This window comes from Monodon monoceros, unplaced genomic scaffold, assembly GCF_005190385.1.
Source record: "Monodon monoceros isolate NGI ecotype Baffin Bay Population unplaced genomic scaffold, NGI_Narwhal_1 Super_Scaffold_14, whole genome shotgun sequence".
NCBI classification, from domain to species: Eukaryota; Metazoa; Chordata; class Mammalia; order Artiodactyla; family Monodontidae; genus Monodon; species Monodon monoceros.
The window spans coordinates 33,084,734-33,156,822 of record NW_021703770.1 but is presented as its reverse complement, the minus strand read 5'-3'; the positions used below and the strand labels follow the sequence as shown (position 1 = coordinate 33,156,822).

General features: G+C 41.4%; 1 protein-coding gene and 1 pseudogene across 1 annotated transcript in view; one reads left to right on the top strand and one right to left on the bottom strand.

Moving 5' to 3' along the window:
• PABPC1 (poly(A) binding protein cytoplasmic 1) overlaps positions 1-8,338 on the bottom strand; it is a 17,398-nt gene extending 9,060 nt beyond the window's left edge. The window contains exons 1-5 of the mRNA XM_029222860.1: positions 7,620-8,338; positions 4,281-4,474; positions 3,960-4,075; positions 1,363-1,502; positions 1-67 (exon numbers count right to left, since the gene is read on the bottom strand). The exon at positions 1-67 is cut by the window's left edge and continues 28 nt beyond it. Of these exons, the coding sequence (XP_029078693.1) occupies positions 1-67; positions 1,363-1,502; positions 3,960-4,075; positions 4,281-4,474; positions 7,620-7,812 (710 nt within the window). The 5' untranslated portion in view covers positions 7,813-8,338. The remainder of the gene's footprint in view (positions 68-1,362; positions 1,503-3,959; positions 4,076-4,280; positions 4,475-7,619) is intronic.
• A 25,830-nt stretch (positions 8,339-34,168) lies between these two features.
• Positions 34,169-46,378, top strand: LOC114895322 (annotated as a pseudogene).
• Positions 46,379-72,089: the final 25,711 nt, after the last annotated feature.

Here is a 72,089-nt window from a genome sequence, read left to right as displayed (position 1 = left end):
CTTACAAATCCAAAACCTTTGGATTTTCCACTCTCATCAGTCATTACTTTCACACTTAAGGCAGGTCCTAAAAAAAATTTTTTTAATGATTCAAAGATATTCCATACAACATTTAGTTTATACATTTCAAGTTTCAATACACAAACAAAGCCATGAAAAAAATATAAAAATGGGGATTAAAAAAAACTCCAAGCCTCCAGAAATTTATTCCTCCTATAACCACCCTCTTCTCTCCCACCATGGGCACTAAATATTCTCTTAAAGACCCTTTATTTCTACTAAGAAGCTAAGTTAATACTCTATTCCCTGAAACACTCCTCCTTCCATTTAAGGAGATATGTTTTAGACAACTGTAAATGATGATGAAGTTTTATTCTTAGCATCAGTACAAAACAGATGCATTATTTTAAAACAATTTGTTTTTCTTTAAGAATTTTTAAGCCTTGGCCCACTTGATTTTCAACAAGGAGTAGAGGAAACACGGGGTTTGACCTTTGACATAGCAGAAGCACCTGGAGGAGGTGGCATGTTTCTGAAGACACATATTCCCCCACCACTCCCTCAAATAAAACAGACTTAACAGAAGTGCTAAGTATTATCTCAGGTAGGTGGGGAAAAAAGATTACACATCACATCTGATTACAGAGAATCTGCAAGATGTATGGGCACATATCAACTGTTTAGAGGGTTCAATGTGGCATGCCAGCTTGGCAATAGTAAAGTATTAGATGTCCTCATTCTTTATGATTTGAGATGCTTTTAAAAAGGGACACCTATTTAAGTTAAACAAAAAGGAAAGCAAAGGTAAGGGGCAAGTAAATCACCTGCAAGGGTACAATTTAAAGTTCATTTTCTGATCAGCTACACAACTATCTAAAGTGAGACCGGTTACACACTTCATGGGAAAATCTGGATCTTTGTCTTTAAAAGTCATTATTTTAAATTGCTCAAACATGATGCTGAGACTGGCCAAATATCCCAAAGCTGGCCAGCTTTCCCGTCCCATAATTAAAGACTACACTCCAACCTAAGTTGGCTGTGTCTCATGCAATGCCTCTGACGAGATGGGATCTGTTAGTGCATAAATCCAGCACAATTTCTTAACATAGCAAAAGCTTTTAAGATCTGTTCCAATTACACAGTCACACCTTACGGTGCTAATACAATGCTATTAACCTTTAAATTGGATAGAATTCTATTTATATGCTAAGTATAATGGAATATCAGTGGCTTAATCCAAGTAACTACAATGTTTTAAAATATGTGAAGTCCCATTTACTTTTTTAGTATAAAGTATTAGCCAAAACTAACACTGAACAATTACTCAGAACTGAGTATAAAAATTTAATTCAGACACATTACCAAACTTGCCAAAGAGATCCTTAAGGCGCTCATCATCCATGTCTTCTCCAAAATTCTTGATGTAAACATTGGTGAACTCTTTTGCCCTAGCTCCGAGTTCTGCTTCTCGTTCCTTACGAGACTTAAATCGTCCAACAAATCTAATAAAATAGATAAGAACTACAAAATTAGGTTCTATTTTATGAAGTTCAGGTTAATTAAGCCTGATGGTTGACTCTGTAATAGTTGCTGATAATTTCAGAATCTCTAATAAAAAGCAAACTATAAAACAGAAATAGGGCCTTAAGTGAAATGTGAGAACAAGCCTCTTAACTATAATCACGAAAAAGAACATTTTTCTTAATACACACTCCTCTCCCTTCCTTCTAGCTAACCTAGGGTTAAGAAGATTACGTCCAGCAATACAGACTAGTGGAGTATGCCTGCACCACGCCAGTGAAAAAACAGAAAAGCTTTTATCGTTGCTGTTTCAACATGGCTCTTGCACTTCGTTTGCAATCTCCTAAAATATAAATTTAAGCTACCGAATTCTGTACTCTAACATACAACAGCCTGGAACAAATTTCTTTGCAGCATTGTCAACAAAATGTGTTTTAAAAATTGAGGTTTTCCCTAAAAGTAGTACATGTGTCATTAAACAATATAATATACATCAAAAAACCATCACCCAGGGGCTTCCCTGGTGGTGCAGTGGTTGAGAGTCTGCCTGCCAATGCAGGGGACACAGGTTCGAGCCCTGGTCTGGGAGGATCCCACATCCCGCGGAGCAACTAGGCCCGTGAGCCACAACTACTGAGCCTGCGCTTCTGGCGGTTGTGCTCCACAACAAGAGAGGCCGTGATACTAAGAGGCCCGCGCACCACGATGAAGAGTGGCCCCCGCCTGCCACACCTAGAGAAAGCCTTCCCACAGAAACAAAGACCCAACACAGCAAAAATAAATAAATAAATTAATAAACTCCTACCCCCAACATCTTCTTAAAAAAAAAAAAAAACAAAAGAAAACCATCGCCCATAATCCCACCCAAATTATGACTGACTTTTTGTAGGCCTTTTTGTTCTTTGCGCTTAAGAACGTTAGTCCAGCACAATTCCTTTCCATAGGAGACACCTACATTTTATTCCTTCAGCCGCACCCCACACCTCCCCCCACCCATATGGTGCTGCTTCTGGATCCATGCAATTAGTTTTATAAATGTTCTCAGTGGGAACATGATATTCCATTGTGGACAACAAAACTTTCTTTTGTAAATAATGCCGCAACGTTATGAAACTTTGTTATTTGTTCTTAGGATGGAGTTGCAGAAATCATGGCAGCTCGAAAGGTATATAAATGATCTTAAGTTTATACCTACAAACTGCTTTCCAAAAAGGGTTATATCATTTTATACTCAAAAAACAGCAATAAATCAAGTTCTTTGTTTAATCTAAACCTCCACCAGTGGTAGCCATTCCTTTTTTTCCCCTAAAGCACTGCTGACAGGCAAAAGATAGCTTCATCTCTGAATACTAATGATGCTGAACGTTTTTCTCATTTAAAGATGTATTATTTTTAAGAATTAGCCTTTGTAAACATTGTTCCCATTGAGGAGTTGCTGGTTTTCTTAGACTTGTATGGGGTTCTTTACATACTACAAAGTCTTTCCTTAATCATGTAATTGATGGAACTCAAACAGGTAACACCATGTGCATGACTCCTCCATGTACGGACTGACCATCCCACTTGATGCAGATTTATGAGAACCACACCTTAAGAGTGATGCAGTTGACCTGTGAGAACCAAACCCAATTTGCGTGCCATCACTGCAGTTTACATGAGCTCACAGCTCACTTACAATGTGACCTCACAGCTGAATTTGCCTAATTAAGCAAAATCCACTGGCATTGAAGATAAAATTGAGATTTGTAATGTCTTTAGGCTCACAAAATCTGTATTTTTACAACTTGTAGCAGAAAGTCTTATCAGTGTCATTATTTTAAAAGTTTGCAACTTTTAAGAACAAGTTTATTTCAGAAAAGATTAATCATGAAGACTTCTGGTTTAATTACGATTTATCTTTACATGGGGAAGGGAGCCAAAAGGTGTTGAAACAACAATTATGACAATCTTTAAACTCCATCAATAAACTGTGGGAGTAAAGCCAAGCAGAGAGTCACCCTGGGCTCTGAATTTAGACCACTGGGTTTGTATCGCAGTTTATGTCATACCAGCATGTAAATACAGGCAAGTTATTTTAGCTTCAGCTTTGAATGTAAAAGGGGCTAATTACTACCTTGGGAATTATGCTTAAGTTTCTGCCTGGATTTCTAGTTTTTCAACTAATATGCACTTATTTTTGAAAAAGCTTTATATTCCAGCATACCTATCTTCTGCTGTTTCTTTTCTGTTTGAATGCTGACCAGCTGTATTAATTCACTGTTACTTGTATGTTACACTGAATGTGGAGAAAAGACAATTATAAAATCTACCAAGATGTGGTTTATTAATTTTCACTTCAGCTGTACCTCTTCTAAGAGCACAAATATATTACTTGTAAAATGCATGAATTGAACTATTAAAAGCATTTGAAGAATGATTAACTAAATATTTATACTTACACTTTGCGATCATTTAGAAGCATCCCATTCATTTTTTCAATAGCTCTTTCAGCTGCTTCTTGTGTCTCAAAATGCACAAATCCATAACCCTTGGAACCATTTTCATCACAAACCACCTAGGGAAAAACATGTAATAATTTTTCATTACTTGCTATTGATTTAGCATTTTTCCAGTACTCAGAGATAACTTGTCAGCTACCTAACCTGGGCATTTGGGAAATAAAGATATCCATTAACAGAGAGCATGGTTGCTATCTTAAGGAATAAACTACAAGTAACTAAAACACTGTAAGTATGTTTACCTGTCATATTTTTGCTTACCTTACATGAAAGGATGTTACCAAAAGCAGAAAATGTATCATACAGTGCTTTATTATCAATGGATTTGTCCAAATTTTTAATGAATATGTTGCCCACTCCACTTTTGCGAAGTGATGGATCACGCTGAGACCACATAATGCGTACTGGCTTGCCCTTTATAACATCAAAATTCATGGTGTCCAAAGCACGCTCCGCTGCAGGAAGGACATTTTCAAAATAAATATTATTTCAAAACTTTTATAGCCCACTTAAAATTATATAAACTATTGTGGAGGGAACAGTAAGAGCACATGGTCCCTCTACCTCTTCAAACTTCAAGATGGCTGGATCTTACCTCATACCAGTCTAGATTTAAACTGTACAACGCAAAAAGAGAAGACAAATATCAAAAAACCCCAAATTTCCCACGTTAATTTGTTAATGGATGACGTATCGTTAAGAACTAACTTATTTCTGCAACAACCTCTTCCTTTAATTGCCATGAAATTTAAAAGCACCTTTTTGTTCCTAGTCAACTGTAAAACCGAGATTCCCCTTCACAATCTGCTTAAAAGCAATATAAAGGACAGTAAGCAATTGTAGATTATCCACAAGCAGAACAGTTTATGGATTTTAAAGCATTTTAACTTCTCTATTACTTGTCAAAATTGTTTCTTGCTTATCACTGTCAGTACTGTACAAAAATTAGTCCATTTTCTAAAAAAATTCCTGACTTATTGGGGGGATTTCAGTGATTCATGGCACAATTCCTATGGCCATGTTTTAAAAAAAAAAAAAGGCTTTATCCATTCAGAAAGACTTGAATCAGGCTTTCAAAACTAAAGTGAAGTTGGACGTACTCAGCTATGTAACACAAAACTTTTGAAATACCAGGTCTATGCTAGTCACAATTCACTTTTAATGCTTTATTTACATATAAAACCAACTTTATCTTAGGTCATTCATTTACTTAATAACTGATCATTAACCAATTATTTCTGAATAGTGCTAGAAAATTTCAAAATCTACCCTATGATTACATCTATGAAGGATCAAATTATGTGCACACGTACCATTAAAGAAACACTTATACAGAAGTTTAGACTCTAAATGGAAAAATACATCCTTAAGTAGAAAAGACTAGTCCCTAAAGAGTGGGAACACACAGTCCATTTGAAGTCCTGAAACACCAATTTTCACAAATGCCATGCTAGTGTTAACTGTAAAATTAGTGAGAGGACAAATTTTCCAGCCACTTCTTTCTATAAATGAAAGTTTTAGTTTCTAGAAGATAGTGACAAACAACTGTCAGCTCATTTATCAATCGACCACGCCTACTCAGCTCCCCTCGTTTTTTAGCTGACTTTGCTTGAGCTTCTTTTGAATGAGTCACCTCTTCCTGTTAAATTGGAAACTGGTCACTTTCAGAAGCTATTCTACAAATACATCAATGTAGCAATAAATAAGGGGGAGAAATAAACGGAAACCACTGAAAATAATATTTGGAAAGACAATAATTTGTATATATAGAAATGAAATAAATGGAAGATGGAAAAATGCTACCCTCTTTTGAGTAGTTACAATACTGGTCTACTGCAATAGATGGGTAATACACAGTGAGTGTTCTGTAACCACGGTAACCTGAAGTTCAACTTTTCTAACCCCAAGAAATTTTAAAAATTGTTTTTTTCGGATTTAAAATTGTTAAATTTAGAAAGAATAACAGCCACTTTCAGAAGTTTACATTTCATGCTCTCTAGAATTTGTCCAAGTTTTCTCTAACAACTCTTCAGTTTGTGATTACCTGCCCCAAAATTATCTCCCCTGATCTTTCATTCAGCGATAAATCTTGCCCAGAGTTGGGAAGAACCGTTATGGAGTGACATTTGGAGCTACTGCCTACAGAGCAAAAGGGCAGAAAACCTGCAGTGCAGTTTTACAACGTCGGGCTTGCTGTCACTCAATAGCCTACCTACCCAAAAATCTCAGCAGTAACTTTACCTAGTGAAAAGCTGATCACTAAATAACTCCAGATCTGTTAATGAAATAAAGTTTCAATTCCACCTTTAAGGCCTTTCCTACAAAAATAAAAATAAATTCCTTATATTTTGTAACACTTGACATATATTCAAGTAGCCAGGGGAAAAAAGGGCAAAAGTGGACCATAAAATCAAGTGAGAATGACTTCTGCAAGTCAATTCATCCAGATAAAAAGAAAAATCCTGGCAAGTTATCAGGTCACATACCTGTTTGCCAAATTCTGGACTTTTTGCAAACTGTTTAACTTTACTTTAAAAATACAAGGTGAGCTGCATCTTTTTCCCCAAAGATTTCAAGCTGACTCTAGTGCTCAATCATTCCCCATGATGTATGGATATTCTGGACTACTTTAAAAAAAGGAAACCACCATTAGAATGCCACATAAGTATAATAGTCCAGTCCACACGACACTCACAAGTAATATTTTCCAGTCAAAATTGGTGACGGCATTTTTAAGTAAAATCCCTCAAAACCATAGAAACTATTTCAGAGGGAAAAAAATATTCCGAATAAATTACCAGTACTACGAAACTAACTCGATTAAAAAAAATCACAGCTACCTAAATAGCCTGAGAAAATGATGGCCTCCAAAAGGGTTCTCTTCCACATCCCCTCCCTCCTAACCTGCTGTTAAGAGTGAGAAATGTCTGAACTAGAGGAAAAACCCCAATGCACGTCTCATTGGTAGTTTATACTTCCAGAGCCATCAGTCACTGACAAGTTATTAAGAACAGAATCAGAAGCCTGATACCACCACCAGACCACCATATTAACTTTATTCTAAGTCCCCGTGGCTCCCCCAGGCGATTGGGCCAGTAGCCGGAACAGGCCTCGGGCCTGTGAGGTTACAGGGTTCAACACGTGGTATTTTTCGAGCAACGAAATGCACTTCCTGGGGCGTCCTGGGGCGCCGGCAAGAGCCTCGGGTGGTGGGAGCGCCTCCACCTATTACCGGAAAAGGGGGCTCGGCACTCAACACCCCAGAATCCCGCAGCTACTGGCGGGAGCGTCGTGTTAGAACCCATTCTCACCCACCCTCCCGGCGCGTCATCACCCTAAACTTTGAGAGCGGCTGAGGCCGAGAAAATGGTCGCAAAGGAGGAAGTGGCCCGGCGTACGAGGGGCGTGCGGCTGCCGGCAGCGCGGGTCCCTGCGGGCACGGGGAACCGGGGTACTGGCGCTCAAGCCTCGCCCCGCTGGCCCCGGGGAGGGCTGGTGACATGCCCTCCTGCCCCCTCCCCCCGGGCCGCCGGCCTAACCAGCCCGCCGCCGCCGCCTGAGCCTCATGGCCGCCCGCCCGCCGTCGGGCCCGGCTCTCACCGTCTGCCGGCTGCTGGAAGTTCACATACGCGTAGCCCAAGGAGCGGCGGGTGATCATGTCCCTGCAGACCCGGATGGAGAGGATGGGCCCGGCCGGGCTGAACTTCTCATAGAGCATCGCCTCGGTCACGTCGGGGTGTAGGTCCCCCACGTAGAGCGAGGCCATGGGGTAGCTGGGGGCGCTGGGGTTCATCTCGGCACGGCTGCCCGCAGGGCCACAGGCCGCGACCTTTCCGTGAGAGGAGAAGAGCGAGTGCTGGGGTCGCGGGCCGGAGCCGGGGGGAGGGGAGCGGGGGCAAGCGCAGAGGGACAAAAATCAACCGGAATCGAAAACTACTCAACAGCCGCAGAACGGAGTCGATCCGCTGCCGCTGGCTGCTGGCTGCTGACTGCTGGCTGCCGGCTGCCGGCTGGGGAGCGAGGGTGGCGGTGTCGGGTCCGGGCAGCGGGAAGGCCTCGGTCTCTTGGTTCCTCCTTGGAGCTGCTGCGGGGCCGCGGGCGGGCGGGTCGGTCTCGTTGCTTCACCGGGTTATTTTATAAAACAGGAAGAAAAAAAAATAAAAGTCTCCGGCGGGGGAGACGCGGATTTTTTGTAAATTTTTTTTTGGTTTTTTAGAAGATTTTTTAAGATTTTTTTGGATTTTTTTAATAATAAATGTGTGTTCCGAGGCCGGAGCACACACTCCGCACTCTCAGCACTAACCGCCGGGGAGAAGGGGAAGCACCGCCTCCTGCACCCTCTACTTATACCCCGCGCCGCACTCACCCTGCCCCCGCGCGTCTGACGCCAGGGCCCTACGCGAGCGTCAGCGCCGGAGGAGGAGGAGAAAAGGAGGCGAGGGGGAGGAGGGAAAAGAAAACAGGAGGAGGAAAGAGCAAAGAGGAAGGGAGAGGTGGAGGCGGCGGCCGCTGCGTGGGTGGGGGTGGGGCTGGGGCGGGGCTTATGCGCACGCGCCGCGGCCGGGGGGCGGGGCCCACGCGGTGTAGGGCCCGTGGGGGAAGGGAGGGCCGGCTCGCAGGCTGGTCTCCGAGGAGTCGGGGGGGACGGCCCCTCCTCCCACACATCCCGCCCCACCTCCACCCGGGAGAAGCGTTAAACCGTCACCTAGGCGGTGGGCGGGGCGCGGGGCGCGGGGCTTTCGGGTTTCTCGTCTCTAACCACCCCCCACGTGCATGGCCACCCGGGCCTCCGCGCGGCAGTCAGGCCTGCTCCATTCGCACCCGCCCCTGAGGGACGCTGGGCACGAGTGGACCGGCATGATCCCTTCCAGGCCCAGTTTCCGAAACGTGGGTGAAAGGAGCCAGGACTGACTCCCCAGTTCTCCTACCGGACCGCACTACGAGTCCCAGCGGGCAGCGCCGCCACACGCCTCGGCCGCAGAAGCGGTGCCTGCTGGGAGCTGGAGTCCCCAACGGCCGCGGCGCTCGCTGACCCCAACTGGCCGCGGATCCTGGCCGCCCGCTCGGGGACCCCCAACCGTCCTGGCGCTGGACCCTGGTCGCCGCCCCGCGGTGCTTCCAATAGAGGAAGGGGGGGAGGAGGGGCCCTCGTACTACCGGTCCTCTCGGTTCCGAGCCCTAGACTCTCCCCGGTCTCCCCACTGGGTGCTGTCGTTGGTCAAAGTGATTTTAATTGGGGGAAACTATCTTGGGGTCTTTGTCCGCTTCCCTTTTTAAAGTATCGTGATCGCTGTTCACTTAAGGTAATAGGTTGGAATCTGACTCGTGCTCTTTCTGCCAGAAATTTCTTTGAGGTAGAAAACAGGACTCCAGAAAAATAAATGTTTTTCTTTAAAGTATGAGTCTGTCACAGACATACATGGCACCACAGACCTGCAACCAGGCAAAATTAGCATAGTCTAAATGCGGTATTAAAAATGTTTAAAACAATTTTGTGGTTAGTTGGGGTCTTTAATAGGAATGGTAGCTGTAATGAATCAATAGTAAAAATACCAGTTAATAGGAATGACATTAAGTCAGCATACAAATCCCACTTTAACGTAGTAATGTACGTTACAGTTTTTAAAGCACTTGCATAAACATCCTATCATTTGTTCCCTACAGCAATCTTGTGTGGGAGGTGGAGCAAGTAGTAATAATTTTATTTTACTGTTAAAGGAATGGTCTCAAGTTAAATGATTGCCCAATTCATTCTTTTACTCAATAAACTTTAATGCATGTCAAATATATTGCCAGGTGTGGACTGGGTACTTTATTCTCATTTAATTCAAACTTAAACCTGCAGAATCCCACATAAGTGCTATTTGGTCCCTGTCTTGGTAGGAAGAGGATAATATTTTGGAAAACATGTTGCCTTATGTGCTTTATTAGGCAAAAAAGCAAGACTGAGGGCTGTGCATTAGGAAGACACACCTATTACTAGATGACAAATCACCATTCAATCTATTAGAACTCTGTGGTTAAAATCAATCCATTCATGTGTTTATTGAGTACCTACCAAGTGTATCTGTATGTAGGGAAAATACATGACAGACACAAACTGCTGTCCTCAAGATGCTGCTGATGAGCTCTCTGGTAATCATATAAGCATTACAGCGAGTACAATAAACATCCAATCCTAGTGTTTAATCTGGCTGTGACATTTTCTATTAGATTCTAAATTTGTTTCCTTAAAAAGAAAAAGAGGATGGAAATTCCATTATTGGACTTTAAAAGAAAACCTGACTTCATTTTAGTGCTTTCATTAAATTGCTGAACAGAGACTATGAAAAAACAAAAAGGGAAAAATAAAAGAAGAGGTGCACTCATTAAAAGAAATGTGAAAGGGGGTCACCTCCAATAACTTGGAAATTACACCAAGAGCTAAAACTACCAAAAACCATACATAATTACTAAGATTATATATACCTCTGGTAGAGAAAGATGAGGGTGCGGTTTCTGGTGAACCTCACTAAAACATCATTGTAAATAACAAAGTTGGGGAAAAGATGGTCTGCTTGGAGTCTAGAAAATTTTGTCAGAGAGCAGGAGTTTGGCAAGCACCCTCTAAGGTGGATTTGGGTACTCCAGCCACTAGAAAGACCTTACTCTCAGGTTTCACCAGAGGCTGGATTAAATCACTCTCAAAAGATTTCTCTTTATGATAATCCAGTTTGAACAAGCAACCTCCCAATTGATAAGTTCAGTTAATAGTTGAACCACCATGGCACCCTGACACAGGGAAGGATGCTCTAGATGGCAGACGAAAGTATTCTAGTCACTGAAAAGGTATATCAGCTCTTTGTAGATTAATAAATACTGTGGGAAGCAAGTCGGTCAGGATTTCTACGCAGCTGCGGTTCTTGACATTCAGTGGGTGTCACTCTCACATTTCAGGGAGGTACAGCTGAGTCTGAACAAGAGAGACTAGAAGCAAAGTCCACCCCTGGGGGGAGGGAGGTAGTAGAATCAGAAGTGGGAGTCAGAGCCCATCTCAGGAGGAAACAGGAATGGGATCTGGAACTGGAATCAAGAACGTGTTCCCTTGATCCATCATTCACCTCTTTCTCTTTCTCTTCCACCAGCTTCTTCCTCTCTGATTAGAAACCTGTTTTTCTGATCAGAAGTCAAGACAAACTCCCTTAATGATATATTCCTCTCTAATTTACTCTTTTCACAGCCAAGATTTTATTTTCCACTTCTCGCCTCCCCTTAATTCCTCAACATGAACACGACACTGACATCTCATACCTCCACCTCCCCAATAACTGTCCTGTCAACAGGCATCAATGATCCCTCTTCTATTTGTCAAATCCAATGGACTTTCATCTTGTTCAATATCTGAAGACTTCCATCTTGTTCAATATCTGAAGAATCTGACTGTTTCCCTCTTCCTTCTCTCTCTCTCTGTCTCTTTAACACACTCTCTTGGCTTCTGGGCTGCAACTCTCCTGGTTCTGTCCTGCTCTCAGACTATCCCCTGTCTCCTGTCACCTTCCCTGACCACCAGATTGGGCTGGGTACCCTTCCTCTGGCCTTTACCCACACCACCCCTCTGCCACTACGTTTACCACATTATACTGAAGTAGACTGTTCTTGAGCTGTCTCCCCAAATAAGCTGTAAGCTCCAAAAGAGAGCCTAGGTCCTATTTGTCTGTATTCCTATCACGGAGCATGAAACCTGGCACACTGGAGGTGCTTTTTTCTTTTTTAACCTAACTTCAGGGAGAAGGCCAGCCAGGCTTGTAGCCTGACCACACAGAATAGGGGTCAATAGGGAGATCTCAACCTGAAGTTCACAAGGGCAGCTAGGGCTGTGTTCAAGTCCAGACCACGTGGACTGCTGCAGTGCACTACTTCCGAACTCCACCAGCTACCGGAGCGGGTATTTCCTAACATATTGGCTTGGCACTCATTTCCAGTGCTGGGCTTGGAGGTAGACTTTAGTACCCAGAGTCAGGCAAGCAGGGACAAACAGGGCTGCCGGATAAAAGGAGTTTCTGGACCTCCAAAGCTGAGGACACTATACCATGGCAATCCCATTAGTGTTCTGTCACCCTTCAGAGGCTATCAGACAGCCTAGCTGTCCGACTTTAACAGTGTGATCACTTCTGATAGAGCTAATTAAGGCTACAAGTAAAAGGCAGAAGATAGAATATGTGTCAATTCCCTTGGACTTGATTCACCACTCTCATTTTTCCCTCCCATCATTTCTTTTTGGTCTTAAAAGAATGTGCTGTCTATGTTTATCTGGTTTGCCTGTGTATTTCTAATTTTAGATTGCAAGCTGTGGGACAGAATAATGTCTTGTTATGTGCAGCATCTCTGTGGGTGCCTAAGAATGTCTAATGACATCAACATCATCCAATTAACCTGTTTTTATCTTAGCAAATGAAATGTAAAGTTCTCCAGAGAACTTGTTCACTTGAAGCTCACTAGAGATTTATAAATAATTTTCAGGCTATATCCAGTGTATATTCAAAATATATCCAGAATAATTTATAACATTCCATGTAATGTACGACAACCTAAAGTTGACTGGTCTTATAAGATCTTAGGTAATCCTGAGATATATTTGAGCTGAATAATAAGGGAATATTATAGCCTCCGCCCAACTGAAGGGATATACTTTCTGTAGATCCTTGAAATAGAAAAATATTAATGTCCATGATAAGACCCAAATTATACAATGTTTAAGAATATTAGCAATCTGCTTCATTGGTTTAATGGTTGGTGAGGAAAACAACACCTACTCAAATTTGTAAATTGTCGTGCTCATGATCAGAAAGATTTCCTATAAGAGTCCCATTCAAATTTTACGTTTTCTTCCATACACGTTACATATTTTCCTCCTACCAAGAGAACAAGGAAAGGGATTCATAAAAGAGTTTGAAATTGGTTCTGACATTGTGTGTCAGACGATGTAACCTTAGTTCTGAGAAAATGGCTGCCAAGTAAGAAGACATAGATCTTGAAACACAGACCCACTTAGAGTCATAAACATAGACTCATAAACAGAGAAACAATCTTGGGAGAAAAAGATAATTAATGGCTTTGCTGTGGAAGAAAATAAGAAACGCAAAGAAATCTCAGCACACTTAGGTTTCTTACAAGATGCTCTTCTAATGACATAGCCATCTGTGTTAAATCAGTGTGTATGTCATAATGATAAGAGGGATACTGCTACAATAGGTATATTACCACCTAATAGGATTATTGTGAGACCTGAGTAAGATACTATATGTAAACATAAGTTACGTAATGCACAGTGCTGCCATTTAGTGAGCAGCTCCTATTTCTGTGAATATAACCACACATCAGTTTGGAAGATACTAAATTCAAATTCATGGCAGAAATATTACATAGAGTCATACACAAACAGACATACAGAAGATATAACTGTCACTGTCCTAAGCTTTAGCTTTGGAGGATAGAAAATTGCAATGGCTACATTAAGACAGTGTCAAATATTAGATGAATAACAACAGCAGTAACAAAACTAACATCAATTTCTATAGGGTGTGGATTATGTGGGGAGGGGGTCAACATGAGAACTTTGAAATGTATTCTACTCTAGGACCATGGTTCCTAAGGCACAAATAATCTAAGTACATAAGTTAAGGTATAAGGAATAACAAAAAGATATTTCAGGTAAATAGAAGAAATTTTATTAATACTAAGAGCTAATATTTATTGAGTACTTAAAACAACCCTATAAGATAGGAAACTACAGTACTGCCGGTGAGGAAACCAAGGCTTAAAGAAGTCAAATAACCTTGATTCAAACACAGGCAGTGCAAGATCAAAGGATGAGATCTTTGATCTGGGAATTAAGGGGGCTAATACTTGGAATAATGAGAGGAAAGGGCATTGGAAGGTGGAGGAAATAACATCAGGAATGTCATGGAGGTGGGAATAAACAAGATGTGCTGAGGGTATGAGAAAATCGTATGGCTGAAACATGACAGACAAACAGGGGTAAAGGTAAGTGAGAGTGTGAAAGAGCGGGGCAAGTGCAAGGAGAAATAGATTAGGGCTTTAATACTGGAAAAAATAGATTGGGGCATGGGATCTAATCTTGTGACCCTGTGTTTTATCAGAAGGTAATTCTGGTGGCAGTGTAAAAGTATGCGTTCGAAAGAGGAGAGACAGAGACAAATTAAGGTATTCTTAGAATGGTCCCACTTTGCTCTTCCTGGAAGTGGATTCAAAGGAAACAAGTTCTTACTGTCTAATGAAAAGAAGCACACAAGTTTTTTTTCAGGAAGACAAACTTTTTTCCTGTAATAAATCTTAGAAAGGAATTATTATGTAACTCTTTATATGAAGGATACTGAATTATAGAATTCATTCATTTGTTCACTACAAATCAAATATTCATTTAGGCCTACAGTATATGCTTGTTTAAGGGCCTGCATATAAAATATTAAAACCAGTGAAGTCTCTACCCTTGTGGAGCTTACTTTCTAGAAAATTGGGCAACTGTCTTAGTGATTTTACAAGAAAAAATGCAGGAACAATTTTCATGTGGGTGCTTTTCTATTGTCAACTTTTAGTAATGGCTAGTTATAATCCAGAAAAAGTTCTTCTGTTGAGAGCTGCATTTGACATACAGCTTACCAAATCTATAGAAAATGATGGCCGTGTAGCCTTTAGGCAACATACTTCAGACATCAGTGGGCTTTTTAAAAAAGGTAGATTGAAGTCACTTTCCAACTGAGGTCTCTGGTACGTGACTAAAGGACACCTATTCTGGATTGGTGATTAAAAAGAGGTATATATATTTACATGTATACTTAACTCATTCAATATATATTTACTGAGTGTTATATTAAGTACCTTGAAACACTGCAGATACAGAAATGGACAAGAGAATCTCTACCTTAAAGAATGTATAATGACATTAACACCATTTAATTCACCTCTGGTGTGGATGTTTATTTAATCTTAGTGAATGGATTGCAAAGTTCTCTAGAAAACTTGACTATTGGACTTCCTTAGAGATTTGTAAATAATTTTCAAGCTATTGCTCTCTAGGATATATCTAATAAAACTTACAATACACTTTATTATGTAAGATAAATCAGGGTTTCATGAGGTATTTAAGTCTAACATTAAGAAGCGTATTTGATATGAATAAAGAGGGAATATAGCAACTCCCAACTGGAAAGGTAAATTTTCTGGAGACCTCTATAATGGTAAAATATTACATGAAGTAAATATAGTTGAGTGGGGTGACAGACATGATTGCCACCAATCACAATGCTGCACAGTAAGTGGTATAGTAGTAGGTGAGCACAGAGTATTCTGGGTACACAAGCAGGTGCATTGAACTTAGCTTTGGGCATTTGGGCCCGGGGGCATGACAGAAGCAATCAGGCTGAGTTTCTCTAATTTAATAACAGCCACCATTTACCAAGCTCCTTTACTCAATACACAGCTCAAGGGAGGAGCAAAGAGAGGCCCAGGGAAGGTCAACACAGAGCTACCCTCTAGCCCACTAGTAATGCATTCAGTGATGGTACCACCTCCTCTGGGTTAGGCCCTGACAGAGCACTGCAGCTGCTCTCGTGAGTCAGTAGTGACCTACCCGCCAGATTAAATGTAGAAAATCAGTTCCGGTTCCGTATCACTAATGATTAGGCAGCTCTGTAACTGTGGTTCACTGGTTTATTTTGTTTTTTCTTCTAGGAAACCAACCAGGTATGATTAACTTCCTTTTAGAAATCTTCCTTTGAGCTCATTCAAAGGTTAAGCAAGAAAATCTGTTTATGCTAAATGATGGATAACTGCCTCTGTCCTCACAGGAGTATGTTGAATGATTGTAGTGACAAAATTATGTGTGTAGGTACCTGTCCAGTATGTCTCTGACTTGCAAAACTATAGCTGTATAGTTTGGATTTTAAGCCTACTTTTAATTGGTTAGAATTACTTCAGGTTTCCCCAGTGATATCATTTCCTTTTCACTAATAATTTTGGAACATTGTCCATTTCTTTCCATATAAAAATCTATACGTAAGGTGAAACTAGCCTATCTGCCATTAACTATTGATGAGATAATTTGCGTTTGAAAAACAAAATCCTAGTTTCTCGAGAGGAAAAAGTGAGCTGAAAGCCACTTCATCCAAGAACTCAGGTGTCAGTTGTCTGCCTACTGATGCCCTCAGATGGACCAAGACAAAAGGACTAGAGCCTATACTTGTAAGTATAATATAAGCATGCAAAATGAAGACCTGAGTGGCAAAATAGTTGGTCTGGACATCCTTAGTGAGATGCATTCTAAGAGAAAAGCAAAGAAAAATTTGAATGTTATGTAGTAGTTTCACTGTTAGTATTACTATTTCTAAATATTACTGTATTATGCTTTTATCATCGAAGAAATGAGTGATTGTGGTAACTTTGTTAAGAATCCAACATTTTTATTGAGAGTGATAATTGAATGTTTCATTGAATTATAAAAAAAAGGAAATATAATTTGGATGAAGAATAAAAAATTGGGGTAGGCATACTGTAATGTGAGGACTAATTTGGAAATATTAATATAAACTAACATCATTTAATAAAATACATCTTTTCTAGCTCTGTTCAATGAAATGGCCAAGGAACAATATTACTCCATCATCACGAGGCTGGCGCTATGCAATCCTAATTTCTAAAAGTTGGGGTCTGATACTATCTTTCACTTAAAGAAAACAACATGCCTAAGAAGAATGACTGATTCATGTCTGGGTCTGGGAAGGTACAGGTGAGTCTTAAAACATTTTATTAGTCCAGAAAGCAAGAAAGCTTTAAAAAATAATGGTGCTGGGTGGAAGAACACAGAAGCCAGTTTAAAGGGACACTCATTGGCTAACTTCTGTCAATTTGAGTATCAGAAGGAAAATGATGACTATGGTCAGTTAAATTGTGTTAAAAAAAATAAATAAAATGTGTTAATTTGTGAAAAGCTGTGGTCATAAATGACAGCAAAAATGAGAAGAGTTGACAAATTGTACTCTAGAAGTTGAATATAATTGAGTCTCATTACCCACCCTTATCATGTTAGTCCTGTTGACTCATTTATTGAATCAGTGCAGAATATCAAATTCAGTAAATATCAAGTATGTTAGTTTTACTTAATCTAAGTTTACATTTAGAAAAATAATTCTTAACTCTCAGGCCATTAACTGCCAGTGTTTATACTAGTGCAAACTGATTTGTTTGTAGTGACAAAATTATATCCTTGCCTGCCTTAGAAATCTGGTGGTGGGAGTTTTGATCATACCTCACAGTACCAGTCCAGTGAGTCGTCTTGGCGGAATTAGCATTGGAATATATTTAAGTTGCTGTACTCCTGAGCCTCTCTGCGTTAGTCAGCTAAGTCTTGAGAGCTAGATCAGAGCCCTGGTGCTATTGTGCATAAGTCTATATAGCAGGCTACCTGAAAGGACTCGCCATGATACGGAAATGTTCCATCGAGGCATCTGTGCTATACAGCATGGTAGCCATTAGTCACATGCAGCTAATGGCTATTAAGCCCTTGAAATGTGGCCAGTGTGACCAAGGGACTGAATTTTAAATTTAACTTTGTTTAAATGAATTTACAGTTAAATAGACACATGGCTCACAACTACGGTATTGAGGAGCATAGGTCTAGATTTTAAACTTCCTTTTAATTATATAGAATAACTTTAGGCTTACTCAGCAATGCAAATTCCTTCTCATCAATTTTGAGACATTGTCCGTTTTCTCTTAAGATAAGGATCTTTTTTTGAGAAACTAACAGAACATTGTGAATCAACTATCCTTCAACTATACTATAAAAATTTTTTTTGGAAAAGGTAATATGTTTACATTATTTAAAACGTTAAAAAATATAAAAAGGTATACAGTAAGAATTCTCTCCCACCGTATTCCCCAGCTACCCAGGTCTCTTCACCATTGGTGTGACCAATGTTATCAGTGTCTTATGTATCCCAGAGATACTTTATGCATGTACAAAGAATGACAGCACACCTTTGTGTTGCACAAGGCTTTTTCTTCCTAACATGGTTTAGGGATATGTCATATTAGAGTATCAGCATTCTCCTTTGTTATGACTGCATAGCTTTAAGAATCTAATAAAGGATCCCTGAAGGTGACCTCTCTGCTGATGAGATAGCTTGCATCTGGAATGTGAAGAATCCTAATTTCACAAGACAGGTAAGGGTAACAGCAGGCAGAACCCATGACAGCTCCTACCCAGTGCACCCACCCATATGGAGGAGGCCCAAATTTTAAAATGCCTCGTACTTTTTCTTTTAAATGTACATTTCGAAGCAGATCATGCTAAGCTTTGTGAAATGGCCCAAGGTATTTATAAAACTGACTATGATTTAAAAAATATATATTATAATTATAATTTCAATGATATGTAACCTCCATTAGTGGCTTTCTGTTGCATGTAGGATAAGATCCAAATTCCTCACCAGGACCCACTGGGCTTTGCATGGTCTGGCTCCAGATTTCTTAATCACTAGGCTCCAGCCACATAGGCCTCTTAACACAGCCAGCCCTTTCCTGCCTCAGGGCCTTTGCACTCACTCTTCTCTCAGTCTGGTAGGCTCTTTCCTGGGCTTTTTCTGTGGCTCTCTACTTCATCCTCCAATCTCAGCTTAAATGTCACCTCCTTTTTGATGTCTTTCCTGAATGTGCCATCTATAGTGCTCCCTCACCCTGCCCCCTCACTACTACTTTCTTTGTAGCCTTTGTTATAATCTATAATTAGTTTATTTACATGTTCTCTCCCTTCCATTGGAATGTAAGATCCCTGAGAACAGGAACTTGAACTGTCTTCACTAATATAACTCCAGGACCTAAAGCAGTGCTTGGTATACAGATGGGGTACAATTAATATTTGCTAAAACAAAAAATGTTGAATGAGCAAATATTGAACGCATTTCAAATATAGTGCCCAGAACTTGCGAGAATTTGGTCAAGTGCCATGCCTTTCAAATAGTCCTGCATAATTAATAAACACAGTAAATTACTCTAAAAGATACACTGTTTTTGTATGAGGTCTTTGATTCCATTAATATTTATCTGGAGTCCTATTTACCTCTTTTGTAAGTCAGAGATGTTCAGTATGCTTGAATCATTAAAGCTACTTGCATCTGCTATGATATGCCATCTATGAAGTGATGCTGCTTATGCCATAATGGTATGTGCTCTTCATCTTGTAATCCTTCTGAGTCACTAAGTCAACATGCATTGGTCATTATGTCAACATTTATTAGTACACGTGCTTACCTCGCCTCATTACTGAAAAACATACATTTATATGGTGCTTTAAAGTCTGTAAAAAAGTCTGATATCAATTTACTTGAGCTTCAAAACCCCTTCTACCCTGTAAGGCATCTTATGGTCATTTCACTGGTGAGGTTACTAGAAACTCAGGAAAGATTAAGTGTTGCTTAAAACAACATAACTGGTAAAAGATGAAGCTAGTAAATGAACTCAACTCTTCCAATTCCAACTTCCAAGTTCAAGTCCTTGTCTTTTTCAGCCACCCCACAGTGTTACTCCAACACTATACTTGAATAAAACTTGGTAGTTTACAAGTACTTCCACATAAACTATCTCATTTCATCTCTTTACAACCCTTGTGATTGACAAGGATGGTAAAATTCCTTCCCTCAAGAATTTATACAGTTTTTTTAAGGAAGCAATACATGTGGAAAACACGACATTGTTACAGAGTTATGTAAACACATGGAAATTAATTATTGAAATGTATACAGATACCAAGGAGATTATGAACTGTATACAGCTAAATGAGATCTATTATAAAGCCTAGAAAGAGGTGAATCCTAACAGGATTCAGGAGAGGAAGAAACTAGGTTCAAGGCATCAGAAACGAGAGGGATCCCAGGCTTCCACACAGAGGCAATGGGCCAAGCAGAGATGTGCTTATGCGCACATTGTCGTGTAGAGAGCAAAGCCAGCAAATTAGCTTGACAAAAATAGAGGGGCTCCATCAAGAAATAATGAAAGCTGAGAATGCTAAGATGAGGAGTACTAGTTGACAGAAGACCTTAGATGTCAAGGGGAGCTTAGATTTTATTCAACAGACATTGGGGAGTTGGTAAAAGCTCATGCAGATAAAACATTAGAGATGAAAACAAAGTTTGATGACTCTTCTGGCAGCGCTGTGTAGAACTAACGGCAGCAGAGGAGACTGACCCAAGGCTGGTACGGTAATCCTGGTGTAAGGCCATGTGGTCATAGACTGCAGCGGTGACTGAGAAAATGGGAAGGAAAGTGGACCTTGCAGAGGAAGGCCCATCAGGACTGGGTGATGGCTTTAGAGTGGGAGAGGAGAGAAAAGAGTGAAAATCGGCTACGAGGTTTCCAGCCCATTGATCTGGGCTTACTGTGGTGCGATAAACACGTTATTTTTACAGGGAAGCACTTGGCTGAGGCCAAGAGTAGAGAGCTAGGGGTAAAGAAGAATGAGCTAAGTTTTTAAAATACAAAGTTGAAGGTGGTGCAGGATATTTAGTTGAAGACAACAGAGAAACAAGTCTGGAAAGAAGGCGAGTTTATATTTTGTCATTTTTATTAACCTCTGTCTCTCTTTCCCAAACTGCACACTCGCCACCTACTCACACAGCCTCAAATGCTCCTTTCTCGGCAATTCACTATTGAGCAAAATTCACATTTATAGATTTGTATATTTCCTTGTGAACTTTCTCTATGGTGGCATTAAAAAAATAGAAGAAAGGATTTTAAAAATGCATTAAGACTTTTCACCCTGAAACATTTATTAAGAAGTTACTTTGGTTTTTAAAATTAATATTACTTCCAAAATCAAAACTTGTACATCAGCTTTTACATTAAGTATATCCATTTATTCTATTTATAAATCTAACAAACTGATGTCTGATCCACTTGGTTAATCATTTTAAACTGTATTTGTTCATTTAATAATTTGATTATGTTTTTCAAACACATCAATTTTCTGATAACACACCTTCCCAAGTTCTTAAGTAATTCTCATAAAATTAATAAATCAAACAAATATAGGGCTTCCCTGGTGGCACAGTGGTTAAGAATCCGCCTGCCAATGCAGGGGACACGGGTTCAAGCCCTGGTCTGGGAAGATCCCACATGCCGCGGAGCAATGAAGCCCGTGTGCCACAACTACTGAGCCCGCGTGCCACAACTACTGAGCTCATGCGCCACAACTACTGAGCCCGCGTGCCACAACTACTGAGCTCATGAGCCACAACTACTGAGCCCGCGCGCCTAGAGCCTGTGCTCTGCAATGAGAGAAGCCACCGCAATGAGAAGCCTGTGCACCACAACGAAGAGCAGCCCGCCGCTTGCTGCAACTAGAGAAAGCCCGCGAGCGACAACGAAGACCAAACACAGCCAAAAATAAATAAGTAAATAAATAAATTAATTTTTTTAAAAAGCCTGCTGCTTTTGGAATTTGCACTGGAACGGAGGTAGAAGAGGGAGTCAATCTTTAAACTTCTCCCCATTCCCCTCACCTTGCCTCCCCTCCAAGGCCTTGGCCCCCTGTTTCTGACAATGACAGATAATGTTAGAGTTTCTGGTTTCTGTTTGGCTGCTACAGAGAGGCCTCCATCAAGAACCTGGAAATAAGGTTGAGTTCTCAAACTATGAAATCCACACTTAAAGGATCAAAGCAAAAGCCAAAAGGATGGCCTTAGCTAACAAGCCTCTTCAGTAACTTCACTAATGAATGAATGACGGAGAGGAACACTCAGAGCAGGGGGCAGGGGAAATAAAACAGGAATGACAAAGACTAAGATTGGCAGTGACTATCCTGGCTTCGGCCAGGGAAAAGGGAACATTAGTTAACAGACTTCTAATATTACAGTCCCATTGGCAAGCCCTTTCCTGATGTGGAGATAGAGGCATCAGATTTTTCAGCCTGATTCCGAGAGCTGTTTGATTCATCTAACTTCCATTGTTCTGATTCTCATTCACCTCTACAGGTAGGTCTTTCTGCAGGGAAAGAAGGCACTGGTCTCTGACACTCCAGGATTACCATCCTTAGGAAAGTTATAATTCTTATTATAATTAATTTTTGATATTCTGACTTTATACATTTTTCAAGAAGTGAGTCTGCCACTAAGAGATGGATCCATTTTCGATATGCTGATGAAATCAGGATTCTGAATCTGCCAGGTTGAGTACCAGACCCTGGACTGGCAAACTCACCGAGGGAAGAACTTAGGAGACTGAGTACTGGTCTTCCCAATTACTCCCTAAGACACATAGTCACAGGATAAATGACAGGGAGCCGCAAGCCACCTGAGGATTCAGAGGAGGGTTCTTGGACATCATAACATCTGAGTTGTATCTTAAAGGCTGAGTGAGAGTTTGCAGGTAAAGAGAGGTGGGCAGGGAGGTCCCAGCATAATCCAGGGCACAGAGAAGAGAATGAGCAAGTGTAAGTTGTGGGGTAGCTGGAGAAATAGAGGGGTCAAATAAAGGAGAGCCTCAAGTCTAATGGGCAGGAGGGAGTCATTCGAGTTTTTTAAGCAAGAGGATGACAGGGCAAATTTGGATTTATCACTCCTGCTCTAGGAGAATATGAATATGAAATCTATCAGTAGAATATGGTTTTAAGAAGCAGCTCGTCCAGAGGCAATTAAGAGGTCATGGCCCAGAAGAAAGATAGTTCTGAATTCTTACAGTGGAATTGAAACATTTCAGAAGCAAACACCAACGGGATTTAGTATTTGGACATTCAACGTCAAAAGGAAGAATCAGGGAGACAGGAGCCTAAGAGAATATCCAGGTTCTGGTTTGGGTGTCTGAGTGGATGGCAGTGCCAAGCACTCATATATGGAATAGAGGTGGGAGCATCCCAGGGTTTGTTTCATAGAATCTAGTGGGTGAGGGATTAAGTGGGGTGAAAATAATGAGGTTAGTTTTGAAAATGTTCATAGTGAGGTATCCGCGGGATCTCCAAGTAGAGATACTCAGCATTTAGTAATATATAGTTTCTGGGTACTCAGAGAGGAGGTCAGTGCTAGACGTAAAGATGTGAAAGTTCTCCACAGAGGTGGTATTTAAAGCCTGAAACTGGATGAAGTTGCCCAAGCAAGACAAAGAAGGACTAGGGTCCAAGGGAAAATCCTTGGGAGCAACTTTTAGTGGGTAGGCAGAGGAAGAACCCATGCAGAGGAACAAAAGCCCTGATACCAAAGAGGAGAAGCAGAATGGAAGAGTTTCAGGAGCCAAGGGAACCGTTTGGAGGCGCGGCAACTCCCAAGAGAGATCCAGGAACTAAGGACTTAAAAGTATCTCCTGGGGGGCTTCCCTGGTGGCGCAGTGGTTAAGAATCTGCCTGCCAATGCAGGGGACACGGGTTCGAGTCCTGGTCCGGGAAGATCCCACATGCCGTGGAGCAACTAAGCCCGTGTGCCGTAACTACTGAGCCTGAGCTCTAGAGCCCGTGAGCCACAACCACTGAGCCTGTGAGCCACAACTACTGAAGCCCACGCCCCTAGAGCCCGTGCTCCGCAACAAGAGAAGCCACCGCAATGAGAAGCCCGCGCACAGCAACGAAGAGAAGCCACTGCTCGCTGCAACTAGAGAAAGCCTGCGGGCAGCAGCAAAGACCCAACAAAAGGGAGTCTTCAGTAGCCCCAGGGGTGTGGCAGGAGTGAATGGAAGTGGAGGAGGGGAGGACAGTGAGCGTGGATCGTTTGTTCATAAGGCTGGCTGAGCTTCTTAATCCTGAGATGCTGGTGTAGACCACAGTCATTTTGTTGGACCCCCTTTCCTTTCTGCTTTCCCTCTTGCCTAAGAGTCAAGTGATTGGGAACAAGAACCCTAAAGCAAATAAAAACCCCTGAGGCCAATACTGGTAGAGGATTCAGGGGTGTTCTCTTTCCCCAAAATCAGTCCACTTAACCTTCTCCATCTTTTGCTTCCCTCCACTGGTGGATAATGGATTCCAGTCTCCCATGCCAACAGAGACCCCTCTCATGGGGGAGCAGCAACCCACTGGGCTCCGCAGAAGTGATTACAGCTCTCAGGGACCCAACATGGCAGGAAGGAGAGAAAGACCATCTGTCAACCCTCAGAATCAGCATGCTTTCCTGAGCCCCTTTCCCTTTAGTTAGTGCCCCTGCTCTGATTTCCTCATACCTTACCCAGCCCCTCAATTTCCAGTGTCTAGAGAGCCACCATATTATGGAGTATCAGATTCCCAATTCCCATGGGACCCAGGCTCGTTCTGGAGGAGAAACTGAGGATGTGACTTGGGACTTATTTAACGTGCATTCCTCTAACCTCCAGGGGAAGGGGGAGCCCTAGGATGTCCTTCCCTCCCAGGTCAAACTTGAACTCAGTTAAAATGGTGTGTATGACCCTTCTGAAGGAAGGCTGGTCTTTCGCCTGGAATCTCTTAAAAGCAGGGAAGGATGAGGAGGAATTGGGCCCCTTCTCTTCATCACTGTTTGGTCCTTCTTGCCCTACTCCAGGCCTCAGCCGGATCCAAAGGCTTCCTCATTTACCATCAACATGGAAGCCAGGCCTGTAAGGAGGAGGGAGGCCTACTTAGCCTTGAGCAGACCCTGGCAGTTCTGTTCCAGCCAGAGTGATCTGACCAGTCACCTGGGCTCTTCTTTAAGTTTATTAAAACTTTTCATTAAAAAAAAAAAAAAAAGCTTGTTAGAAGAGAGGCAAAAGAGTAGGAGTTAGTGGAGGGCACAAGATTCACTGATGGACCTTTTGTCTTAGCATAAAAGGCTTGAGGAAGCTTGAGAACAGAGCCAATGGGCAAGAGACACTCAAGATATAGGAGAGAAAAAGTTAATGATAGAAGAAGATGTTGGAGGAGACAGGATGAGGGATGCAATGGGATCACCTGTGGAGGATCTGACCCCAAACGGGAAGATAGAGACTCATCCTCGGAGACCAGCAGGTGCTGACGCTACATAGAGTCAGATGGGGCCAGTCACGTAAGACACTCTTGGGCGAGGTCATCTAAATTTTCAGTGGATCCTAAGTTTTTTAACAAACCAGGGAATGTCTACCTGGTGAGAGCCCATCTGCACATATCATTTCATTTCATCCTCACAACAGCCCTATGAGGTAGATACTGTTCTGATTTTACACTAGAGGAAAGAACCTCAGGGAAGTTAAGCAACATGGCCCAGGTCACACAGTTCACAGGAAGCAGACGCGGGCTCTGAATCCAGGCCTGTCTAGCACATGTTCTTTGTGTAACTCCACATTGCACCATGCTGCTTAGGGCAGATGAGAGGGCGCTGTGCTGTCCCAGAAGGCCAGCGAACCTTTTCATCTCGGAAATCACTACATGGGTGTTATCTGCCTAGGTGTGGAGCTTGTCCTAGATTCCAGACTTCCTAGTTTGTCTGGAAATCTGTTCAACTACAGTAAACAGCATAGGCCCACCTGGGACCTTGAAGAATCAGGTGATAGCCTGGTAAGAATTTGAATTAAAAGTCAGCAAACAGCAGATGCAAACCATTATATACAGAATGGATAAACAACAAGGACCTACTGTACAGCACAGGGAACTATATTTAATATCTTGTAATAAACCGTAATGGAAAAGAATATGAAAAAGAATATATATGTGTGTGTGTATATATATATATATATAACTGAATAACTTTGCTGTACACCAGAAACTAACATAACATTGTAAATCAACTATACTTCAATAAAATACATTTAAAAAAGAAAAAAAGAATCAGCGGACTTCCCTGGTGGCGCAGTGGTTAAGAATCTGCCTGCCAATGCAGGGGACACAGGTTCGAGCCCTGGTCCGGGAAGATCCCACATGCCGCGGAGCAACTAAGCCCGTGCGCCACAACTACTGAGCCTGCTCTCTAGAGCCCGTGAGCCACAACCATTGAGCCTGTGAGCCACAACTACTGAAGCCCACGCCCCTAGAGCCCGTGCTCCGCAACAAGAGAAGCCACCACAATGAGAAGCCCGCACACCACAAAGAAGAGTAGCCCCCGCTCGCCGCAACTAGAGAAAGCCCGCACGCGGCAACGAAGACCCACCGCAGCCAAAAAAATCAAAAATAATAATAATAAATAAATAAATTACATAGTTATTTAAAAAAAAAAGAATCGGCAAACAGTATCCTGATTTTGTGTCTGATGTTCATTACATAGTGTCTTTGTGATCATCAAAAATGTAGGAAGGGCTGGAGAAAATATTTGCAGTCCCTAAGTTTCTTAACCGGTAACCTTATCTAAATCCTGTGAATTAAGTAACCGTCTATCAGATGGTCAAAGTGGTTGCATCTAGGACAAGGGACCTAGGAGACCGCCCAGGGCCTATGTACATACATTACTGAATCAAATACGTTCAAAATCATCCCTCTTTAGGATGGCATAAGCTGACTTATCAAATGCCAAGTAGTCAGGTAACTTCCCAAAGGCAGGCCTTTTGCTGCACTAGTTCTCCCTGAGCACAGTTACCATGAGAGGAGCCAGATGCCACGTGGGTCCCTGTGCTCCACTGCCCACAGCGTGCAGGGCCTTTGGACCTGCATTCAGAGGCCCCCCATAGCACCCTCTGCCAAAAACCTCTCTCTCATTGCATCAGCGCATCCCATGCGGAGTGGTAGGGAAAGGTGGGCTAAGCAAGGAGTCTCTCTTTTGGAACCCTGTGTGTTCTGAGAATTAACACCAGCAGGAGGAACAGGTCCCTAGGCTGACACGGTTGGTATATAAACTTTCTCCTGGAGTTGGGCTAGAGATCAAATTGATGAGGGGGACATGCAGGAATTTAGTGAGAAGAAAGAGTAAGGATACTACGAAGAAAGGTTTTAAAGAAAGTGTCTCGAAATACCAAAAAAGATGGTTAAAAGTAGGTTGGGACCAGTCTGTAGACTTGTGAACCTCCCCGAATCTCCCACCTTTTCCATAAAGCCTCTCAGAATTGGCCAGAGAAAAGAATTGTGCTTTCCTGTGCCTTGATGAGTCTAGACTTGGAATTACATTAGTTACTTTCCCCATAAACTCTAAAATATTGGGCATGCCTTATGTGCTGGACTCTGTTCTAGGTTTTTAGGAATACCAGGGTGAATAAGGAAGACAAGGTTGGTCCTCTTTCTAATGCAAGCAGTTAGAAAATATCAGGTGTTATGAACATGCCATCAGAGTGATGAGCTAGAGGCGAGTGGCAGGCTACTCTTTTTTTTTTTTTTTTTTTTTGCGGTACGCGGGCCTCTCACTGCTGCGGCCTCTCCCGTTGCGGAGCACAGGCTCCGGATGCGCAGGCCCAGCGGCCATGGCACACGGGCCCAGCCGCTCCGCAGCACGCGGGATCCCCCCCGACCGGGGCACGAACCCACGTCCGCTGCATCGGCAGGCGGACTCCCAACCACTGCGCCACCAGGGAAGCCCAGGCAGGCTACTTTAGATGAAGATAGTCATACAAGGCCTCTCTGAAGTTTAAGCTGAGACCTGAATGAGAGGGAAGAAGTGGACTTTGGGGGCAGAGGGAACGGCAAAGGCAAGCTCTCCTAAGCTGAGAAACATAAAGAACAATGTGGTCAGAGTGAAGTGAGCAAGGGGAAGAGGTGGGGAAGAGGTGTAGAAGAGGAGGTTGGAGAGATAGGCTGTAGCTGGGGTGGGGAGCCTGGATTTTATTGTAAGGGTAATGGCGAGCTATTGAAGGTTCTAGGCAGAGGACATACATGATCCTATTTATGAGGCAAAAGCTCTCTTTGGCTATGATGTGGAGAAGAGATTACACACGGCAGAGAATGGAATCAGAGAAGTCAGGAGGTAATTACAGAATAATTCAGGTGATAGGCTTGAACCAAGGTGGAGATAAAGGTGGAAGAGGAGAAATGATGAGATTCTGAATATGTTTTGGAGACAGAGTCAACCCAGCTTCCTGATAAGTTAGGTGCAGGAGATAAGAGAAAGGAATCAGGGATCATTTTGAGGTTTGGAACAGGGCAACTATGAACTCTTCCTTATTTCCTACTGCTAATACATATCTTAAGAAAAAACTTAACATTTTAAATTATAAAAGCAATATACATTTCTGTAGAATATACAAGAAATAAAATTAAGAAATAGAAAAATTCATCAGCCTATAATTCATAGGTAGCTACTATTCATCTTTTGGTTCATTTACTTCTAATCTTTTCTCATTTTTATAAGGAAAACACTTTCCAGGTAATAAAATTATACATATTAATTAGAAACAATACAGAAAAAAGTAAACATAGAAATTAAAATCACCCAAGTATAACCAGAATTAATATTTTTATGAATGATATACGCATATGTATTCAACTAATTTTGAACATTCTCAACACATGGCTTGTATTTTGCTTTTTTAAAAAAAATTTGCCATGGGGACTTCCCTGGCGGTCCAGTGGTTAAGACTTCGCCTTCCAATGCAGGGGGTGCGGGTTCAATCCCTGGTTGGGGAGCTAAGACCCCACATGCCTTGCGGCCAAAACATAAAACAGAAGCAATATGGTAACAAATTCAATAAAGACTTCAAAAAAAAATTTGCCATGAACTTTAACTCATTATCATCATAATTGTTTTAAAATATTATTTTATTGGTTTGTAGGCACTTATCCCTGATCCCTATGAAACTGTCGCAACAGCTCTGCCTTACGAAAGGTCCCAGGTTGCTACATTTTAGAATTTTGCCTTCACATTAACCTCTGCCCCCCACTGCCCCAATCCCCCAAGTTAGAATCTTATAGTTGCCCAGAGGTCCCTAAGCTGAGGCAGGGTCTTCTCAATGACTTGTCTCAGCCCCCTCGTGCCACCGCCTACCATCACTGCCACCAAGAAGCAGCGCCCTTGCTGGTGGCCTGCCTGGCATCATCTTTTGCAACACGAAAGGAAAACATACCTGAATGTATTTCAGGTGAATCACTGCATGACTCCCCCGCCCCCCACCGCCGCCCCCGCTCTCCCCGGGGGTAACCTATTTTCCAGGAATGAATTCCAGGTGGCTAGTTTCGAGGCCCTCCCTCCCCAAACTCCTGGGACCATCTGCTATGGCACAGGCAGAGTCACCAGGCATAGCCACTTGGATCGTCACCCCTCCCTCCAAGAGGACGTGTGTGTTTTCTCCCTGGTCTCAAGCCTGGCTCTGAGCTGCTTTCTGAACTGCTCTCACATCTACCCTGCTTCTAAGCCTGCCCTCCCTGTGTGAATCTCCCCACCTTCAATCAGGCAGGAGACATAAGGCTGGTATCACTTGCTCATTTGGAGGAGGTAGATAAGAAAGCCCAGTGCCACCTGGAGAGAGGTACTCAGAGCCTGCTTCTTGATTGATTGATTGAAAGATACACCCTTTTCATTTACATCCCTATAGTTAGTTTCTTACCATAGGCAGATACTGCCATAGTTATTATCCCAAAGAGAATTTGGTTTACTTTTAAACCATAGATGAATCTGAGTTTTATCATCATCAGGGTCTGAGCAACTGCCACAGGTAAACATACTTCAACTGCATAAACCTGAACTGGTGCAGAGTGGAAAGCTGAAGGATCATAATGCTTTATATTTGTAGCACACGATGCATGTTTCCACGCTCTCCCAAATTATCACATTGGCTTGTTACAACAACAACGTGTTGAGACAGGCAGAGTTGATATTTGTATTTCCACTTTATAGGCTTAGTTCATCAAACATTTATTGATTCCTTTTTATATACCTGGCCCTATGCTGGGTACCGGTGATACTGAGAGGAAGATAATACAGTTTCTATCCTCAAATTGCTCACAATCTGGCCGGAGACACAGATATAGCAAGTAACTAAAGTATGTGTGGTGAGCATTATGCATTTTGTAGGAACAAAATGTTATAGGTGCCAAGAGGAAAGAGTAAAGCAGGGAGTGGGGAGAAGCAAACGTCACCGAGTGCCTATTAAGTGCCCGGTATTGGGCTAGGGCCTTGCTACTCAAAGTGTGGTCCACGGACCACCAGCAGCTACATCCCCTGGGTGCTTGTTCAAAATGCAGAATCTCAGGCCCTACTCCAGACCCACTGATTCAGAATCTGCATTTTAACAAGATGTTCAGGACATCTCTATGCCCATTAAAGGTTGAAGAGCACTGGGCTAGGTGATTTACAGATTTTATTTAATTCACAGCCCAGCGAGGTAGTTTTTATTAGCCCTGTATTACCTATGATAGGAGATGGAGTTACAGAATTCTGCCTAAGTCTCACAGCTATGTCATGGAGCTGGAATTTGAACTAGGCCTACCCTGTGATGTTTCTTACTCTCTAGGGGTTTCAGAAAGGCCTCACGGACAAGATGATGTTTGTGCTGGACCTGGAAGGACCTCACTGGGAGGAGGGAGGGCCTTCCAGTCAAAATGCCACTTGAGTGAATACTTGGTATGGCAATGGAGTAGGGCCTGTAGTGGGGAGTGTGGGAACTAAGGTGAGCAAAGAAGATTGGAATCAAATTATCCAGGGCCATTCATGCCACCCTAAGGAACTTGAATCTATCCCATGAGTAGGTTTTGCAACCTGCTGTGGAATTGTGATTGTGGAGAGACTGCTTGTGTCAGAAGCCCAGCCTCGCCACTCACTAGTTCTATAACTTCAGGCAGGGTCGCTGGTGGGGTTCTCTGAGATGTACTTGGGAGTGAAAAATGGCTATTAGAAATCAAGGCCTGGGAGGAAGAGGGAAGAAACAGGGTTGGGCAGAGGAGGAAATCAAAGAGTGGCCCAAAAAAGTCTCGGCCAACCTGACAGGGGAGCTAAGGAAGATGGCCAATCCAAGTCGTCCTGTATCAGGTCGAAACGGCCAGGGCTTTATCCCTCACCTCGCCCAGGCACCAGATGCCCAGGCAGGGCATGACCTCAGGTGATGGGGATCTCTATGGCTGGGGCAGACCCTGAAGGAGGAAGCTGTCTGCTGACAGCTAGACAGTATGTCCTCCTCCCTGGAGGGGCTCTGAGCAGGGCACCGTCAGGGTCTGCCACAAACAGTTTCCTTACTTCTGTGTCTCTGTCCCTTCACTGGCAAAATGGAAATATTAGTAGTCGATCCCCCACGGGGCAATTATATGCCTGGCGTATAATTCCAGGGATGCTAGTTATTATTATTATCTGCCTTGACAAGATATTCACTGTCTACTTTCTCCCTTGGAGCACTTGGAGTTTGAAAATCTCTCACTGTGGCCTGAGGAATAAGAGGATCCTGCCCAATTCCCAGTTTGCCTGGATTTCTGCCCCTTTCTCACAATGTTCCAGGTCTCATCATTTGTCAGGATATCCTGGTTGAGGTAACCTGTGCTAGGCAAAAGGCAAGATTTGAGAAATTTAAAATGGGAATGCCAAGTCAGATCAGTGGTTTGAAAATATCATGTAAGTTGAATCATAAAGGATGGACTACAGGGTGCATTTTGGGGATATAGGCTAAGCTTCTGTACCATAGAGACTCAAAATAAGACCCAAACAGAAGAGTTTCCTTCTTTCTTATGTAACAGTCTAAAAATGAGTGGTCAAGGGCCACAAAAATGGCACTATTCCATGAGGCCACTTGGGGACTGAGATTCCTTTTAATCTTGTTTCTCTACTATCCCCCAAGACAGTGGTTCTTAAAGTGTAGTCCCTGGGCCAGCAGCGTCAGAATCACCTGGGAACTTTATTAGAAATGCATATGGTGGACTTACCTGGTGGCGCAGGGGTTAAGAATCCACCTGCCAATGCAGGGGACACGGGTTCGAGCCCTGGTCCGGGAATATCCCACATGCCGCAGAGCAACTAAGCCCGTGTGTCACAACTACTGAGACTGCACTCTAGAGCCCACGAGCCACAACTACTGAGCCCGCGTGCCACGACTACTGAAGCCCGCGCGCTTGAAGCTCCGCCACAAGAGAAGCCACTGCAGTGAGAAGGCTGCGCACCGCAACGAAGAGTAGCCCCTTCTCACGGCAACTAGAGAAAGCCCGCGGGCAGCAACAAAGACCCAACACGGCCAAAAATAAATAAATAAATAAATAAGTTAATTAATTACAAAAAAAAAAAAAAAGGAAATGTATATGGTAGGGCCCGGCAATCTGTGTTTTAGCAAGCCCTCCGGGTGATTCTGAGGCACACCCAAGTTTGAGAAACACTCACCTAAGATTTTTTTCCTCATCTATCAGGTCAAAACTGTGGGATGAGCCTGCGGAAAGGTGGAAAAAAAGCAAAAAGAGGGCAAACTATTTCCTTTTCAAAGAAAGTGCCTGGAAGGTGAATGCATAACTTCCTCTGACATCCTATTGGCTGATACCTAGTCATGTGTCCATGTGTCCACCTAACTATGAGGGACCCTGGGAAATGTAGGCTCTAACTGGGCAGTCTGTGTCCAGCTAAAACTTGCAGTTCTGTACTAAAAGAAACATCAGGGAATGAATACTGGCAGAAAATTAGTAGCCTCCATCACTACTGCAACAGGACAGGCAAAAAGGTGAGGGGAACTACTCCTATTAAAGTCGTGGTTATGTATTGGAGAGGAAGGGGTGTATTTGGGAAGTAGGTCCTGTTTTGATCCTATGGTGAGGGAAAGGAAGGAGAAGTGACAACTCCTGCATTTCTAGGTGGGTAGATGGTGATGGTGTTGCCTGGGGTAGAGATTCTAGGGGAAGAGAAAAGAAAGGAGAATATGAAATTTGACATTAGACATAATGAATTTGAGCTGACCGAGCAATGTCCAGGTAGAAATATGCAGATCTGTAGGCAGCTGGAAACACTTGTTCAAGGACCCTGAGAAAGGTTGGTGCTAGAGGTAGAGACTGGCAAACGCCATGGTGATGGGAGCTTGGGCGTGAACTGGATTGCCCAGCGTGTGACACAGGAAGGGGCACTAAGGCGGGGGGACACTGATATTCAAGGTGAGTGCCGGAAGACAGGCTCATGAAGAGTGGTCACTGTGATACTGGGGCCAAGACAAGGGGATTAGAGAACTCAGTGGAGGAAGGAAGGCACCTTAAGGTCAGGGTGGTACCAGTGTCAAATGCTGCAGTGGTGACATATGGGACAAATCCTCAGAAGTGGTCTTTGGTGGCAGATCAGAAAAGCTGCGACTCAGACAGCTCAGGAGACATGCCGAAGGTTCCACAGCTAGTAGGCCGCAGAGCCAGCCAGCATGTCTTCTGGCTCTAGCCTTCCCCTTACAAGGTGTTGAGGCAGCCATTGCTGCCCTCCTCCTAACACTATCTGTGCAGGAGGCCTTAGCGTTCTCCCGACACTGAGCTGGGGTATAGAAGCTGACTTCTGGTTTGTGGCTCTCTAGCCGTCTGTAGGACTGGTTTCCAAAACTGTCATGGTTCTTTCTGCCTCCCATTGGCTTGCACTGACCCACCCCGAGTCTAATTGTGACACCAGGCTGGGCTTTATGGGCTTCCCTTTCCTCCTAAGCCTTCCACAGTCATGTCGCCTTTGTCCTTGTGTCATGCCTCACCCTGCATCCCAGCTTCAGAGCAATGTGAAACAGTTGTTGTCACACCCTTACCTACCATGCTCTGTCAGCCCAGTGCGAAAGAGGAGCTTGATAGCTAAAAAGGAGGACTCAAGTTCAAATCCACTGCACAGCGGATCCTACCTTCCATGCATTTTCAAGTGCAAACGTCTTGACTTGCTGAAAATGCTGGACACCTCTGTCAAGGACAAACCCCACCAATGTGACCTTATTCACTGCAGGTTGATCATAAACTTGGCACCATGCAAGGTTGCTTATCTCCAAAGTGTTCAATTTTTTTATCCTATGTTCCTAAGTGTTTGATAATTGTGTATCAGGGTACTTTCAAGGCAGCTGAATTCTATGGCAGCTTTCAGCATCCTGCTTCTGGTGAATGTTATTGCCTGTTGGAAGGACTTTGCAGCTACAGGCAGACTCCCACCATCCACCGACGGGCTCGTTATCAATCCATAGTTGTGTGCTGACTGCAAAGTGGTCCCAGGTTTTTGCATATATTGTGAGATCACTATGGGAACACAGTCATTATGATACAGCAGTTCCTGTCTTGAGTACTTTAGATAGCTTTCTTTTATGGTTTTCTTTCCTATTGATATGAAAGAGATTCTTGATAACCAAAGATAAATATATCCACAAATTTCAGGTTCCTTGTTTCATATATGAGCATGACTTCGAAACTGAATGAGCCCAGATCTGTGACGCAACTGTGTATTCTCGTAGCAGGTGAGTCACACAGGACTCCATCAACTCTGACATGTTGGATGACCTTGAGAATTCAGTGATTTCCTATGACGTAGAACAAACCAGGTTATTAGCTGCCAGCAGAAACCAGGCATAAATACTGCTAGTAAATACTACTACTGGTTCTAAAGTATATACCTTATCAGTTCATACTTCACTTTTTGCTCTTACCACCAAAGTCCAAGCTATCATGACACAATCACTAACCTGGGCTGTTAACCTGTCTCTCTGCTTTCATTCTGACCCCCTCCATCCATTTTCCACAATGAAGCTGGAGTCATCTTGTATGTAAAATGTATTATGTCACTCGTCTGCTTAAAACTCATCTGCGTTCCATCTCATCTCAGAATAAAGTCCAAGATTAACACCACGGTCTATGAGGCCCTATGTGATCTGACTGCTGCCTGACTCTCCCATCTCATATCATACCACTCTCTTCCCCTTTGTAATAATCTGTCTACATTGTCTCTCCTCCACCTCGTAATGATCTATCCACACTGGCTTTCCTGTTTCTTGCCCATAGGACCACCAGGTACAGACGTGCAGGTTGTGTACTGCATAACTCTGGGAGGGGCATTCGGTAGGCTGCAGGGTGCATGATGGACCCGGAAATGCACAGCATGGTGGTCCAGCTCGCACACACCAAGATTTCAGCATTTGCTGGTCATTTTGCCCAGTACATCCATCAGGTTCTTTGAACAGCTGGCTCCTTCTTGCCATCCATTCAACAAATATTCCACAAAGCACTATTCTCTACCAGGCAGAACTGGTTACATAATTTGCAGGGCCCAGTGCAAAATGAAAATCAGGGCCTCTTATTCCAAAATTATTCAGAATTTCAAGATGGTAACAGTAGAGCATTAAACCAAGCAGAGGCCCTTCTGAGTATGGGGCCCTCTGTGGCCACACAGGTCTCGCCCCCATGAAGTTGGCACTGGCCTCGGTCTCAGTTTAAATGTCACTTTCCCGGGGGGCCCTTCCCAACCACCCAAGCCAAAGGAGCCTTCTGATACTGTGCAAAGGCGAGCAAAGGACTCCCTTTCCTTTCCAGGTAAAATCACAGCATTTTGAATTACTGATGAAACAAGAATCCTGGGTTCCACTCGCACTGTGTTTTTAGGTTGAACATCCAATCAACCTAAAAGGTTTTGTGTTTCACTTTAATGAAGGTTTGGACGGGTTCTCATTTTTCTATAAATCGGCCCTGAAGGAGCTGACGGGCCTCATAGGCCAAGGAGAACTTTGCTGTACAAAGATCAAAAAGGACCCATTATAACATTAAAAATTTGAAAAGGATACTATGATTGGATTTTTTTTCTAATAGAAAACAACAATGCCCATTTTATGGAGCTAATGATTTCATGTGTAGTAATAAACTCAACGGTATTTTAAGGTTTAATAGAAATTGCACAGTTACTAATTGGCTAGCATATATTTCCCCCTGCCTTTGGAAATTAAAGTTTTTGCTTTTGATGAAATAACAATTATTTAAGTACAATTTCATCCTTGAAAAGGCAAAGTTTTGTTGTTTTGTAGCACTGTGATATTTCTTATATAACATATGGTTAGTTCAGAATAGACACTGCTATCACTCATAAGACATTTATAAATAATTGATTATAAAGTTCCACATATGGTATTTGACTCCGAAAAAAAGGGTGCATAGAACAGCTTCTTTATAAGATCTTCTCATCTTGTTATGGTTTCTCTCCTACTCCTGGGAATCTAATACTCTCAGCCTAATAACAGGAGAAGCAAAAAGTTCAAGGCTCTGTGACAGTGAGATAAGGCAAGAACATGTAATTTTCAGAGAGACTGCCATTCCTGCCACCATCCTCTGGCTAGGCAATGCCATCTGGGGGTTTCAGATACGGTTTTCTGTAGTGGATTACCCTTGGGTTACTGCCAGGAGCAAAGCAGTTGTAAAAATGCAACTTCCTAAAAGAGAGAGAGAGAAAAAAAAAACCTAAGAACGATATGCGTTTACATTTGTGTAAGACAAAGAATGAAAGTAAAAGCTAACCATGCATAAGGTACCTCACTCAAGAAGTCTAGTCCTAGACTGAATTATGAAGGAAAGAAACCCTGACTTCCTGCCTTCTTGCCCCATTTGCTCTCAGAAAAGTAGCTGATAAACTAATTTACACTAAGGTGTAAATGACTAATAAATATTCATGGATTATCTTTCGCAGGAGTATTTGCTTTAGAGCAGGGAAAAAAGAGTCTTTGCCCAAGAGCTGAAAGTTTTAGTGGTAGAATTTCAGCAGAGCCCAAAACTCATCCACAAATTGTTCCATCTTAAGAGAAGAGAGAGTTGTCTGTACTTACTAGTCCTTTTTATCTTCTCTCATTTCTCTCTCTCTCTCTCAACTTTTTGTATTTGTTTTGGAATAATTTCAGGTTTACAGAAAAGTTGCAAAGATAATACAGAGAGTTCCCATGTATCTCTCACCCAGTTACTCCCAATGTTAACATTTTATATTACTATGGTACGTTTGTCAAAATAAAGAAACTAACATTAGAACATTCTTATTCGCTGCACTCCAGACTTTGTTAGGGTTTCATCAGTTTTTCCACTAACGTACTTTTTCTGTTTGCTCCAATCCAGGACACCACACTGCATGTAGCCCATTCTTTTTTATTCCCAGTCTGATCTTTTATCCCCAGAATTCCACATGTAAGTCTGGTTACGTTACTTCTTTATTCAAACACCCTGATGGCTTCCTTCTCACTCAAAGCAGAATCCAAAGCCATTACCAAGACTACAAGGCACTACATGATCTGCTCCCTCCTCCAACTCTCTGTCTTAACTGCCCACCAGCTCTCTCTCATTTATCCCATTCCAGCCACCCTTGCCTCCTCTTCCTTCCACCTACCAAGCGTGTTTTGCCTCAGGGGCTTGTACTCGCTATGGCCTCTACTTGGAATGTTTTGCCCCTGGGTATCTTCCTGGCTTGTCAGGAAGGGATGTAAGGTTGAATGAGCAGGGTGGGGTGGCCAACTCCTCCAGGTTTGCCAGGGACTATCCTGATTTTAAAACTGAAAAGCTGGGCATCCCTGGTGGCTCAGTGGTTAAGAATCCGTCTGCCAATGCAGGGGACACTGGTTCGAGCCCTGGTCCAGTTAGATCCCACGTGCCGCTAAGCCTGTGTGCCACAATTACTGAAGCCCGCGTGCCTAGAGCCCGTGCTCCGCAACAAGAGAAGCCACCGCAATGAGAAGCCTGCGCACCCCAATGATGAGTAGCCCCCGCTCTCGGCAACTAGAGAAAGCCCGCGTGCCGCAACGAAGACCCAATGCAGGGTAGGGTCAAAGCTATTTGTGAAGACAAATAGCTTTTTTTTGTAAGGTGTACAAAAACTTTTTTTAAAAACCCTGAAAAGCCATGTACCCTGGGAACCCCCTCAGTTCCTGGCAAACTAGGACAGCTGGTCACCTAGCAGGGGTAGGTTTGTGTAGGGGATTTGCTAACATTTAATATGGAGGTTAGAGAAGACGTCATGGACAAGGGGACATTTGGGCGAAGGCTTGATGGAGGCGAGGGACTGAGTTTGCCATTCCTTATTGTTGTATGGTTCCTGGGGCCTGTCTACAGATCCCACTGAGCACAGATAAAGAAAACCTCAACGGTTGTCAAAAAATACATTAAAAATTTTTTTCTTAAATGATACAAATGAACTTATTACAAAATTTATTACTTATTTACAAAAATTTGTGGCTACCAGAGGAGAAGGGGAGGGGGGGAGGGATAAATTAGGAGTTTGGGATTAACAGATATAAACACCACTATATACAAAATAGATAATCAACAAGAACCTACTGTATAGCATAGGGAACTATCTTCAATATCTTGTAATAACCTATAATAGAAAAGAATCTGAAAAAGAATATATATCACATGTATATCATATATATATATAACTGAATCACTTTGCCGTACACCAGAAACTAACACAATATTGTAAATCAACTATGCTTCCATTTAAAAACAAAAAGAAAAAAATGTTTTTTCCTTCCATTTTTCTTGAGATATAATTGACAAATGGCACCGTATAGTGCAAGGTGTACAGCATATGATTTGACTTACATACATCATGAAATGATGGTACAAAATTCCAGGTGTAAGATAAATAATTACTAGGGGTGTAATGTACAACATGATTAATATAATGAACACTGCTGTATCTTATATATGAAATTCGTTAACAGAATAAATCCTAAGAGTTCTCATCACAAGGAAAAATATTCTTTTTCTTTTATTTTGTATCTATAGGAATGATGGATGTTCACTGAACTTATTGTGGTAATCATTTAAAATGTTGTTTTTAATGATTGCGCTCTCAGATTTTATAAGATCTACAATGAGTAGCCAAGGAGGCTTTGGAGCCCAGCAAATATGGAGTCTTGGCTCTGCTATGTGACGTTGAACAAGTTATTTCATTTCTCAAAGCCTGATTTTTCTCACTTGTGAAATGAGGGTTATAAAAACCTCAAGGGTTATTGTAAAGATTAAAAGAGTTAATATGTATAAGGTGCTTTGAACCATTCTGGCAGATAAACACTCAATTACAATCCATTATTGTTGTTCTTTTCTCCCCATGTTTTCGGTGGGGCATCGATACTCAATGTAAGTGCTGTTGTGTGCAGGACACAGGGATTTAGTCAAGGGCTATGGAAAAGGAGTTAGGGAGAAAGAAGGCCATAAAGAAGGGGATCACAAAAGATGAGTTAATTCAGGTACTTATTTTTAAATGATTTTTGAGATAATTGCAAAAATTTACATGCAGGTATAAGGAATAATTCAGAGACATCGGATATACCCTTCACTCAGCTTCCCTCAGCAGTAGCATCTCACATTACTATAGCACAATATCACAACCAGGAAATGCATAGTAGGTACTTCTCATTCTGTTACTGAAACTAAGACCGTCATCTTCATGGAATTGAACAACCAGTGCTTCCTCCTTGAGGGTGGAGAGCCGGGGGCCGAGGAGTGTAGGCCCATGGTCCTTATCATGTCAATGATGGACCATTGCAGTGGGCGCATCACCTTGCTCTCTGCTCCAATCCACTGTAAACCACAGCCTGTGCTTCTGATAGGATCACTTCTTAGCAGTGTTCTCTTTGGCTTTAAGCACAGTCAAACTTACGGCTTACTGAATGCTTATTATGGCCGCAGGCTCTGTGCTAAATATTTTTCATGCATTATCTCCATCTTTACAACAGCCCTAGGTGATAATATTGTCCCCATTTCATAGATGATGAAACTGAGGTCTTGTAATGGTTAAGCAGCTTGCCCAGGTCATGTGTCTAGGAAGTAGGAGAGTTGGGATTAAAATGCAGACCACCTGATTCCAAAGCTATTCTCACCAACCCACACGCTCCTCACATTCATGGCAGAGTACAGAGGAGGGGACGGGATTGCCGGGTGTTCTCTTGCCTTCCTCAGTGAATTCACAATTGAGTTGGGGTGGGGCAGAATAGAAAAACATAAATGATAGTACAAGGCAGTATATGTAAAGCACTGATCCAGGGTGATCTAGGCACCCAGGGGCAGGGCAGCTGGGAAAGGCCTTCTGAAGGAAGCGAGGGGAAATGGGCTGGGCCTTGTGAAGACGCCTTGTCTGGCAGAGCTCACACTTATGACAGTCATGTCTGGTTTCACCCCACCTTCCCCTGTCTCCCTGCTGACCTTAACCAAATGGACCTGTGGTAGACTTACTTCAGAATACATAATAATCCTAAGAGCTGGCGCGTACGGTGTGCTCGCATTGGGCTAGTCACTGTTTTAAGTGCCTTATGTATGGGAACTCATTTAATCTTCACACGAACCCAGAGCATAGGTACTACTATTAGCCCCATTTTACAGACGAGGCTATTGAGGCACAGAGAGGTCAAGTAACTTGCCCAAGGTCACCCAGTTAGTAAGTGAAAGCCAGGATCTGAACCCAGGCAGTTTGGGTCTAGACTCCCCACTTTGGAGTCTACTCCCGCCCTCTACTTTGCAAGTCCTTTGTACACATCACTATAAAATCTCACCCAGTCAAAACTCAAGTGAAATAGCACAACAGCCATCACCCAAAGGGGAGCAAGCACTTTCTGAGCAACAAACTTCTGTGACTGGCCCTGGGCCCAGGGATTCACATTTCATTTTCACTACAGTCCTGCAAGGTTTGTATACATGAGGAAATTAAGCTTCAGAGATATTAAGTAACGTGTTCAAAGGCTGAGATTCCCACCCGAAACCTATGTCCTCCTCTGTATGTAGCTCATGTTTCAAATCCCTCTTTCTCTGAGGCCTTCCTCTTCCCATCACCCAGCAGCCACGCATCAGGCCCTGCTCCGCGCTGGCCACACACATTCTGCACCTATTTAGAAATTTGCACACATGGCCTTAATGGTTTTCTCAGCAATACTCCTCCCCAGGCAAGAGTGGCCCAAGTGTCAGGAGACACGGGGCCTGCTTTGTAGGGCTTATAACATCCTAAGATTCCAGATCTGGAAAGTACCCAGAGATAATCAGACCCACTACTCACCCCAGGGAGGGTCTCCTTCTACAGTGATCCCTGATCATTTATTCATTCAGCAATAAATTCATTCAGCCTACTACGTGCCAAGCATGTCCTGAGTGATAAGGATATGGCAACAAACAGGACAGGCAAATCCCTCATCTCCAGGAAGTTCCATTCCGGTTGGGGGAGACTGCCAAGAAACATGATTAAAAAGTAGAATATATAAGATGTTGCTATATGGTACGGAGAAAAAATTTTTAAATAAAAATTAAAGTATGGAAGGGGAAGGTAAAGAATGGGGTGAGTGAGTGTGTGTGTGTGTGTGTGTGTGTGTGTGTGTGTGTGTGACGGACAGACAGACAGACAGAGAGGCAGAGAGAAAGAGAGAGAAAGAGTGAGCTTGGGTTGGCCAGGGGTAACCTCTCTGAGGAGGATTTCTCCCTCAAAGTCCGTCAGCCACTATTTGCTTGAATACGTCCGCTACAGAAAAGTCATTCCCTAAAAGGCACTCGTTCCGCTTTAAGCAAGCTCTGCTTGTTCTGCAGTTTATCGTATCTTCTCCCAGTGACTTCTGTTCTTCATCCTGAGTTCTGCCTTCAGTAGCTGTACCCAGCAAGCCTAACGCCCTCTCCCAGGGCAGACCACCCTCCACCTGTTGGAGGACATCTGTTTCCTTTCAGTAGCTCCCCATAACCCTAGCAGCCTCAGTTCTTTCAGCTGGTTCCTGAATGACATGGTTTCAATACCTGTCACCCTGGTGGCTGCCCTCCTTTGAATGCCCTTTATCTCAAGAACAGAACATTTCCCTCTATGGTGAGTTGATCAGTGCAGAATATTCTAGGTTACTGCTCCCTGGATATAGACCCAGTACTACACAAAAACAAAATGAAACATGTTTTTAAGCTTTATGCTAATCAGAGCTCAGTCTCCACTGGGGGAAGCCAGTCTAGAATCGTCAGAACCTGGAAGCTAGGAGGCCAGTAGAGGGGAAGCCTCATTCAGAGTTAACTCTTATTTTATACACAATTCAAAGAAACCTCATTGTCTGGTCTTCTAGCCCATAAACACTTAGAAGGAATAACTCGAAGGAAAACATGCATTTTGAAAGGCAAGCTCATTGTAAGAGCCAGGAATGGCATCTGATAACTCCACAGGTGAAGAGCAGACAAGACTATAAAAAGCTGTCCAAAAAGGTCAAGAAGAGGAACATGGAGGCATTTGCCCAACATTCTACAAAAGTTTGTGGGAGGTTCATTGCACCATTCACAGCTTAGTGAACAAATGTCTCCATTCTTGGTGTTGATCCTGTGGCAGCATCGAACCAGTGAAGTTGTTCCTAAAGGCAGAGAGGGATGCAATGTCTTTAAGACATGTTCTGTATTTTTAAGGAATTAAAATTTTCAATTACTTTTATGGTAAAATTTTTCTGATTTGGAGAATCTCACTCACTAGCAGGGTCTGAAAAATAAGGATTTCTGTGTTAATAGCCTCTTGAAATCCGAGTTCCCTCTGAGAGTGGCTCCAGCAACTTCAGAGCTTATAAATACCCTAAATGTACCCTTCAGTCCGTTAGCCTTCAATCTAGGAGTTGAAAGAAGGGATATTTTTCTCAGTATCACTGAGCTCTAAAATAGGAACTTAAGAGAAAACAACTATAGTGGCCACGTTTGAGAGAAAGAGGCAGAGATGGAGAGGGTCTGGCTTTACTTCGGAGCAGCCCCAGTTTGGGCCGGTTATATAGATACACAAAAAAGAAGTTTATCAGTGCAAAATGGAACTGTCAAGATTGTTAAGTGATGGCTAATAATCAGGGTTCAAAAGTTGCATGGGGAAGGGGAGATGAAGGAGAGGGAGGAAAGAAAATATTCCCCAGACAGTCCTGCTTTTGTTTATCTCCCTTTCAGCCCAAATGATGCTGCCTTTGCCTCCTGATGTATGTTAGGAGACACAGCTCTCAACTTACACATTGATTTTGGATCTCACCGAAATGCGGGCCCAGTTTCTGTGGTATAGGAGAATCATTACTTGAAAGGTTTCAGACTTTGCTGATCCCATGAAATGAGAGGCTGAGTTTTAGTATCATTCTCATTATTGTATCATTAATATCATTCTAGAGTCTCAAAAGCTGGAAAACCCAGACACCTGCTTATTGCAAGATGCTGGCTACTCTATATCCAATGTAAATTCCCCATGTTTTCCCCTGAGTATTTATCATACCAACTTGACTTTCCAAGTACTTAATTTGTATTTGTAAGCTATTTTCTTTTTTTATTCCATGAATGGAGTTAACAACTGGACTGTAGTAGGAGAAAAGGACTTCTGTTTTGTTTAGAATTGGCAAGTAGGTGTCATTTTGCAAGTCAGTTCTGGTAGATTTGATGGAAAAGCCATGTTCTGAAGAATACTGAAACTGCTTCCAAGTTCAGGAGGGAAGAGTTCAGAGATCCATTAGCAATGTCTGCTCCAACACAGGACTGGGAGTATAGCATGCCTGTCGAATATTTGTTATCGGTGGCTTAGTTCAACAAATACTGAACGTCAAGTAGTGTGCAAAGTGCAGGATTTTGTTTGTTTTATATTGTTTTTGTTTTAAATAAGGAAGACATTGTTCCTTTATTTAATGTAATAAATGGTGGACACATGACCAAACAACTAAACTCCAGTGTGGAATACGCAGTAATGAAAGCATATCGAGGTCCAGAGGGTCAGAGAGGAAGAAGTGGGATGACGTATCCAGGAAGTGGTCTAGAAGAAGGCCTGACATCAGCAATTTCAGAAAGCCGGACGGCCTCAGCTTTGGTCTGAATTCATCCCTTCTCACCTCAACCACTAACAAATGGCAGAGCACCAGTACATGACCAGTTTCTGGGCAGATTTCCCGTAGGGATTTTAATAAATAGCTCATATAACTCTTCTCTCTGTCATCCACAGCCTCATCTCATTCTCAGGAAATCCTGGCTGGATGCCCCAAGTGTATAGCGAACCAGCCTGTGGACATCTGAAGGGGCCAAGGCAGGACTGCATAGAGAGCACTCTAATGGGCTCAGGCTTTCAAAGCACACATGCTAACAATGACAGAAATGGCCCAGAACCAAGGACAATTTTTTTTTCTCAAGGGCAATTTTTTTAAAAATGCATACGCTTTATGAGTAGTGTCAGAAAGGTCAAAAATCCAGAATAATCCAAGGTTTATGAAAAGTGCTAAACAAAAGGGCTATTTATAAGTTTGTTTGGACCAAAGCCACCAAGTAAGACTAATTTTGGAGGAGAGATGGATAATGCTAACATATACAAGAACATGATAAGAAAAAAATCATAATTACAAAATTATTTTCCATCCTTTTCCTCTGTATAAGGTGTTTCCCACAGGTGGTGCATCAAACTCACCTAGAGTGTTTGTAAAAATGTATATTCCCGGGCCCCATTTCAGACCTACTAAGCCTAAATCTCTGGAAGCAGGTTGGAGATGTGCGTTTCTAACAGCTCTCCCTCCTCCAAGTGATTCACATGTACTCTAAAGGTTTAAAATCACTACCCTTAAGGACAGAATGACAAGGGCTATAAGGCAATGAAATCCAAGATAAATGAGAAGGTGGTGAGAGTCCCGGCTGCTTCAAATGTGTTTAATTCTGCAACTCCTATGAAATACATCCAGGATAATAAAATAACCTGCAGATGCGATGATACAAACATCAACATCAGTCTTTAAGAAATCTTGGGAATGGCACGATCCCTAGAAGGTGGAGACAGGCAAATATTGGTTGCCATTACATGGTAAAAGGGGAAATTCAATAAAATACAAAATTGTCAGCTGTATATGGATTCCCAGTGTTCCTAAACACTTAAAAGTAGAGTGTTGATCATTAACAGTCAGCCTGGAGTCATCACAAATAAATCTATACATGTCTTTTATTTTAAGCTGCAACAAACCCTTGTTGAAAAGTCATTATAAATTATAAATAAAAACTGCATACTAAACGGATCTCATTTTTTTGATAAGTCTGTTAGAACAGCAGAATGATGAAGTTAGTTTATGCTGAGTTTTTCTTAGGCATTTGACAAAGTGTCTCATGATATGTATTGAACAAGATGGAGAAATCTGAGAAAATTGATAGGACTGACCATTAATATTTATTGAGAGCCTACTTTATGAACTAAGCCTACTAAGTGTTTTGTAAGTACTAATTAACTTAAACATCTACCCATTCCTATAAAGTAAAAAGAAGTGTCCCATTTTACAGATGAGGAAACTAAGCAGAGATTCATCAGGTAACTTGCCCAGGGTCATATAGCAAGGATATGGTGGGGCTAGGGTTGAAAGGTCAACTCTGAGATCAAAGCTTGGGTGCCTACCAACTGCACTATCTCTCAGATGCATGGAGTTGCAGCTGGGTAAAATGCTATGTCCAGAAAGAGTCAATCTGTGGTTCATGCCAACCTGAGGGAATCACTAATGACTGCCATGGCTCTACAAAGTTGTCCCAGGACTGCTCAATATTTTTATTAGTGACTTGGATAAAAATATAGAGGTTCGGCTTATCAAATTTACACATGGCATAAAGCTAGAGGGAGGGATAGCTAAAACTGTAAATAAGAGAATAATGATCCAGAATGATCTTGGCAGATGAGAACAGACCAGAGCCAAAAAGACAAAATTTTTAAAGGACCATGGTAAAATCCTATACTCTGATTACAAAAGAAAGTATGATCAGGAACACCCAGCTTAAGTGCGTAAGATAAAACCTAGGAAATTAATTAGATCTATTGATACAGTCAGTCTCCTATGGATTCGTTCAAAGTGATAAATATGCAATGACAACAAAATGACCTCATGTACTTTGTCTAACTGGCTCCCTGACCCACACCCCTCCCAAGCTGAAACACCATATTTCATCTAATTTGAGAGGCCATTGATTGCAAGATGCACAAGTGGCTTCGTACCACTGAGAAAGGAGGAGGGAATGCCATCAATTAAACTAGGACACAATGCTTTCATATTACTTAGCATTTTATTTTATAATGATTGAAGGAACTTTTTAAACTTTACTAGCTCTTTGAGGAAGATGCAGTGGCTGTGGCACCTCCTGACCTTCAGCTGTTAGCTCGTGTGCAGGAACAGTTAGTGAGGAAGTTTTTAAGGATACTGGAAAGACACGCTCGGAGCCAAAGAGAGGGATTCATAGAATCGGAGTCGCATTAACCAGCTGCAATGGAAACGAAACCCCTGCAGAAGGTGTGAGCATCTTTATTAGAGGCACAAAGGAAAAGAACGTCAAAGTGAAAGGCCTTGGTGTCCCACTAAGACCCTGAGAATTACTACAAGAAAAATTCCTTGTGCTGAAGGTCCTAGGACTTGGGATTGTTTTCAGAAGAGAGTCCAGGGAATTCCTGGGCGGTCCAGTGGTTAGGACTCTATGCTTTCACTGCTGAGCGCCCGGGTTCAATCCCTAGTAGGGGAACTAAGATCCCACAAGCCACTCAGCCAAAAACAAGCAAACAAACAAAAGATGAGAGTCCAGAGTGATCATTGATTTGCACAGCTCTTCTGAGATTGTTCAACAGATTACTTCAATCAATACAGAGCCAGGAGTATAGGTTGAAGTCACCATTGCTGGTGTTTAAATTAGCTATTTTAATTAATTGCTAAAAGAAGTTTAATAGACATAGATTTTATCACATCAATTGTGCACAATATGAAAGGAACACATAAGAGAAATAAATAAAGTATTAAAGTTAAAGTATTCCCCAGACTTCTCATTCAGAGTCCAGTCTTCGAAGTCCAGTCACTTCAGACTTGGGTATATATGTCCTGTTTTTCCAAACACAATCATCCTCTGTGCCAGCAGGGGTGTCAGTTATGCAGGATTTCTTTAAACAGTTCTTTGGGGCCTTCCCTGGTGGCACAGTGGTTAAGAATCGCCTGCCAATGCAGGGGACATGGGTTCGACCTCTGATCCAGGAAGATCCCACATCCCGTGGAGCAACTAAGCCCATGTGCCACAACTACTGAGCCCACGTGCCACAACTACTGAAGCCTGTGCGCCTACAGCCTGTGCTCCGCAACAAGAGAAGCCACAGCAATGAGAAGCCTGCGCACCGCAATGAAGACCCCCGCTCTCCGCGACTAGAGAAAGCCTGCGAACATAAACGAAGAGCCAACGCAGCCCAAAATAAATAAAAATTTTTTTTAAAAAAAGGTCTTTGGAGGATTTTTTTTTCCAAGCCAATGACTCCAGCACCTACCCCCAAGTTTTAATACAGCTGCTTTCTTGATTCTTTTCAGAAGGTGTCAACAGAAGAGTCCAGAAAACAACCAAGATTATATTCCTTCCTGAAATGGTCCTTAAATGGTTTGTTGAATGAAAAGTTGATGAGTTGCAGTTGTCCATTTGTACCATTAGAAATATAAAGCAGGTTGGCACAAATGCAGGTGGCCACTGCTACATATAGTCTGTCACCTGGCCAACAAAAATTATCAGACACCACTGATCAGAAGAGGCATCCTAATCTCAGAGACGTTAAATGTGAAAAGATGTGTATCTAAGAATCAATCACATCCAATAATTATGTTCTACTTGCAGGCTGAACCCAATCCAAACTTTGGAATCTATGCTGTTCCATGACAAAGGAGGTTCAAGAGACTCTTACATTCAAAGATTTAATAGTCACAGTTCTGTTTACTGGGTGTAATGTAATCGAATCATCCATAATTTTGCTGGGAGAAGTATTTGAATCCTCAGCTTCCAGTTTGGGGCAGGAGTCAGTTGCCCAGCTGGAGAACGACTTTGGCTAATTGACATCTAGTAGCCCCACCTCAATGCATCTTCCTGGTTCTTTAAGTCTCATGGAATGGTTAGCTGTCATCACACACTCATCAACTACTTTTCCTAAAATAGCAGTCATGAAGTTGGGGATTTCCAAACAACATAGAACGCTAATTTTATAAATATTATAGAGAAAAGCATAAAAATTGAACTCAGGCTAAGTTGAGTTCAATTATGACACTCACTAGATGTAAGATCTTGGCTGAGTTTGCATTTCTAAGCTTCAATGTCCTTATTAGTAAAATAGAGGTTGCCATAATTCTGATTATTAAATAAGATAATGTATGTAAAATGCTGAATACCATGTCTGGCACACACAGTAAATGAACAATAAATGGTGCACCAGAACAAAGTGCAGATGGATCAAAAATTTAAATGTAGGGCTTCCCTGGTGGCGCAGTGGTTGAGAGTCCGCCTGCCGATGCAGGGGACACGGGTTCGTGCCCCAGTCCGGGAAGATCCCACATGCTGCGGAGCGGCTGGGCCCGTGAGCCATGGCCGCTGAGCCTGCGCGTCCAGAGCCTGTGCTCCGCAACGGGAGAGGCCACAACAGTGAGAGGCCCACGTACCACCAAAAAAAAATAAATAAATAAATGTAAAAAGTGAAATAATAAAAATAGTTGAACATGACATGGGAGATTATTTTTATAATAACAGAACGGAGGTCTTCCCTGGTGGCGCGGTGGTTGAGAGTCCGCCTGCCGATGCAGGGGACACGGGTTCGTGCCCCGGTCTGGGAGGATCCCACATGCCGCGGAGCAGCTAGGCCCGTGAGCCATGGCCACTGAGCCTGCATGTCCGGAGCCTGTGCTCCACAACAGTGAGAGGCCTGCATACCGCAAAAACAAACAAACAAACAAACAAAACCAAAACAACAAGAAAAATGTGCTGAGACTAGATATCAATTGCAGGAAAAAAACTGTGAAAAATACAAACACATGGAGGCTAAACAATACACTACTGAATAATCAAGAGATTGCTGAGGAAATCAAAAATACTGAGAAACAAATGACAATGAAAACACGATGACCCAAAACCTATGGGATGCAGCAAAACCAGTTCTAAGAGGGAAGCTTATAGTAATACAATCCTAGCTCAAGAAACAAAAGAGCTTCCCTGGTGGCACAGTGGTTGGGAATCTGCCTGCCAATGCAGGGGACACAGGTTTGAGCCCTGCTCCAGGACGATCCCACATGGCATGGAGCAACTAAGCCCATGCGCCACAACTACTGAGCCTGTGCTCTAGAGCCCATGAGCCAAACTAATGAAGCCTGTGTGCTTAGAGCCTGGGCTCTGCAACAAGAGAAGCCACTGCAATGAGAAGCCCGTGCACCGCAATGAAGAGTAGCCACTGCTCACCACAGCTAGAGAAACCCTGCACACAGCAACGAAGACCCAATGCGGCAAAAAAAAATAATAATAATTAATTAAATTTTAAAAATCAAAAAGAAACAAAAAAAGTCTCAAATAAACAACCTAACCTTACACCTAAAGCAATTAGAGAAAGAAGAACAAAAAGAACCCAAAGTTAGCAGAAGGAAAGAAATCATAAAGACCAGATCAGAAATAAATGAAAAAGAAATGAAGGAAACAATAGCAAAGATCAATAAAACTAAAAGCTGGTTCTTTGAGAATATAAACAAAATTGATAAAACATTAGCCAGACTCATCAAGAAAAAATAGGGAGAAGACACAGATTAACAGAACTAGAAATGAAAAAGGAGGAGTAATAACTGACAATGCAGAAATACAAAGGAACATGAGAGATTACTACAAGCAACTATATGCCAATAAAATTGACAACCTGGAAGAAATGGACAAATTCTTAGAAAAGCACAACCTTCCGAGACTGAACCAGGAAGAAATAGAAAACATAAACAGACCAATCACAAGCACTGAAATTGAAACTGTGATTAAAAATCTTCCAACAAACAAAAGCCCAGGACCAGATGGCTTTACAGGCAAATTCTATCAAACATTTAGAGAAGAGCTAACACCAATCCTTCTCAAACTCTTCAAAAATATAGCAGAGAGAGGAACACTCCAAAACTCATTCTACAAGACCACCATCACCCTGATACCAAAACCAGACAAAGATGTTACAAAAAAAGAAAACCACAGGCCAGTATCACTGATGAACATAGATGCAAAAATCCTCAACAAAATGCTAGCAAACAGAATCCAACAGCACATTAAAAGGATCATACACCATGATCGAGTGGTGTTTATCCCAAGAATGCAAGGATTCTTCAATATACGTAAATCAATCAGTGTGATAAACCATATTAATAAATTGAAGGATAAAAGCCATATGATAATCTCAATAGATGCAGAAAAAGCTTTTGACAAAATTCAACACCCATTTATGATAAAAACTTTCCAGAAAGTAGGCATAGAGGGAATGTACCTCAACATAATAAAGGCCATATAAGATGAATACACAGCCAACATCGTTCTCAATGGTGAAAAACTGAAACCATTTCCTCTAAGATCAGGAACAAGACAAGGTTGCTCACTCTCATCACTATTATTCAACATAGTTTGGGAAGTTTTAGCCACAGCAATCAGAGAAGAAAAAGAAATAAAAGGAATCCAAATCAGAAAGCAAGAAGTAAAACTGTCACTGTTTGCAGGTGACATGGTACTATACATAGAGAATCCTAAAGATGCTACCAGAAAACTACTAGAGATTATCAATGAATTTGGTAGAGTGGCAGGATACAAAATTAATGCACAGAAATCTCTTGCATTCCCATACACTAATGATGAAAAATCTGAAAGAGAAATTAAGGAAACACTCCCATGTATCACTGCAACAAAAAGAATAAAATAGTTAGGAATAAACCTACCTAAGGAGACAAAAGACCTGTATGCAGAAAATGATAAGACACTGATGAAAGAAGTTAAAGATGATACAAACAGATGGAGAGATATACCATATTCTTGGATTGGAAGAATAAACATTGTGAAAAAGACTCTACTACCCAAAGCAGTCTACACATTCAATGCAATCCCTATCAAACTACCAATGGCATTTTTCACAGAACTAGAAAAAAAAATTATACAATTTGTATGGAAACACAAAAGACCCCGAATAGCCAAAGCAATCTTGAGAAAGAAAAACGGAGCTGGAGGAATCAGGCTCCCTGACTTCAGACTATACTACAAAGCTACAGTAATCAAGACAGTATGGTACTGGCACAAAAACAGAAATATAGATCAGTGGAACAGCATGAAAAGCCCAGAGATAAACCCATGCACCTTTGATCACCTTATCTTTGATAAATATGGCAAGAATATACAATGGAGAAGACAGTCTCTTCAATAATTGGTGCTGGGAAAACTGGACAGCTACATGTAAAAGAATGAAATTAGAACACTCCCTAACACCATACACAAAAATAAACTCAAAATGGATTAAAGACGTAAATGTAAGGCCAGACACTATAAAAAATATTAGAGGAAAACATAGGCAGAACACTCTGACATAAATCACAGCAAGATCCTTTTGACCCACCTCCTAGAGAAATGGATGTAAAAACAAAAATAAACAGATGGGACCTAATGAAACTTAAAAGCTTTTTCGCAGCAAAGGAAACCATAAGCAAAACGAAAAGACAGCCCTCAGGATGGGAGAAAATATTTGCAAATGAAGCAACTGACAAAGGATTAATATCCAAAATTTACAAGCAGCTCATGCAGCTCAATATCAAAAAAACAAACAACCCAATCCAAAAATGGGCAGAAGACCTAAATAGACATTTCTCCAAAGAAGATATACAGATTGCCAACAAACACATGAAAGAATGTTCAACATCACTAATCATTAGAGAAATGCAAATCAAAACTACAATGAGGTATCACCTCACACCAGTCAGAAGGGCCATCATCAAAAATTTTACAAACAATAAATGCTGGAGAGGGTGTGGAGAAAAGGGAACCCTCTTGCACGGTTGGTGGGAATGGAAATTGATACAGCCACTATGGAGAACAGTGTGGAGGTTCCTTAAACAACTAAAAATAGGACTATCATATGACCCAGCAATCCCTCTACTGGGCATATACCCTGAGAAAACCATAATTCAAAAAGAGTCATGTACCACAATGTTCATTGCAGCACCATTTACAATAGCCAGGACATGGAAGCAACCTAAGTGTCCATCGACAGATGAATGGATAAAGAAGATGTGGCACATATTTACAAGGGAATATTACTCAGCCATAAAAAGGAATGATATTGGGTCATTTGTAGAGGTGTGGATGGACCTAGAGGCAGTCATACAGAGTGAAGTAAGTCAGAAAGAGAAAAACAAATACCGTAGGCTAACATACATATATGGAATCTGAAAAGAAAGAAAATGGTTCTGAAGAACCTAGTGGCAGGACAGGAATAGAGACGCAGATGTAGAGAATGGACTTGAGTACACGGGGAGGGGGAAGGGTAAGCTGAGACAGAGGGAGAGAGTGGCATTGACATACATACACTACCAAATTAATAATAGATAGCTAGTGGGAAGCAGCCGCATAGCACAGGGAGATCAGCTCGGTGCTGTTGTCCACCTCGAGGGGTGGGATAGGGAGGGTGGAAGGGAGATGCAAGAGGGAGGGGATATGGGAATATATGTATATGTATAGCTGATTCACTGTGTTATACAGCAGCAACTAACACAACAATGTAAAGCAATTATACTGCAAAAAAGATGTTTAAAAAAAATAAAATAAAATATGTGCTTACTTTTTCATATGTTAACTCGCTTACAGTAGATCATGTTGGTTTCTAGTTTCTAAGTGTGCATTTCGGCCAAGCCTAGGAAGATGAGCAAAGGACTTCCATTTCCAGGAATAAGGCAAGATGGGGATCAGACCAACCTCCTACTAGAAACCACAAAAAACACTGACTAAAAAAAATTTTTTTATAACTTCTTAAAAGCATCAAAGCTCTGGCAAGATATTAAGAAGTTAAAGCCCCAAATCAAAGGGATACAAGGTCTCTGAAAGTTAAGTGGCAGTCTGAAGCTGTTTTTGAACTAAAAACATTTGCCATTTGGGGCAAACTTGAACCTTGGTTCTGTGGGCTTCTCAGGACAAGGACAAAGCCAAAGCCCAGCGTCTGCTCCTCCTCTCACTAATAAGGGTAAAACCCTCAGGGCAAGGGTGAAACAAAAGTAAAGGATCCTCCTCCCTCAGGTCCTTATGATGAGCAGAGCAAGACAGGTAGTAAATGCAGGGAACTGCTCTGAGAAGTTATAACTGCAAGTTAGTACTTCCACAGCTTCCAAATCCATATCAATTTGATGATGAAAAAAATAAATAAATGAACATAAACAAAGAAAAAAAGAAACCACAATACCATAAAACCCTCTTAAGTTGTGACTTTACTTTAAAGTGATTTAAAGTGTCCCTGTGTGCCTAGCAGATGCAAATGAAAGTTCTATCTGGAGAAAATTAGTGTCAACCTAGTCTTCAAAGAATCCCTCCAAATAAAATTTCAAGGACAACAGTGTACAGTCAAAAATAACTAAGCCTATAAGGACATAAGCCATCAGGAATGAGAACTAAAAGAAAGAGACCTTCAAAGACTTCAGATTTTGAAATCACTAGACAATCTATAAAAGCAATTATGCTTACTCAATTCAAAGAAAAAGTAGAAAACATATGTACAGAAAAGGAAATGACAAAAAGTGATTCAGCAGATTTAAAAAGAACCAAATAGAATGTCTCAAAATAAAAAATACAATAACCCAAATTAAAAACGCAACAGTCATGTTTAAGCAGCTTAGATATAACTGAAGATAAAATTAGAGAAGTGAAATATAGAGCAGGAGAAATTATTCAGAGTACAGTGTAGAGAAACAATAATATGACAAATGTAAAAGAGAGGTTAAGAGGCAAGAAAACAGAGTGAAAGGTGTAGTATTCATTTAATCAGACTTTCAGAAGGAGAAGAGAGAAGTGCTTGGATAAAGATAATATTTGAAGAGATAATGGCTAAGAATTTTTCTAAACTGATCAAAGATATCAATCCATAGATACAAGAATAATAAGTAGAAAAAATAAAAAGAAATTTATACCCAGACTCATCATGGTGAAACTTTAACAAACCAAAGACAAATAAGATGCCAAAATTAACCAGAGAAAAGGAGTGGCAACTAAACAATAGCTGAATTCTCAATAGTAACAAAGGAAGTAACAAAGGAAGCCAAAAGCCAGTGGAATGAAACCATCAATGGTTTATATACTTATGTACATATATAAACCTGTGGTTTATAAACTTAAATAATTGGCAACCTAGAATTCTACACCCAGCAAAAGTCTTTCAAGAATGAGGTCATAATAAAGTTATTTTTAGACAGATCAAAGCTGAGAGAGTTTGCCACCAGCACACTCTGATTTAAGACCTTTCCTTTAGGTAAAATAAAAGTGATCTCACAAGGAAGACCTGAGATAGAAGACAAAAGAAAGCAAAGAAAATGATAAACATATGGATACATCTAAGTGAATATTAACTGTATAAAACAACAGTTATAAAGTCTTTAAGAGCAAAACTTACAACAATAATAACAAGATAGAGCTAAAATATTTGAGAACAAAACATGTCAGGAAGTGTAAATGGAATTAAAATATTTTAAGGTCTTTGAATTATGTGGGAGAAAGTAAAGGCATTGATTAATTTCAGACTTTAAGTTTAGGATGCATATTAAGTTCTAGAATAATCCCTAAAAAATAGAGAGTATATAATTTTCATACCACTAGAAGGAAAAGAATGGGGTCATTAAAAAATTTCTTTGGGGAGACGCAAGAGGGAAGAGATATGGGAACATATGTATATGTATAACTGATTCACTTTGTTATAAAGCAGAAACTAACACACCATTGTAAAGCAATTATACCCCAATAAAGATGTTAAAAAAAAAAAAATTTCTTTGAACAACCCCAGAAGGCAGGAAAGGAAAGAAAAGGCAATACATAATACATGGGACAAATATAAATGAGATGGTAGTTTTAAACTCTAACATATAAATAATTACATTAAATGTAAATGGATTATATGAGCAAAAGAATATGTACCATATGATTCCATATAAATGAAGTTCAAGAATAGACATCACTAAAGGAAATTATTTAGAGGTTGTGATAAACTGGTAAATGTCTCCCAAAAATGTCTACATCCTAATCCCTGGAACCTGTAAATATGTTACCTTATAAGGTAAAAAGAACTTTGCAAATGTTATTAAGAATCTTGAGATAGGGAGATTATTCTGGATTATCCAGTTGAGCCCAATGCAAACACAAGGCTACCTTTTGAGAGGGAGGTAGGAGAGTCAGAGTCATAGACACAAGAGAACAAAAGCAAAGGGAAGAGAGGACAGAAGATGCCATGCTGCTGGCTTTGAAGATGCAGGAAAGGGGCAGCCTCTAGAACTGAACAAGGCAAGATAACAGATTCCATCCCAGCCTCTAGAAGGAACACAGCCCTGCACAGCCATTTTAGACTTCTGATCTCTAGAACGGTAAGATAATTTTAAGCCACAAAGTTTGTGGTAGTTTGTTATAGCAGCAATAGGAAACTTGAAATATATATTTATATGTCTCTATCTATATCTATCTATGTGGCAAACAACAAATAAAAGCAAGGAAATGATTATCACAGAAGTCAGGATGGTGATTTCTCCAGTGCTCAGGGAGAGAGACAAGGCAGGCAGTGTTCTGAGGCCCTGACAATTCTATTTCTTGACATGTGTAGAGATTAAACATGTAATAATTACTCTTAAACCATGCATATATTTTATGTACTTTTTTGTAATAGCAAATATTTTATAATAATAAAAACTATAAAATGTAAAAATAAAGATCAGGAATCCTGGAATTTAAGTGGGATTCAGAGAATATTTAATTAATGAGTAATGAGTTTCTAATAATTGAGAAATAGATTATCCAATCTGTAGAATCTCCCTGCTCTTACAGTGTTCCCTTACAGCCTGCTGACATTTGACCTCTCCTCTGCTCATCAATACCCTCGCATAGTTGAGCAAGGAAAGAATCTGGAGGAACAAAAGCCATCTGTGGACTCTCATTTATTAATATGTGGACTTAGGCAAGTTACTTAAACTCTCTGTTTCTTAATCTATAAAAATGGCAGTAGTAGTAGTATCTTCCTCTATAAAGTTGTTATAGGAAATAAATGAGATAAAGCACTTAGCACGATACCTATCTAAAAATTCCACCTCTTTTTTATTTCATTTATCCACCCCCAACCCCGCAAATAATGTTTATGGAGCACTTGCCTTGTCCCAAGCCCCTTGCTAGGTCTTAGGGATGCAAAGCCAAATAATCCATGGGCCCATCTTCAAAGAGTTCTTAGTTTAGTAGAGGAAACAGGTGAAAAATATGTAATTGTAATGCAAAGGGTTAGCAGTACAGTGAGGGTATAAACAACGTGCTGAGGTGTTGCATGAGGGGTCACTAAGTGGGCATGTGGTAGAGTGAGGAAGGGGACTAAGCAGAGAAGCCTGCCCACAGGTGACCCTTAAATGAGGTCTTGAAGGATGAGTAGGAATTCACCAGCTGGAGATAAAGGAGGGATATTTCTGTAAAGGGATGAGTATAGGCAAGCCTGGAAGGAGATAATGGACAGGCGAAATGGCAAGTTGTGGGGTATTGAGGAGGGAGATGAAGTTGGGAGTGATCAGCTGTGGTCATACATCGAAAGGTCACATTTCTCACGTAAAAGAGTTTAGCCCTTCTTCTCTAAACAGTGGATAGCTATGGTGAGGAGGGGTTAGGATGATCTGAGCCACATTTTAGAAATATCACTCTGTCTCTGTGCAGGTGGGTGGGAAAGATCCTGAAGACTACTACCTACCTAGTTCAAGTGAGAGGGCTTGAACTAAGGCAGTGTTCTTGGAATGGACAGAGATTCAAGAGACATTTAGGAGGCAGAACTAAGTGGACTTGGTAACCTGTTGATTCAGAGCTAGTTATCAGATTTCTAGCTTGTGCTAATGATCATGGTGGATAATAATACCATTAATCAAGTTTGAGGAGACCAATAGAGCAGGTAGTGTGGTGAAGATAATAGGTACTTTATTTTATTTTTTTTTAATTGAAGTATAGTTGATTTACAATGTTGTGTTAATTTCCACTTTATTTTAGATTTACTGAGTTTGAGGTGCCTGTGGGATATTTAGGTAGAGATATCTAGTAGGGAGTTAGAAATTTGGCTCTGAAACGGAGGAGAGAAATGAAATGTGGCCGTGGAGATATGGAAGCCATAAACGTTTATAAAATGGAGGTTGAAGCCAGAGGAGTGTGTGGCATGGTCCAGTGATCAATACGTTTGTTGAATCTACTTGAAAAGAATGAGTAGTGTGCTCACCTAAATGCTTTTTCCCTAGCATATATTTCGGGTCTCAATTAAGAATGTTTTCATAAAATATCTTTCTTTACCCAAGATCATATTGATCTCTCCTTAGAGTGACTACTTATGACTTGAGTTCATGTTACAGCTTTAATTTAGAATGTTGGAGTTTACCAAAGTCATTTAAGAATGATAGACGTGGGGCTTCCCTGGTGGCGCAGTGGTTGAGAGTCCGCCTGCCGATGTAGGGGACACGGGTTCGTGCCCCAGTCCGCGAAGATCCCACATGCCGCGGAGCGGCTGGGCCCGTGAGCCATGGCTGCTGAGCCTGCGCGTCTGAAGCCTGTGCTCCGCAACGGGAGAGGCCACAACAGTGAGAGGTCCGCATACCGCAAAAAAAAAAAAAAAAAAAAAAAGAATGATAGACGTGGAAAATTCTATTAGAGTATCCTGACGGGCAAATCTTGTACCTGAATACTAATTATGTAAAAAGTTTGAACAAAATATTTAATGTAATAGGAAGAGCTCTGAGGAAGTGTCAAGATACGTATGCTTCTCAGAAAATCAGTAAGCAACTTATTTTAAAAATTAACCATTAATAAAAAATTCCTTAAGTTTAAAAACTTTTTATTTATTTATTTTTTTTGTGGTACGCGGGCCTCTCACTGTTGTGGCCTCTCCTGTTGCGGAGCACAGGCTCCGGACGCGCAGGCTCAGCGGCCATGGCTCACAGGCCCAGCCGCCCCGCGGCATGTGGGATCCTCCCGGACCGGGGCACGAACCCGTGTCCCCTACATTGGCAGGCAGACTCTCAACCACTGCACCACCAGGGAAGCCCTTAAAACGTTTTAATCTAATATTGTGATTTTCAGTAACATACCTCAGAAGTTTCAGACCTTTTGAAGCCAGAACCACAGAATTATTAGCCCTGAAAGAGATCTTAGAGGTCATTTAATTGAATCCTTTAAGTTTTCAAATAGAGACTAAACAGAGAGTGCTACGCTGTGGTCACTCCACACCATGGTCACTGGGCCTGGGATGAGTGACTCAGTCCCTAGATCATTCTTTCCTCTTTACACCACCCTTCCTTTCAATGGAATCCAATTTGCTAAAGTTTCAGGATAGAAATGAACTAAACTTCAGCTGTCTAAATGAGAGGTTTTCATTTATTTATGAATTTAATGCATATCTGTGACACTCGGAGCTAGATAGAACAAAAGGCCAAGTGTGATTAAGATTCTTCCTTTCCCTCATTCTGTCTCAGGCTTCTTGGCAGAATGAATTATCAGAGTCCCACAAGGACAGACCCAGAGGATAGGACAATGACAAGAGTCTGATCTTGAGTAGGGCTGCCAGATTTAGCAAGTAAAAATAAGAGGCTGCCCAGTTACATTTGAATTTCAGACAAATAATGAGTACTTTTTTTAGTGTAAGTATGTCCCGAGTATTGCATGGGACATACTTATGCTAAAAAATGTATTCATTGCCTATCTACAATTGAAATTTAACTGGGAGTTGTGTATTTTATCTGGAAACCCAAATCTTGAAGTCAAGGCCAAAGACTTTCAAGCACTTAGACATGAGGGAGGCAGTTAGCCCCGCTAGAGGTAACTGATGTTTCACAAAATTGCAAACTCCAAAACGAGGACCTGCTACTCTTTGTGCAACAGTGAAGGAGCTGTCATGCTATGGCACTACCATCCCCACCAAATTGTAGTATACCATGAAACTGATCTTTCAGGAGATTGACAAGGATGGTGGTGGAGGCGGTGGGACTTATGGACCTGGAGGATCCATCTCTGTATGTTCTAAAGCAGCTGTATCTTCTGTGTCTTTAATAGTGCAGACTGATTTTGCCAGAACAGAACCAGAATTCATTATATAATCAGTGATTACAAAACCAAAGCTAAAGTGTGGAACAATGAAATCTCCATTACAGAAAACCATAAAAAAGAAGTATTCTGCAAGACAGTGTCTCGCCCTGACGTCCAAGCCCAGGACCCTGCACATAATCCTCATTTAACAAAAGGCTGAGCATGAAGTCTCACCAGGCAGCGGGAGCCTTGTCACAAAACCGGGGCTAAGTGAAACGGGCAATGAAACGCCAGTCATGTGTCTGCATCTTGGCAGAGTTTGGCCACATGTTCAGAAGCAGCAAGATGTTATGATAACACGAACTCTAAGAGCGACTTTCAAGTTCAGCTACAGTGGTCACAGAAATGCCAAACCTAGGCTGAGGGCCTAGGTATGAAATTATCACCACAGGTGGCTCAGGGGTCCTCTGTTGGAAGTGGTAGGAGCAATGGCAGCTCCAGTGGGAAGAGGGTTATGAGTGATTGCCCAAACCTGGAGAGGAACACAGTTTAATTAATCAACAGTGTTAGGGTATATGCAAACATATCCGTAAAGCTGTACCTAGAGCCATGGCCAAAATTCCTCACAGCACCATTGGGAATCATGTAGTTGGTTTCAGTTTTGATCTGTTATGCTAAACAGAAATGCTCTTACAGGACATGTGAGCCTAATGTTTTTTTAAAAATTCGTCATTCAGTCTTAACATTGTATTAGAATAAAAAATGAATGCTGAAAACCACGTCATAGTGCGGTTAAGAATGTGGTTAATTATAAAAAACAAATGTGGCTGCCATGGTCAAAAATCACATGGAACAATTACATAATAGTTCTATTTTCTAAAACTTTAGTGAAGGAGGAAGCTAATGGTATCTGTGTCCACTATGGGCTGGGGCTTTATAAGAGCTTTTAATCATCTCATCTAATTCTTTGAATTTTCTTAGTATTTTTGATCGTGGTAAGATATACATAAACATAAAATTTACCACCGTAACCATTTCCCAGTGTGCAGTTCAGTGGCATTAAGTACATTCATATTGTTGTTGCAACTATCACTGCCATTCAGCTCCAGAAATTTTTCATCATCTCAAGAGAAACTCTGTACCCATTAAACAACAGCTCCTCATTCGCCCACTGCCCCCTTCCTGGTAACCACTAATCTACTTCCTGTTGCTGTGAGTTTGCTTATTTCAGGCACCTCATATAAGTGGAATCATATTTGTCCTTCTGTATCTGGCTTATTTCACTTAGCATACTGTTTTCAAGGTCCACCCTTGTTGTAGCATATATTATCTCATCTAATTCTTATAACCTGGAAAGTAGGATTTATTATTACCCTAATGAAATGACCCTGCCCCAAGCATGCATACTCTGTCTCTGGAATTAAGGTTGGTCTTTTCTGCTGGGATTGCCCTATTGACACCATAAAGTATGCCCACACCCTGGGGGTCAAGGGCCCAAGCCCTTAGAACCGTCCTGGAGGAGGGAGTGGTGGTGCAGTAGGAGGTGTCTCTAAGTTCCTTCAACCTCCAAGGAGGGAAGAAATGGGCTTGGGTGAGGAATAGAGCTGCCTGGTGATTTCCCGGGGACAGAGCCAATTTGCCGAAAGTAGCATTTAGAGGCCCTGAGCCCTAAAATGATTCTAGTGCCTCATCTTCCCTCCCAATATGTAATTCACAATAGAACTAATACTAAACCATTTAGCAATGTGAGGAAGTCTTAACAACAGTCCCATTACTTTATGCTTTAAAAAAAAAATGTTTATTTTGATATAATTTTATACTTGCAGAAAAGTTGCACAAACAGTACAGAGTTCCCCTCTATGCTTCACTCAGCTTTTCCTAATGTTAACATTTAGCAGAGGGCGGAGTCAAGATGGCCTACTAGGAGGACGCGGAATTCGAGTTTCCTCAAAAGTAGTGCACCTACCAGGCACCAGTGGGGGACCACGGACACCTAAGGGGACGGGACGAACTGCCAGCAAACTGGCTTGTGAGATCTTGGTGCCCAGGCCAGAGGTCGGGCCCAAGCTCCTGTGATGGGAGCTCCGAGTCCAAACTGCTGGACTAACGGAGAACCTCGGACCCCAGGGAATATTAATCGGAGTGAGGCCTCCCAGAGGTCCTCACCTTGGCACCAAGACCTGGCTCTATCCAACGGCCTGCAAACTCCAGTGCTGGACAACTCAGGGCAAACAACCAGTAAGGCAGGAATATAGCATCACCCATCAAAAAGAGAAAAAAAAAAAATGAAACAACAAAAAAATATGTTACAGATGAAGGAGCAAGGCAAAAACTTACAAGGCCAAATAAATGAAGATGAAATAGGCAACTACCTGTAAAATAATCCAGAGTTATGATAGTAAAGATGACCCAAAATCTCAGAAACAGGATGGAGAAAATACAAGAAACATTTAACAAGGATCTGGAGGAACTAAAGAGCAAACAAACAGTGAAGAACAACACAATTACTGGTATTAAAAATACTTCAGAAGGAAACAATAGCAGAATAACTGAGGCAGAAGAATGGATAAGTGAGCTGGAAGACAAAATGGTGGAAATAACCGCCAAAGAGCAGAATAAAGAAAAAAAAACAAAGAAAAGCATTGAGGACAGTAACAGAGACCTCTGGGACAACATTCAATGCACCAACATTCGAATTATAGGGGTCCCAGAATAAGAAGAGAAAAAGAAAGGGGCTGAGAAAATATTTGAAGAGATTATAGTCAGAAACATCCCTACACATGGGAAAGGAAATACTCAATCAAGTCCAGAAAGCACAGAGAGTACCATACAGGATAAACCAAAAGAGAAACACGCCAAGACACATATTAATCAAACTATCAAAAATTAAATACAAAGAAAAAATATTAAAAGCAGCAAGGGAAAAGCAACAAATAACATACAAGGGACTCCCCATAAGGGTAACAGCTGGTTTTTCAGCAGAAACTCCGCAAGCCAGAAGGGAGTGGCAGGACATATTTAAAGTGATGAAAGGGAAAAATCTACAACCACAATTACTCTATCCAGCAAGGATCTCATTCAGATTTGATGGAAAAATTAAAACCTTTACAGATAAGCAAAAGTTAAGAGAATTCAGCACCACCAAACCAGCTTTACAACAAATGCTAAAGGAATTTGTCTAGGCAGGAAACACAAGAGAAGGAAAATACCCACAAAAACAAAAACAAAACAATTAAGAAAATGGTAATAGGAACATACATATCAATAATTACCTTAAATGTAAATGGATTAAATGTCCCAACCAAAAGACACAGACTGGCTGAATGGATACAAAAATAAAACCTGTACATATGCTGTCTACAAGAGACCCACTTTAGACCTAGGGATACATACAGACTGAAAGTGAGGGGATGGAAAAAGATATTCCGTACAAATGGAAATCAAAAGAAAGATGGAGGAGCAATTCTCATATCACACAAAATAGACTTTAAAACAAAGACTATTACAAGAGAAAAAGAAGGACACTACATAATGATAAAGGGATCAATCCAAGAAGAAGATATAACAATTGTAAATATTTATGCACCCAGCATAGGAGCACATAAGGCAATGCTAACATAAGGCAAATGCTAACAGCCATATAAGGGGAAATCGACAGTAACACAATCATAATAGGGGACTTTAACAGCCCACTTTCACCAATGGACAGATCATCCAAAATGAAAATAAATAAAGAAACACAAGCTTTAAATGATACATTAAACAAGATGGACTTAATTGATATTTATAGGACATTCCATCCAAAAACAACAGAATACACTTTCTTCTCAAGTGTTCATGGAACATTCTCCAGGATAGAACATATCTTGGGTCACAAATCAAGCCTTGGTAAATTTAAGAAAATTGAAATCGTATCAAATATCTTTTCTGACCATAATGCTATGAGACTAGATATCAATTACAGGAAAAGATCTGTAAAAAATATAAATACATGGAGGCTAAATAATACAATACTTAATAACCAAGAGATCACAGAGGAAATCAAAGAGGAAATCAAAAAATACCTAGAAACAAATGACAATGAACACACAACAACCCAAAACCTATGGGATGCAGCAAAAGCAGTTCTAAGAGGGAAGTTTATAGCAATACAATCCTACCTTAAGAAACAAGAAACATCTCAAAAAAACAACCTAACCCTACACCTAGAGCAATTAGAGAAAGAAGAACAAAAAAAGAAAAACAAACCCAAAGTTAGCAGAAGGAAAGAAATCATAAAGATCAGATCAGAAATAATTGAAAAAGAAATGAAGAAAACAGTAGCAAAGATCAATAAAACTAAAAGCCGGTTCTTTGAGAGGATAAAAAAAATTGATAAACCATTAGCCAGACTCATCCAGAAAAAAAGGGAGAAGATTCAAATCAACAGAATTAGAAATGAAAAAGGAGTAGTAACAACTGACATTGCAGAAATACAAAGGATCATGTGAGATTACTACAAGCAACTCTATGCCAATAAAATGGACAACCTGGAAGAAATGGACAAATTCTTACAAAAGCACAACCTTCCAAGACTGAACCAGTAAGGAAGAGAAAATATAAACAGACCAACCACAAGTACTGAAATTGAAACTGTGATTTAAAATCTTCCAACAAACAAAAGCCCAGGACCAGATGGCTTCACAGGCCAATTCTACCAAACATTTAGAGAAGAGCTAACACCAATCCTTCTCAAACTCTTCCAAAATATAACAGAGGGAGGAACACTCCCAAACTCATTCTACGAGGCCACCATCACCCTGATACCAAAACCAGACAAAGATTTCACAGAAAAAGAAAACTACAGACCAATATCTCTGATGAACATAGATGCAAAAAATTCTCAATAAAATACTAGCAAACAGAATCCAACAACATATTAAAAGGATCATACACCATGATCAAGTGGGGTTTATCCCAAGAATGCAAGGATTCTTCAATATATGTAAATCAATCAGTGTGATAAACCATATTAAGAAATTGAAGGATGAAAACCATATGATAATCTCAATAGATGCAGAAAAAGCTTTTGACAAAATTCAACACCCATTTATGATAAAAACTCTCCAGAAAGTAGGCATAGAGGGAACGTACCTCAATATAATAAAGGCCATATATGACAAACGCACAGCCCACATTGTTCTCAATGGTGAAAAACTGAAACCATTTCTTCTAAGATCAGGAACAAGACGAGGCTGCCCACTCTCACCACTATTATTCAACATAGTTTTGGAAGTTTTAGCCACAGCAATCAGAGAAGAAAAAGAAATCCAAATCAGAAAAGAAGAGGTAGAGCTGTCACTGTTTGCAGATGACATGATACTATACATGGAGAATCCTAAAGATGCTTCCAGAAAACTTCTAGAGCTAATCAATGAATTTGGTAAAGTGGCAGGATACAAAATTAATGTACAGAAATCTCTTGCATTCCTATACACTAATGATGAAAAATCTGAAAGAAAAATTAAGGAAACACTCCCATGTACCACTGCAACAAAAAGAATAAAATACCTAGGAATAAACCTACCTAAGGAGACAAAAGACCTGTATGCAGAAAACTATAAGATGATGATGAAACAAATTAAAGACAATACAAACAGATGGAGAGATATACCATGTTCTTGGATTGGAAGAATCAACATTGTGAAAATGACTCTACTACCCAAAGCAATCTACGCATTCAATGCAATCCCTATCAAACTACCAATGGCATTTTTCAAAGAACTAGAACAAAAAAATTTTACAATTTGTATGGAAACACAAAAGACCCCGAATAGCCAAAGCAATCTTGAGAAAGAAAAACGGAGCTGGAGGAATCAGGCTCCCTGACTTCAGACTATACTACAAAGCTACAGTAATCAAGACAGTATGGTACTGGCACAAAAACAGAAATATAGATCAGTGGAACAGCATGAAAAGCCCAGAGATAAACCCATGCACCTTTGATCACCTTATCTTTGATAAATATGGCAAGAATATACAATGGAGAAGACAGTCTCTTCAATAATTGGTGCTGGGAAAACTGGACAGCTACATGTAAAAGAATGAAATTAGAACACTCCCTAACACCATACACAAAAATAAACTCAAAATGGATTAAAGACGTAAATGTAAGGCCAGACACTATAAAAAAAATTAGAGGAAAACATAGGCAGAACACTCTATGACATAAATCACAGCAAGATCCTTTTTGACCCAACTCCCAGAGAAATGGAAATAAAAACAAAAATAAACAAATGGGACCTAATGAAACTTAAAAGCTTTTTCGCAGCAAAGGAAACCATAAGCAAGACTAAAAGACAGCCCTCAGAATGAGAGAAAATATTTGCAAATGAAGCAACTGACAAAGGATTAATCTCCAAAATATACAAGCAGCTCATGCAGCTCAATATCAAAAAAACAAACAACCCAATCCAAAAATGGGCAGAAAACCTAAATAGACATTTTTCCAAAGAAGATATACAGATTGCCAACAAACACATGAAAGAATGCTCAACATTGCTAATCATTAGAGAAATGAAAATCAAAACTACAATGAGGTATCACCTCCCATCAGTCAGAATGGCCATCATGAAAAAATCTACAAACAATAAATGCTGGAGAGGGTGTGGAGAAAAGGGAACCCTCTTGCACTGTTGGTGGGAATATAAATCGATACAGCCACTGTGGAGAACAGTATGGAGGTTCCTTAAACAACTAAAAATAGAACTACCATATGACCCAGCAATCCCTCTATTGGGCATATACCCTCAGAAAACCATAATTCAAAAAGAGTCATGTACCACAATGTTCATTGCAGCACCATTTACAATTGCCAGGACATGGAAGCAACCTAAGTGTCCATCGACAGATGAACGGATAAAGATGTGGCACATATATAGAATGGAATATTACTCAGCCATAAGAAGGAATGAAATTGGGTCATTTGTACAGGCATGGATGGACCTAGAGACACTCATACAGAGTGAAGTAAATCAGAAAGAGAAAAACTAATATCGTATATTAACGTATATATGTGGAACCTAGAAAAATGGTACAGATGAACTGGTTTGCAGGGCAGAAATAGAGACACAGATGTAGAGAACAAACGTATGGACACCAAGGGAGGAAACTGGTGGTGGGGTAGTGATGGTGGGATGAATTGGAAGATTGGGATTGACTTGTATACACTGATGTGTATAAAATAGATAACTAATAAGAACCTGCTCTATAAAAAATAAATAAAATAAAATTCAAAAGAAAAAAAAAACCATTTAGCAGAACCACAGTACAAGGATCAAAATTCAGAAGTCAGGACTTCTCTGGTGGCACAGTAGATAGGACCCTGAGCTCCCAATGCAGGGGGTCCGGGTTCGATCCCTGGTCAGGGAACTAGATCCCACATGCATGCCACAGCTAAAAGTTTGCATGCCACAACTAAGGAGCCAGCAAGCCGCAACTAAGGAGCCTGCCTGCCTCAATTAAGACCCTGGTATAACCAAATAAATAAATATATTTTTAAAAATTTCAGAAGTCAACACAAGTGCAGTACTATTAACTAAACCACTGCCTTTGTTCAGATTCCACCAGTTTTTCTACTCATGTCCTTTTTCTGTTCCCATCTCCAATCCAGGATCCCACACTATATTTAGTTGTCACATCTAGTTGGCTCTTCCATGGCAGTTCTTCTGTCTTTCCTTGTCTATCGTGACTTTGACACTTTGGAAGAGTACTGGTCAATTATTTTGTAGAATTGTCTTTAACTTGTGATTGTTCAGTGTTTTCTCATGATTAAGTTGAAATCATGCATTTTTGGTAAGAATACAGTTCTCAGTGCAAGATCTTCAGAGGGTACACATGTAGATATGTCTTAATACTGGCTATCTTAGCCTCAAATGCTTGGTTAGGGTGGTATCTGCTGCTGCATTTCTCCACTGTAAGGTTACTATTTTTCTCTTTTTTTTTTTTTTTTTGGCCACACCATGCGGCATGCGGGATCTTAGTTCCGCGACCAGGGATCAAACCTGCGTCCCTTGCATTGGAAGCGCGGAGCCTTAACCACTGGACCACCAGGGTCCACTATTTTCTCTTTGTAAATAATAGGTATGATGGGAGACACACTTTGAGACTATGCAAATATCCTGTTTCTCCTCAAACTTTTGCCTGCTAATTCTAGCATCCATCAGTGGACCTTGCATGTAGCAGTTATTACTGTGGTGTTCTAATTGTGATTTTCTATTTTCTTCACTCTTTCTACATTTATTAAGTGGAATTCTTTTGTAAGGAAGAGCTGTCCTTTCTCCTACATTTATTTATTTGTTTAGTTATTTATTTATACCAGGATGGACTCATGGATATTTATTTTATACTTTCATGGTTTAAGAAATTAATCAAATGTCAAATTATTTCTAAAAATTCCCTCTTCTCACTCCCATGTTCATTTTCCATCCCTTCCTCTTGTGCCCCAGACTTGTTGGTACCCTAACTCCTGGCTGTTGAGCTGTTGCTCTGAAAAGATGAGAGTGAGTTCGTGGACAGCGGCCATTCAAAGGATGGTCCGGGAAGCCTCTTCATTCTGGGCTTGGGGGCAGGTACTGTGAAGGTGTGTTCTCAACGCTGCTGTGACTCACTGGAATGAGGGGCTGAACCCCTGAGGTCCAGGGTGGGGAAGGTGGGGATCCTCACCTCCAGCCATGATGGGCAGGAAAGAGGAAAGGAGTGCTTAGGAAAGCCAATATGTCGATAATGTCTTATACCTGGTATTTCTCAAGTCCTATGGCTCAGGTCTGAAGAAAATATGATTACGTAGGTCAAAGTCTCTAACCGTAGAAAACCAGGCATTGGCTGGGGATAATCTCAAGGCCACCTCCGTAATGAATATCTGTTTACTCTTTGTGTTAGTTCTGATTTGGGCATGCGAGGACAAGGTGATTATTTGGGTTAAAGGTCTCCTTCATGAAAGGATTCACTTTGAACGGCAGAAAACACCCCCCTCTTCTTCCAAGTACACTTGATAATTATTCCTTTTTTTAAGGGGTCATACTGGGACTTGGTAATACAGCCAAAATTGGATTCAGGAGGTGAATGAGCCTTATTGACCATCCATGTGTTCACAGATCACCTTGCAGTTTCCAACCTGACCTTGTGTATGGCTGTCCTACCGAGTCAGAGGTCCCCAAAGGAGCAGGGGAGATTGTCTTGTTAGGAAGAAGAACCCAGGCTCACCTCTCACTACTGCAGGATTAGAACTCTTCATAGACAGACTGCCCCCTCTGCGTGGTCTCTTAGCCTCACTTCTGCAGGAAATATAAGGATTTTCCCCCAGGGGAGTAATTTAGGGCAAGGCAGACCCGTACTCTGTAGTAACCTTGGTTTTCTTGTCACCCAGTATAATGGTTTGTGCGTATGTCTGTCTGTCTGTCCCTTGCTGAGCCTCTTCTATGTACCAGGCCCCATGCAGAATGCTTTTCTGTCATAACGAAACTTTCAGAAGTACTGTTAGGCCACTTTACAAGTGAAGAAACTGAGACCCAGCGGTTCCCATCATTAGGGAGGGTGGGGCTAGGACTGAGGTCTCTCTAGTTTCAAGGTCGAGCCTCCTTCCATCAGGCCACACCACCTTTAGGAGGGAGTATGTCCAGTTTCAGCCCTTCTTTCATACCCTGCCCTTGTGATCGTCAAATGTTGTGCATTCGGAACCTTTTTCTTGGCTTTAGGCTTTGGGGCTCATCTCCACAGCGCCAGGAACATGTGCATAGCCTTCGGGGGAGGTTCTTTTTCCAAAAAGTGCAGGGCCTTCAGTGATAGGGCTGGTGGAAGGGGAGTCAGTGCCTCCGAGTTTGATGTTTCCCCTCGGTGAATTCCACAGTGACAGGGACAGGAGCAGATCACTCCTCATTCGAATATTTTGTAATAAAAAATTCTAGTCTGTACTTCTTGAGTATTTACAAAGTGCCAGACATTGTTACAAGCACCTCATACACATTATTTCCCTTAGTACTTCCAATATCCCCAAGGAACAGGTCCCCAATCCCTTATTCAGATTCCACACAGATCCCCTGGTATGCTTCAGAATTCAGAATCTTTCATATTTGTGAGAGACAAATCTCACAAATGTGCATATACTGGACTATTCATAACACCTCCGTAACACCCATCCATCCTCATACACATTGATGTTTCTGCAGCAAACGTATGGATAATCATGCTTAATGGGATAAATAAAAACTATATAAAGTCTCACATTAGTTCAGTTCAGGTTTTGCCATCAAATGAATTTCCTGCAAACTTAAAAAAATCTGTTTTTCAGAGCCCCTTGGATTTCAGAATTGCTAAAAAGGGATATGGATCTGGAATATTATTATTCCCATTATACAGGTGAGAAAACTGAGGTTTAGATCTATGAAGAGCCTATCCAAGGTCATACCATAAGTGACAGGGCCAGCATTTGAACTGTCTGTGCTCAGCCCATTGCACATTTTAACCTCTGCTTGATTCCAAACCTTCACGTGGCAGGAAATAAAGTACTCAGACCTGCCCTACTTGGCTTCCGCTTGAGAAACTAGTTATGGCTGACGTTCAAATTCATTTTCACTGGGAATGATAAGTAGATTTTCTTATAAACTGATAGGCTAGAGAGCATCTGGGAACACCTTCTCAAAGAGATTAGTGAAACGAAACTCCAGGCATGTCTGGGGAGGGGAGGGGAAGGGTGTGTGACTTTCCCATCCTCGCTAAGGAAATACCTTGTCCTTTCTGTTTTCTCCAATTTCGTGTGCTTTCTTCTTTAGTTCCCCTTCTGCTCTGATTAATGGACTATCGACCTCGGCTTTCTGTTCACATGGGCTCCAGGAGTTGTTGGCATTTCCCATTGCTGCCTCCCCACTGCTGCTGGGGAGCCTCTTCCTCTTTTCTTAAGTCGGGTCTCTCTTTACCACGTCATTGGCCCCATCGGTCAAGGTTCTCCCCAATCCCCTTGTCTGCTGACGCGAACCCGGTCGCATAACCAACCGTTAACTAAATATCAGAGAAATAGGATGATTTCATATAAACATCCTCAGAGTCATTCTAGAACTTAAAGGTTTGACATTCTTACTGTTCCAGGGGATGGAGAGGACAGAAGTGAGATGTATGTGTGTGTCTATGTGCCTGCGTACATGTGTGTGCGTGTGTGTGTTATTGCTGCTTTGCCAAAGCTCCTGCCTCCTCCAAGTCACCAAGAATGTGAGTACCCAGCCAGCTACTTAGCAAGACACCAGCTTCCAGGGAGCAGAGGAGAAAAGCAGAGAGACACTGACTTTTTGGCACTTGAATCTCTGCATTTCAGCTGGACTTGACCTCATTAAGTTATCGTCATGGGCCATCCCCTCTGGATAATGAGGAGAGATTGTGGTGAATTTACACACAGTTGGTTAACTTCATCTTTATATTTTTTCGAGTAAATATATTGTCCTTTGGAGATGTTTGAAGCATGTCCAAACTTTGGTGGGGCACAGTAATCGCTAGTATTTATTCAGGTTATTTGGTGGAGTCTGACATGGGCAAAGGAAAACTAAATAGAAAACGGATCTGCCCCTTTTAAAATTTTATTTTTCCACACTGATCCCTCTTCTTGTGAAATCCTGTTTACCCCTGATGATCTTATGGAAGATACTCTTTTGTTCTTCAACGTAGAAAACAAGCCACGGAAAGTAACGGGAACGATACTGATTTTTATTAAGGGCTGACGAATACTTGGGTCAAATCTCTTAATTACAGAGATCAGAGGAGAATTATACATTTTCACTCAAGTTCTTTTTTTCTTCAAAAGAATAGACCTCAGTGAAAACAAGTATTTCCTAACCCAATAAAGAACTCTTTGACAATCTATTTTACGAGCTAATTTACTTCTGTGTTGAAATTATGCACGGTGTGGTGAGACTTGCCCTCTCTGTGTTTTTTTACAACTCCAGCCAGTGAACTAAATACCAGCAAAGATTTTCACGGGCACAGTTTCTTCTGACAATGAAGCAGCCCCTCATTGCTTTGTTTACATTCTGTGGTCACTACATATTCCCAGACTCACAGTTCCCATCAAAGCCTCTCTTCTCTCACCTTTGATTCCAGCTCATGTTTTCTGCCCTCGACGTTGCAGACTTTTGGTGACACGTGGTTTTACATTCAGCTTCTTTACTTTCTTATTCTATACACTGTCCCTCTGTGACTATTCAATGCTATGACTTGCTTGCTCACCTAGAAGCTGGAGACCCTGATGTGCATCCATCCCTGTTAAGCTCTAGAGCTCAGAGCTCAATGTCATCCTCTTGGATTCTCTGTTGGGATATTCTACAAGCACCTCAAACTCAACATGCCCCAAAGTGTACTTGTCATTCACAGCTGCCCTTCTTCCCTCCATTACCACCCCCCCCCCACTCCTCAAACATGTTCTTTCTCTTAGTCTTCAAGCTCAATGGATGGTCTCATCATTTATCCATCTCCTAAGCCAGAGTCATTCTCAGGTCATCCTCCATGACTCTGTCATCCTTCAAATCTGATCAACTCTTCTTCCCAACCACGTTCTTCAGTCACTCTACTTTCCAACCAGCTTTGGGGGCCATTCCCTTTCTCCATCCCACTGCCATTGTCTTGGTGTAGACCCTCCTCTTTCCTAACCTGTACTCCAAGACCACTAGACACTAATTCCTACAACCCTGGGTTAGCTTCACTCCCATCCATCTTAACCCTCACCTCAAACCAGCCTTCACACTGTGCTCTCCACTGGAGCTAACTTTCTCAAACACAAATCTGATTTTGTTTTCACTTCCTTAAAGCTCTTCAAGTGTTCCTCTTCATTTTCAAAATAAAATCCTACCTCCTTAGCACCATATTCCAAGCCTCCCATGTTCTGGCCTCATTGTCTGCCTCTTCTCTTGCCATATCTTGCCTTGTATGTTTAGATAATTGGATACTTTTCACGGATCCTTGAACATAGCAAGTGGCTTTAAAACTTTGGGTCTCTGTACGTGAAATTCCCTCTACCTAGAATTCTCTTTCCCCTCCTCCACCTAGAAGACACCTACAAGGTCATTCAACAAACATCAGCGGGGGTCTACTCTGTACCTGAAGACTGTTGCCAGGCAGTGAGGACAGAAAGAAGGCATGGTTCTTTTTCTAACCATCCAGTTGAAATATCACTTCTTGAAACTTCCTTTAAACATCCCCTCAGCAGCCACACCACCCCTGCATAGTAAACCAATTCTTCCTTTGGCTTTGTGTATCGTTTTTCATTGCATGTACACGATATCATTTTTGTTTGTCTGCCTGGGCTCAGAACCAATGCC